Source organism: Pseudorca crassidens, chromosome 7, assembly GCF_039906515.1.
Source record: "Pseudorca crassidens isolate mPseCra1 chromosome 7, mPseCra1.hap1, whole genome shotgun sequence".
NCBI lineage: Eukaryota > Metazoa > Chordata > Mammalia > Artiodactyla > Delphinidae > Pseudorca > Pseudorca crassidens.
Window position 1 is genome coordinate 74700510 of NC_090302.1, and position 61281 is coordinate 74761790.

At 36.4% G+C, this 61281-nt stretch overlaps 1 protein-coding gene across 2 annotated transcripts; it reads right to left on the reverse strand.

Moving 5' to 3' along the window:
* Positions 1 to 3878: 3878 nt before the first annotated feature.
* On the reverse strand, positions 3879 to 56322 carry CAAP1 (caspase activity and apoptosis inhibitor 1). Of its 2 annotated transcripts, none has more exons than XM_067744542.1 (6): positions 55902 to 56322; positions 51210 to 51410; positions 50288 to 50372; positions 49326 to 49401; positions 23085 to 23158; positions 3879 to 5763 (listed from the first exon to the last, which is right to left on the reverse strand). In XM_067744542.1, the coding sequence occupies exons 1-6, from the start codon at positions 56211 to 56213 to the stop codon at positions 5417 to 5419; spliced, it is 1095 nt and encodes a 364-aa protein (XP_067600643.1). In that variant the 5' UTR covers positions 56214 to 56322; the 3' UTR covers positions 3879 to 5416. The 2 variants fall into 2 exon arrangements, with proteins under 2 accessions (XP_067600643.1, XP_067600644.1); XM_067744543.1 differs by having other exon boundaries at positions 55805 to 56109.
* Positions 56323 to 61281: the final 4959 nt, after the last annotated feature.

Genomic DNA, 61281 nt, shown 5'->3' on the forward strand with positions numbered 1-61281 from the left:
AAAAGGCCGATGAGAAAATGTTCTTGTGACGGCTCCTCACAAGACTTGACTGTCTGACCACGTTCCTAGGAAGATAACAAGGCATTGCACCAAGACTTAGGCCAGGAGGTTCAAGCTCTGACTGCATGGCCTACGGGGATATGTACAAGGTCACCAGAACACCATGGAGTGGAGCCATGGCCCTACAGACACAACATACTGCTACTTTTAAAAGGGACTATTCAGAGAATTAAAAAATCTTTTGGATATTAAAAATATGATAGGAGAAAAAAATCATTGGAAGAACTGGAAGAGAATATTAAGAAAATATATAAGAAAGCAGAAGAAAAAGATGGAAAAGAGAAATAAATTTTAAAATTAGGCCTAGATATCCACATCTTAATAAAAGGAGTTCTAGAAATAGAGATTAGAAAAAATTAGAGGGAAGGAACTTATCCAAGAAGTAATATTAAAAATCTTCCCAGAACTCAATGATGTGAATTTCCCTTTTAAAAGAGTCCATCAATGATGAACTCAAGGATGAAAAAAAAGATCCATCCTTTAACACATCATCAAGAAATTTCAGAATATTAGGAGTAAAGATAAGATACTAACAGCTTCCAAAGAGAAACAAACAGGACACACATAAGTATCGAATCAAAATGACAAACGACTTCTCAATAGCTTCAGTGGAAGTTAAAAGGCACTGGTGTAATGCTGTAAAATTGAAAAGGACAATGATTTCCAGCCTAATGTCAACACTCACATAATGTTTCAATTGAACATATGGATAGAATTGAGCCATGTTGGTTAACACCAATGAATCAAAACTATTTATTCTTTATGCAGTTTTTCACAGGAAGCTGCTGGAAGAGGTACACCGCCAAAATGAGGGAATAAACGAAAAGAGGAAGACAGGATTCAGGAAATGGGATATCCAGCATGAAAGAGGTGAAGAGCAACCAATCCAGATTAGCATAGGACAGAGAGCCCCAGGAGAAATGTCTTTAAAGAAAGAAAAAAACAAAGCTAGATTACATGATGTGTTTGAACCTACTAAGAAACTGAAACTCCTGGAAGGTAGTTAGGGTACAATTTAACTGCTACTACAGAGAACACTGAGCAAATGAAAGAATAAGGTCATTATAAATTAATTCCAAAAGGCTTAAAACAAAAATTGGAACAAAAAAGGAAATCTAATTACAGATACCACACAACCCAGTTGTGAATAACATTTACACAGTCAAAAGAGTATAAATATTGAATGCTAATTGAACCAAAACTGTGATGTAACTGCACTAAATTGGGAGGATGAGAGAGGAAGCTACATTTTTAGGGAACAGTGAGAAGGAATAGAGCTTAATTTTCATATTCCAAAATAGATCAATAAATAAAATCTAAGACTGAAATATCAAGGAATAGCAAAAAATCATGTTACTCAGAAATACAAAGGTAAAATTTTAAGAAGGCTAAAAGATTTGAAAGTGGTTACCTCTCAGTAGCAAGAGCTGGTGTAAAAAGAATAGGGAAGGCAGTACTGTTTTTCATTATAATAAGCCTTGGAAAAAAATTTTTTGACTTACAACTATCTACATATTTTGAAATAAATAAATAAAGCAATAAGTTAAAGATAGCAACCTAAGTTTATAGGCCAAAGTGAATAATTCTAGACAATACTTACCAAGTGACCCTGACAATAAAGACTAATAGGTAGGACTTCCCTGGTGGCACAGTGGTTAAGAACCTGCCTGCCAATGCAGGGGACATGGGTTCAATCCCTGGTCCAGGAAGATCCCACATGCCACGGAGCAACTAAGCCCGTGTGCCACAACTATTGAGCCCATGCACCACAACTACTGAAGCCTGCACACCTAGAGCCCATGCTCCACAACAAGAGAAGCCACCGCAATGAGAAGCCCACGCACCACAATGAAGAGTAGCCCCCGCTTGCCACAACTAGAGAAAGCCCGCGGGCAGCAACGATAAATAAGTAAATAAATAAATAAATAGTGAAAAAAATAGGTAAAAGAAAAAAAAACTGGATTATTGTTCATATCTAGCAACCCTATGGGACAAAGAAAGATTAGACTGTTTCATTTTGAATAGGGGGAAGAGGAGGGGAAGCCCTAAAAAATACTTGAACTCAAAAGAGTTCCCTAAGTTTTACAAATTTTATGGTATTTTCTACTGGAATCACAGGATGTTACAGCAGAAAGAAACCTTATATATTTGCTAATGATTCATCTCTCCTATTTTATAGTTACTTGTCCAAAGTTACACAGCTGGTTTGGGCAGAATCAGAACCCTCTGTTAACTCTCACACTCTTGTCATTTTATCACAATGCATTTTAAAATAATAATTAAGTATCAAGGAAATTGAGTTCCTACTGATATATTCATTAGCACTTTTCTTTTTATTTAAAAAGGGAGACTACTTGAAAATAAAAAATGTAAAAATATCTATTAGTTTTAAGTTAAAGCATATTGGTCTTTTACTTCTAAATAATTAGACATTATACAATAAAGGAAAAGTATCTATAACCAAACTCTCTTTTCCTACTTTTTATGATGAAATAGAACCGAGAATTTTTAAAACTTTCAGGCTGCCATCTATATTTTGCTTAAATTGTGGGTTCACTCCTGCTTTATCTACCTGGAAAATGGCATTGAAAACACATATTTTATTGCAATCTGTATTACTATTCAAATGACTCAGAACACCTTTATTCAGATAGCTAATCATGCCCTAGGATCTAACGACTTGCTGAAAGTAGGTTTTGACAACAAGATTTACAAGGAAAAGATATACTGCCCTATAGTTTTAAGGAACTGATGGCGTTCAACCAAAGGACTTGAGAGTGTTAGGTGATTTTCATAATTATTATGCTACACACTGGTAACCTAGTGATAGGTTTTTAGGATATACCTTGAGTCTCTGAATTAATAGGAACATCAAAAAGCGGGCCAAGGCCTATTGCAGAGGACCCATTATTACCAGTTGCCACCTATCATTCAAGTCTTGGGTCAAGTTCCTAGTCAAATATCAGAATTACCTGACTTTGGATGGAAAGTTAGGCTGCCCATTTTTTTCCCTCTTAATCACTAATTAAACATTGCCCAAAATTTTTCTTTACCTTGGCAAAAGGGAAGAATTAGGCATAAAACGAAGCAGCGCTCATCTGTTTATTCATCAGTCTATTCCATGCTAAAATCTACACCACAACATTCCTACACCATAACAGTTTAAGATTCTGAACAAGACTAAACACCTGTGAGGTAGTCAATAAATACCTGTGAGCTGATGATTTAAATGACAGCATCAGATCAATATATGATATTTTCCCATATATTGATCTAGGCATTTCTAAAGTAACCTTATTCCTGTTCTCTAAAGCCATTCATTTGCAAAAACCTCTTGTCTTTCAACATTACAAAAAAAAAAAGTGAGAAAGTTGATTTTCCAAGGTAAGAATCCAAGCAGCCTCTGATTTGTTCAGTTCATTCTACCTCAAACGCTCCCACTCCAGTCAAATGTCCTCTAAACAATTCTGCACAGTGAATACAGCAGACACACAATGCTTCACGAAGGTGGTGACTTTAATCAGCTACAAAGCACTCAGACCTTTTTCTACTCCTATGTTTGATCACACAAAAGTCATCTACTGCATCTTATAATTAATAAGCAGCAATAAAGTTTATTCTGCACTACTTTGTTATTATTTTAACTTTTAAGTTGAAATAGAAACTGATTTTTTCATTTTGAAGCAGTAACTATGAGAACTACTTAAATCATATCCATGTTTATCAGCCTAAGAGAAGCATTTCAAATGATATAGGCCTCTGTCCTTCATTAGAAAGATTCCACAAGAAAAAAAATGACAGGATTATTTAAAGGCATGTTCAGGAACAACAAAAATGAATTTATTAACTGCAACTCCAGTGTTTCATAAATACTATTTTCATAAGAAACCCTCTAAAATTTACATCTAATTAAGCCAGCTAGTAAGACACAATCCCTGTAAGTTTTGTGTATAAGGAAAATCCTCATACAACATTAACAGAACATGGCTTATAAATAAAATATACTGTTTTTGTTAGCAAATATAAAAACCACAGTTCCAGATTTATCTTTTAGAAAAAAAATTAATTTATTTTAAGAGTCTCCGCCTAAGTTCATTTTGGTATCAAACAACTACAATTAGTGATGGGGCAAGCATCCATAATTGTGGCAGGATGTTATTTACAAAAACTATACAAAATTAGATTAATTATTACATCAACTTATCAAAGCTTCCTGAAATTAGTTTCATTTTTGGAAATGTATCAAAAGTCCTCAGATCCAGAATGATAGTCTTTATTATTTTTAATTCATTAATTTAAAATTATTTTAATTATAGCACATCAGATCTTCAAGCAAAAACATCGGATGAAAGGCTGTACGATAAAATAGTCTCCTTTTCCTAATAGCTTGGAATGTAAATTAAAATGTGTTCCCTTCTTTTTTTTTTTTTTTTTTTTTGCGGTACGCGGGCCTCTCACTGTTGTGGCCTCTCCCGTTGCGGAGCACAGGCCCCGGACACGCAGGCTCAGCGGCCATGGCTCACGGGCCCAGCCGCTCCGCGGCATGTGGGATCTTCCCGGACCGGGGCACGAACCCGTGTCCCTTGCATCGGCAGGCGGACTCTCAACCACTGCGCCACCGGGGAAGCCCTTCCCTTTTTATTGAAGGAAAAAAAATGAACTAAGCGTCCAGTAATATCAAATACCTGTTAGAATAACTTGTCTGCTGGAATTAAAGTTGGGCAATTACTTCTACATTGTTAAAAAATGCTTTAAATTAAGTCCTTTTTCTCTTTTATAAAGAAAGCTTTTCTCAGCCATTTTGGATCTCTAAGTCTTGTAACAAAAATGTCACTCAGTTTTTACTAGCAAGTCCACACCCATAGAAGGCATCTTCAATGCAGTACATATTTTAAAAGTGCATATAAGCATAACTAAATTTCTTAAATTGTTAACAAATCTAGGAGCAATAATTTAATATTCTATCGCAAAATACAGGTAGCCTAAAGGCAACATGCTTGGCCAATCTTTCATAAACTTTTTGGTTTGATGTCAAAACATTTCAAAATAAAGAAAAAAATACCATGACTCTTTGCTAATGGCTTTTCTGGTATTAATTTGCAGATATAGCTAAATACTCATCTAACAAAGTATCCCGGTTACCCAATGATATTTGCCATGAATTCAGAAAACAATAACATATATAATACAAAAGTAACAACAACAACAAAAACATGTATTTTAGGCCTAAAATGAGTTTATCTAATAAGAGTTACATGAGAAATATCATGTAAGACCCCAAATAAACTTTAGATACAAAATTATATGATGTGGCTTTGTTCAAACACATCTAATATTCAGATACAATTTAAATAAACTAGGCTGGCTTTTTTATATCACCAGCTTTCATTAGGGCTTTAATAGCTCTTGCCCTCATCTCAAGTTCTAGCAGCTCCAGCTGCTGTGCAGAAGGCTGAACATCTTCTGGTGGAGGAACAGTCAGGGTGGCGGCTTTCGGTTCCTTTGGGCTAGACTCTGCCAGTCCCAGAATCTCATTCACACTTTTCTCAATGTCTTTCTCCAGGTCATCTATCTGACCAGCTTCACTTTGGACTGTATTTTCTGAGACCTCAGGAGCAGCTGCTTCTTCATTGCATGGGCCTTCTATGTCGCTGTCATAAGCATCTGCATTTATACTGAGTACATCACTATCTTCCCCTTTGCCTGTAACAAACAAAAAAAGGCAAAGAACCATGTAACCTAAATGCCCTGATCAAAATTTCCTTTCTGTTTATGATGAAAGGGCTGCTGTGACCCACACCTCCCACCATGGAGTCCCAAATACATTCCATAAACCCCATCCCAACCCCTGTTCCCCTGACTCAACTTCCTTCCTCCCCTCTTCCCTTCCTCCCTCTCTCCCTCCCTCCCGCCCTTTCTTTCCTCCCTTCCTTCCTTCCTTCCTCCCTCCCTCCCTTCCTTCCTTCCTCCCTCCCTCCCTCCCTTCCTTTTTTTTCCGCCCCCGCATAGATTGTGGGACCTTAGTTCCCTGACCGGGGATTGAACACAGGCCCCAGCAGTGAAGGCGCCGAGTCCTAACCACTGGACCGCCAGGGTTCCCCCCTTCAACTCTGAAAACAGATCTAATTTAATGGAAATTTTAATGTATTTTTCATTCCACTTTAGAAGAATATGGAAGCACTGGGAAATGTATACCATCATATGGATGTCCCTGATCAATTTTCCTAATTAAAATATCGTTAACTCTTTAGACCACAGTGAAGCCTCTACATTACAAAATGCTGACACCCTTTGGATAGAGTATAGCTTATTACTGAAGAAGCAAAATTCTATTTGAGAAGGAGTTTAAAATACTTTGCCTTATAAACTACAAAAAAGGAAAAATATCACTGGCAAGCTGGACACCATGTGCATTGCAATTATTTCAAAGCTTTTCATATACTTTTTCAAACACTTTGTTCTAAATCAATAAATTAAAGGAGAATGCCTAAGGCCACTTTCTAAGGTAAAATAACTTTTCACCAAGAGGATTTTAATTAATAAAGTTAGCATGCCATAAATTTTTACAGTACGTTTGTTATAAAACTTCTATAACTGATGCTAAGAACTTGCATATAAACACAGATTGTAGCCCTCAACCACCTTGGCCTGGACCATTACTGAAGTCCATGAGTTATTTACAACTTTGAGTGCTCCCTTATACCTCCAATTTATTTATCTTTTAAATTCCTAATATGTTTTTTAAAAAGAAAGTAATGATCCCCCAATTGTTAGCTTTGTTAGTTTTCTTGTAGTAGGAAGAACTTATTGACAAAATATAGATTGACAGATGGAAAATTCTGATAATAGAATGTACAAACAATTCTACTCCATGGATTTTAAAATAAATGATTTAGTGACCTTGATTCTGCTACACACCCTCTCAATGTTTCAAAGGAGAAAATTCTTTATGAAAAAACTTTTTTTGATTATATTTTCTATGGGTTTGTTTCAAACATTTTTAGAGGGCAGAGGTGGGGTTTGCTTTATTTTTTTAATCAGAAACAGCTATACATGTTATTCACTGAAGAAATGGGGCTCTGTAAATTCGGTGTTCTCAGTTTACATTAAAAATTATCCAAATCCAAGTGACTGAGTTCTCTCTAGCACAGTATTGGTAAAAGCATTCACAAGTTCCATCTGCCCATTATACCTGCACCATGGATGCCAAAGCTTTGTAGAATCTGTACCTGAAATGATTTAGCATAAGCACTTCACTTCACAAATGTGAAAATAAGGTAAGTGATTTGTACAATGTAATCTGACAAACTATGTAAAGATCTAGGATCATACTTCAAGTCTTTTCACTATTTCTTAATTTTCTTCATTCTACTGACTCACTTTTAAAGTATAGCTTGCAAATATATGAATACATTTTCAAAGATAATTTACTCTCATCCTAAGTATTAGAAATAGCAGGTTTTTTTGTTGTCAATTATGATCCTCAAATCAGAAGGGGTATAACTTGTACATTCTTTCTAAAAAAGTAACTTTAACCTAAAATGCCTCATTCTAAGCCCTCAAAATGTCAGTGTGGTAAAGTTCTGTCCTTCCACACCCCCATTCTACATATGTGAAAATGTGTGTGTGTGCGCATGTGTGTTCACAGGGAAGTGAGTACACATTTAAATTATAAGAGAATTCTACAAAAGAGCATCTTCAAGTTTTTACATGGGCTTAGGAGTCTGAGAGTAACAAATCAATCTCAGGGAAATTGTGTGTACTCCTCTAAAATAAATAAAAACAGTTTTACTGTATGCATGATGTTAAAGTAAGGCTACTGAAATCCACCAAGAAAAATAAAAAGACGGGTCTGAGGTAAAATAATACAAATGTAATTGAAAATATTAAGAATAAGAATTCAGACTGTTGACTGTTAAAGACATTACAATAAAAAATGGCTCAGGGAAGAGAGCAAGCATAAAATTAGACCCAAATTACTGATGTCATAAAGCAGCAAAATAACTAAAGTAACTTAGATGTGGTATATATACAATGGAATATTGCTCAGCCATAAAAAAGAATGAAGTAATGTCATTTGCACCAACATGGATGAACCTAGAGATTATCATACTAAGTGAAGTAAGTCAGACAGAGAAAGACAAATATCATATAATACCACTCATATGTGGAATCTAATTTTTAAAAAAAGATACAAATGAACCGATTTACAAGACAGAAATAGACTTACAGATATCGAAAACAAATTTATGCTTATTTACAACTTTGAGTGCTCAAAGTTGTAAATAACAAACTTATGGTTACCAAAGGAAAAAGGTGGGGGGAGGAATAAATCAGGAGCTTGGGATGAACATATACATACTACTATATATAAGATAAATAACCAACAAGGACCTACTGTATAGCACAGGAAACTACTCAATATTCATACTGAGTATGAATATAGGTGATAACCTATATGAGAAAAGAATCTATAAAAGAATGAATATATGTATATGTTTATGTATAACTGAATCACTCTGCTGTACACCTGAAACTAACGCAACATTGTAAATCAACTATACTCCAATAAAATTAAAATAAACAAATTAAATTTAAAAATAAAGTAACTTTAAAATATACACAAAGAAACAAGAGGGTATGATATATTCCTTACTAGATTATATAAAAGAGCAGAATTAATGTAACATGGGTGGCCCTTAAAATACTACATACCATTTAGAGAACTTCAGAGAAAAAGCAGCATAACTAAAGAAATGAATCAAATAACTTAAGGGAAAGGACTAAAGGAGTTGAAGAATTTGGCTGAGGAACACAGAGTAGAGTTAAAATATTTTTCAGGGAAAAAGCAATACAAGGATTTATTGAGCATTCATCTCTTATGGTTGATCCCCTAGCCAACTACTCACAAATATACGTTCTATTCCATTTTCCTCTGATCTGGATACATTCATCATTTCTCTTTTCTTTTGTTTTCCTGCTATCTTCTGTGCTACCAACTTGATTCATACCCATCAAACTCTACCCAAGTACCAAAGCTTTTAAAATAACAAATCAATCCATCTAGATTCAGTATCTAGACAGCAAAATGAATCAATCACTATCTAAATTCATCACTAACACAGATGAATAAATGGAACAACTTATCAGAGAAAATATTTGTTTATACTATTTAATGAGGCATAGTTATAAACATGGGATAAAACCATAAAGGGAAAATATCTCACAACTAAACAGAACACCCAACATTCTTTAAATATTTTACTGACAAGGAGAAAATTTACAACTACAAAAGACTCAATCACTTTAAAATTAATATAGTTTCGGTATTTAAAAATGGGAGTGTACTACATAATAGAAAAGCTAAAATGCAATACCTGTATTTTTATTATCATCTATAACAAACCTCAATGCTTGAAAGCTACAGAGATTCCCCTAAGCTAGATAAAGGAAAACATTTTATGTTTTATGTTTGCTTTTTGTTAAAATAAAAGTTTTAATTATCCAAAGTAAACAAACATAGAAGAATTATTAAATATTTTGAGTAATAAAAATTAAAAAGGACTTTTACGTTATATTACATTTAAACCTTGATAGGGCCTATAATATTCCACTTGCAAATACTTCAACATATCAGAATACTTTTAAGGCATAAAATGAAAGCATATCTAATGTTATGAGTGACTACATACTTGTGAAACTTCTTGATAGTGAGTTATTAAATTAAGCCAAGAGACAAACCCTAGTACATGGAATAATTAAGTACCTGTCTGAATTCCTGATAAAGATGGCAAATTGAGCACACATATCTAATTCCTTTCCCTATCAAGAATCCACTGAAGTGACAGGAGAGATACTTAAAAATAATAGCATAAGAACTGTAAATTAGGACTTCCCTTGTGCCACAGTGGTTAAGAATCCACCTGTCAGGCTTCCCTGGTGGCGCAGTGGTTGAGAGTCCGCCTGCTGATACAGGGGACACGGGTTCGTGCCCTGGTCCGGGAAGATCCCACATGCCATGGAGCGGCTGGGCCCGTGAGCCACGGCTGCTAAGCCTGTGCGTCCAGAGCCTGTGCTCCGCAATGGGAGAGGCCACAACAGTGAGAGGCCCGCATACCGCAAAAAAAAAAAAAAAAAAAAAGAATCCACCTGTCAATGCAGGGGACAAGGGTTTGAGCCCTGGTCCAGTGAGATCCCACATGCCGCGGAGCAACTAAGCCCGTGCACCACAATCACTGAGCCCGAGCTCTGGAGCTTGTGAGCCACAACTACTGAGCCCAAGTGCCACAACTACTGAAGACCATGTGCCTAGAGCCCGTGCTCTGCAACAAGAGAAGCCACCCAATGAGAAGCCCACACACCGCAACGAAGAGTAGCCCATGCTTGCCGCAAACTAGAGAAAGCCTGCACACAGCAACGAAGACCAAACGCAGCCATAAACAAACAAACAAATAAATAAATAAATTTATAAAAAAGAAAAAAAAACTGTAAATTAACTGAGAATGAAAATAACAAACATCAGTCCTTCCTAAGTAAAACACAAAACGGAGAACCACAAAGGAAAAATATCAACAAACAAAGCTGAAAAAACGTAAGACTTCTGAGAAAGAAAATAGACTACAAATAAAATTATAAGACGGGGCAAACCTATAAGAAAATATTAGCAAAATACATTTTTTAACAGGACAAATGTAAGGATATATACAACGTCTGGGTATTGTTAGAAATAACTAAAAACATGGGCAAAGGATAGAAACGGGTTAAGCATTTCACAAAATATGAAATATAAAGGATCAATAAACATATAAAAAATGATCAACATAATTTGGCTTTGGAACATACAGCAAGATAATTAAACTCATTCAGAATAGTTGAGTCAACTGAACCCTTCCTTCCTTCCCTCCCCTTCCCTGACACATGCCCAAGCACTCTATTGGGAGGCCTACCCCATTCACTTACACTAAAGAGATCTGGTAGAGAAATATAACTAAACATCTATTGAAGAAATCCAAACCAGCTACCAGAAAAACTACAATAAATGAAGAACCAAGATGAACAAAGGAGGACATAAAGAAAATTTAGGGATCAGAAGATATTCTACTGGAGGAGAATGAGGGGTTGGGGTGTCTACTTAGTATCCTTATGGAGTTTGAAGTAGACAATGTAGCCATAAAACAAGCACAGGGTGCAATGAAAAAGGACCAGAGAACAAGAAATATTATAATTTACAATTACAGTTATCAAGAGCAAACATTCAATGGCTGTTGAAAGACAATGTTTAAAAAAAAAAACCTTTCAAAATGTAGAAAATAAAAATATATTTAAAATATGCAATAAAAGTTAAGAGATGAGGATGAATGACTCACAAGTTCAACAACCTAATATAATTAATTCAACAAATATTGTTGAGCACCTACTATGTACAAGACATTGTTTTAAACACTGAGGAAACAGCAGTGAATTTTAAAAATTCCTTGCCTTACCATTAAGTCATAGGAGAGACACTATAAATAAATCAACATCAGGTGCTATGAAAAAAATAAATCAGGATAGAAGATAGTAGCAGAATGTTTTCATACAGAGTGATCACTGTGATTTGAAACAGTAACAGTTGAGCAGAGACTTAAAGCAACAGAACAAGTCAGAAAGCAAGAAGAGAGGGAGTAAAGAGGGAAAATACTATGTATAAAATAGTTAACTAATGAAAACCTACTGTATAGCACTGGGAACTCTACTCAGTGCTCTGTGGTGACCTAAATGGGAAGGAAATCCAAAAAAGAGGGGATATATGTATACATATAGCTGATTCACTTCACTGTACAGCAGAAACTAACACAACATTGTAAAGCAACTATACCCCCCAAAAATACAAATAAAGAAATAAGAGAAGAAAACTGATATGAAACAAAGAAGGCTTTCATACTGAAAGGGTCTGCCAAGAGCATCACACCTAAGACTCATCCTGTGAAATATCAGAACTCAACGATAAAAAAAAAATAGTTCTTAAAATTTTCGAGGAGGGAGAAAATAGATGTCCAAGAAAAGATAGCCTCAAGAAATCAAGAGCATTCTTATCAGCCACTGTGGACAATACATTCCAATGGCTACAGACATGCTCACAAAAAAGAGGAGTAATGACATACTCTGTGTCTCGAGGACACAACGCTGCTTCTAAATATTCTTGTTAAAAGATGGAACATGAATCTGATCAAGCCTCTATATCTAATTATCAATTTACAGAAAAATAATGTTAAATAAAACACTGAGATGCAATCAGTAAATTTAAACTGAGAAACTCCGACAACCCAGCTTCTTCAAGAAATAAACTGCAAAGAGAGGGAGAAAGGGAGAGAAAGGGGAGTAGATTAAAAAGAGACTCAGTATCATCCAATTGCAATGTAGGGACCTTATTTGGATCCCGATCCTTACAAATATAGTTTTAAAAATACTATAAGACAATCAGAGAAGTTTGAACACTGAATATCTCAGGATTAAAATTACATTATCACTGTTCTGTAACCCCTAATGAAATAATGGAACTAGACAATACTAAATAGCTATTAAAACCATTAGGCTGGCAACACCTGACCCAATAGATCAATCTTAATATCACAATACCCACCAATGAACAACTAGGTTTAAATTTGAACACTTTCTGAATATTATCTGATGGTTTAAGAAATGCTACTTTTTAAGGTATTATGATTATGTTTAAAAACCCACCTCTTATCTTTAAGAGATATATTGATAATAAAATATATACAAATGAACTGAAAAGATGTAGGATTTGCTTTAAAATAACATAACGGGTAGGAAGCAGGTAGGAATATACATGAAAAAAGATTAGACATAGGTGGATAATTGTTGAAGATGTAGCTGAGTACATGGGAATTAATATTTCTATTTTCTTTCCTATTTTTGCTTGAAAATTTCCCAAATAAAAAGGTTTTATAAAGTTGATTTTTATTTAGAAACCTGTAACAACAGGTTTTAATACACACACACACACACACACACACACACACACACAATGGAAAAGAAAATGAGAAAATCGAAATCCAATTTTCCTATCAAGCAAACATAGAGTTGGTTATTAGAAGGGTTAAACTACTTTACTTTTTCTATTTTAATTAGTTTTTCTCATCTGATTTTAAGTTATTCACGTTCAGTGGTTATGCCATTTAGAACAACACATTTCACCATCCTTCCCTCTAGAATCTTAACTCTCCAAGGCCTCCGGCGTTATCAATCTGCTGGAATCTCATTAGTAACAAAGCGTATGATATATTGGACAGCAATGCTATGCCTCCATGGATTTCTTTTCTTAGACTACAGATAATTTTGGTTTAAAAATTTTTTAAGTTATGAAGAACACATTTTTAATGTATTCTAACCGTAGAAAGTCAGCTTGATAACTTTTAACATTTTTAGTGAGTTCCAGCCTTTTCAAGAAGCCAAAACTTTATTTTCTGAAAAAGAAACAAAACTGTTCTTTTAATATATAAGAATAATTTTTTCTGGATAAGCCTTCAATCTTCCTCTCAGCAAAACTAACAGATCTTGGCTATTTTTTTTCATGCAGTGTTTTAAACTATTGATTTAACTTTAAGTGCATCATGTTAACCATCATATTCAAAACTTAATCATGACATTAACCAAATATTACTCATAAAAAAGAAAATGCAAACTATTTAATACAGAAAAACTGTCTAGTATTCTACCAAACCCCTTGAACTATCCATTAAACTTCTGGATAAGTGATTGTCTGCTAGCCTGTAAACCTAACTTTTAAGAAACACGAATCCGGAGATTAGTCCAAGAATCAATAAATATTCACTCAGTATCTATTTACATATGTGCCGTAAAGGCCACAGAAGTAGGCCTTACAAAATGCCACAGGTAGTGTAGACTAAATATGTGTGGCAGGATTTAAGACACAGGTTTTGCCTTCATGGTGCTTGAGGATGCTTAAAATATGAACATCACACTTTAAAATGCTAAATTGTACAATATAAAGTATAATAGAATATCACAGTATATAAAGCAATAGTGAAAAGTCAAGGAGATCTTTACAGACATGTATTATTAAGTAGGTTTTAGAATCTAACAGGTGATATTGACAGGGGAGGAAACTCCAAGTGTGAGGGACAGAATGGACAAAGGCAAAGTATTAGATCTAAACTCAGTACAATATGTGAGCCTAACAGAATAAAACGCAGACGTGAGAATACAGAAGAGGGTAGTACCCAAAATTACTGCCTCTGAAGACATCACCATTCCAGGATAAAAAACACAACAGGCTTTTACAATGGATCAGGTAAGTAAATATTTTGGGGTCACACTGGGGTACAATAACAGGCTAACACATGAGAGATTCCTGACTACCCTTCCTCTAGTAATCTGAAAGTAAACAGGAGGAACATATTTTTAAATGTCATTCATCATTTCTCCTATCATTTGATTAAACAGGCTTCTAATATGAAAACATACAAAACATAAAACATGGGGTTAAAAATGAAGACAGAGTAGCGTATTTACAAGCACTGCTGTTTAAAATCAGGCAACTGTTCTCCCCAAAGATTTGTTGGAACTTATGAATTTAAAAGGGCATCACACTCAAATATTTTCTGCTAGTAACATCTCAGTGCTCCACAATCTGCCCATCCAAGGAAGGCGTTCTTAAACTCATCATCTACCTCACAATAGGCCACGTTTCCTGCGACACTGCTTTAGTTTGTTTAAATATAAATATAAGCTTACAAAGAGATACTAAAGACTGTATTCTAATTTTAGATAATGTAAAAGTATCTTTTATATACTCATGCAGAAAGCAGCCAGTCATTATCAGTATGCCAGAAAAGTGGTAGTGCATTTCATAAAACATAGAAATCCTACCCTAAAACTAAAAACACTTTCATTAAAGAAGTAGGAAAAATAATGAAAACTGTCAGTTTCACCCTCATTCTTTCCATAAAAGAAAATACGTGGAAGTAGTGAGAGTCTTTGGAAAAAATAACTATGTCGCCTTAGAGTATATGGTATGAAGGTGGAAAATGCAGTATAAAGTGTCCTGTATGTTTTCAGAATGGTTGGAAAAAAGATAATCTCATGAGGAAGGACAGTTCAAGAGTGTAGAAAGATGCTCAAAAATAAAACTCGGGCTTCCCTGGTGGCGCAGTGGTTGAGAGTCCGCCTGCCGATGCAGGGGACACGGGTTCGTGCCCCGGTCCGGGAAGATCCCACATGCCGCGGAGCGGCTGGGCCCGTGAGCCATGGCCGCCGAGCCCGTGCGTTCGGAGCTTGTGCTCCACAACGGGAGAGGCCACAACAGTGAGAGGCCCGCGTACCGCAAAAAATAAAAAAATAAAACTCTAACCAAACATTAATTATCCAAATGAGGAAATATCCAAAGAAATATAAGCTACAGAAGAATCTCTGTGATGACCACATATTTTATAAAGGGCACATGATCAATGCTTAATATAAAAGACTGGTATTAATCTATACAAGCAATATAAACAAAGCTAAAGGCTAAGGGAAACAAACCAAAACATGGCTCAGTTTTGTTAAGACAAGAAAGAAAAACAAGCTTATAAGCAACTCACTCTTTGGGGTAGGTGGTAGAATATTAATAGGTAAATATAACTAATATTCTATTTCATTTCTATCTTCTTTTTAAGAACCTTGACCATACTGGACAGGACAGAAGAGAAAGAAGGAATACTTTTAGTCATCTATCCAACCACATACTCATTCAAAAGAATATGAGTACCCACTATAGACAAGCAGTGAAGACTTAAAGAAGCCTAAGACACAATCCTTTACCTTAAGTACCTAAATTTAGGTACTCATAAATGCTTATTGAATTGAAAACAATTATTAATTATTGGGCAGTGTTATAACAGGAGTAAATAAACAGGCAACTATGGACTTTAGTTAGTAATAATGTATTAATAGTGCCTCATCAATTTTAACAAATTTACCACACTAATGCACGATGATAATATGGGAAACTGGGAGAAGCGGTGGTTAAGTGGGTATACAGGAGCTCTGTACTTTCCACTCAATTTTTTGTAAACCTAATTTAAAGCTGTTCAAAAAAATTTTAAGTATTAGTTTTTAAAAATAAAAATAAAGCTTGTTAACTACAAGCTCAATATGTATCAACTAGATGATGTGGCAACCAAAACGGCTGATTAAATCATAGGCTAGGTGTGAGGTGTATAAAAAGTTCAGGAACTGTTAACAAAATTGATTTCAAGCCTAGTATTTACTATCTTTCTTTTGGTAGCAGCACTTCTATATAAGGAGGTACTTTTCCCAATGAACTGGATGAGAACATAGTGGCTGAAAAACGCAGAGGATCCAAACATCTGAGGAAGGGTTGGAGTATGCAACCTCCAAAGTAGCTCCCCTAAGAGTGTGTCTAGGATCCTATGAAATGCATCACAAGATAGAATGTTTAAAATGAGTACAATTTAAAGAAACATGGAAATAAACATTTCTCTCAATACTGAACCAAATTCATAATTTCATTCTTGATAAAAAACACACAGAGCATTATGCATCCAAAAAGCTTATCAGTTTACTTTTTTTTTTAAAATCCAGAAAAGTCTCACATTCAAATGCAACAGAGGAGCCTTCAAAAGGAACAGTATGTGTTAAAGGAACAGGAACAGTATGGGCTAATTTCCATATAAAATGTAATTTTTACCCTTTCATTCAACTACTACTCATAGAAAGAGACAAATTAAAAAGCAGGGAGGATCATGTTGGTGTCACTGCTGGTAATAACTTGTGAAAAAGCTCAAAGGAATGAGAAAAGAAATGTAAATTCTTATGCCACACCGATGGTTACACCACAATCTCTTCTTACTTCACCAATTGCTGAACTGGATAACATTTCCCCAGAACAAGTTTTTTAAAATCTTTTAAAGAAGTTAACTCGTGTTGAAAAGCTGCATTCTGTGAATACTTATTTGTTAGAGCCAGTCAAGGAGATAATCAAGGGCAAGGAGGAAAGGAATTAGACTCAAACTTTGAAAACAAATCAGTAGTACACATGCTTCTCTGCTTCCAACTCCAGAACAGCCTTCTAACACTTTCTTTTCAGTTTCCCCTCAGCTCTCTAACACTCCTACCTGCAATTTTGGTTTTCAAAGGAAGAGGCAGCACAGAGCTCACCTGCCAATCTAGATAGACTTCTTCACGTAAAACTTTTGGCCTACAAATGCTACTTAATTAACTGATGATCTTCATTCTCTCTTCCTTTACAGTGCAATAAAAGTCTCTGATGACATTTTTCTCATTATCTTTTCAATTTTTTATAACTTGTACTTATTCCTTCATGGTTGTAAAGTTCTTTTCAGCAAAACTCAACCCCTTTGTAACTGCAAACTGATTTCTTCATTCTTTTTTATTCTAGTCCCTCTCCGTACCTACCTTCCCTTCTCCTAGTGCAGTACTACCTCAGAACAACAACAGAAGCAATAAGAACAAAAATTGAGTTTTTCCATTTCTCTCTCACCTTAAGGACTCAAACAGTCTCACATAATTTTACGTTTAATCTTTGCTAAGTGATGGAAAATATCCCATATAAAATTGAATTTTTTTGAAGTAATAAATGAATACATTATGGCCACCATCAATCCTTTATAATAGTCTAAAAGAGTGGTCTCTCAACTTCATTATTTACATAAACCTATCAGTGAAAACATTTTTTAAGTACCTGTCCAACTACATATTTTTTATTTACTTATAAATTAATACATAATTAATATGAACCATTACAATTACATACATGTAACTGAAAATTTTAAAAGGGAGAGGTTTAAATATATGTTTATATGTATTTATTTACTTTAGAAGCTCTAGTATTTTTATCTTGCATTCCTAGGGAGTATGTATAATTACACCGTGGTGACCAGTGGTCTGAAAGGCTGAAAGAAGCCCAAAGAAAATACCTATCTAAACTTTCATCACACGGTTTAACCACTGAAAACAATTTTCCCCTATTAAAGTCTACTTTTCAAATTCTTGAAGCTCTCAACAAGGTAATTCTTAAAGCTGTCTATCATTCATTAACTGTTTTTTAATTAATTAATTAATTAATTTATTTATTTTTGGCTGCGTTGGGTCTTCGTTGCAGTGCACAGGCTTTCTCTAGTTGCTGTGAGCAGGGGCTACTCTTGTTGCAGCATGCAGGCTTCTCACTGCAGTGGCTTCTCCTGTTGCAAAGCACTGGCTCTAGGCACGTGGGCTTCAGTAGTTGTGGCATGCAGGCTCCAGTAGTTGTGGCTCGCGGGCTCTAGAGCACAGACTCAGTAGTTGTGGCACACGGGCTTAGTTGCTCTGCGGCATGTGGGATCTTCCGAGAACAGGGATCAAACCCGTGTGCCCTGCACTCTACCCCAGGATTCTTAACCACTGCGCCATCAGGGAAGTCCTATCATTCATTAACTCTTGAATTAGAAGGCCAAAATATAATTGCATGAGGCAACTACATTACTTTAAAAAAAGTGACAAGATTTGAGTCTAACCACAGCAAAAGTCTGTGCATTTTGTGTGTGTGTTTGCACATCTTTCTCTAATAGAAAAGAGGAATAATTTTCACATGAGAAAGTTAATGTAAAAGATTCAGAGTAAAATGTAGTCAATGTCTTATTAATTTTAATCGTTTTATACACCATGTGGTTACATTACTTATTTTTGTAACTGTATTCAAATGAATGCATCTTAAGGAACCATCACACAGCTTAAAGACTAAAAACTCAAGCATCTTTTTCTCTAACAGAAAAATGTAGAGATAGAAAAAATTGTGTATCTCATTCTTCTTCCATTAAACAATTTAATAAAACAGTTACTAAGAAGCACTCTTCACAAGTGCAGACACTGCTCTAGGCCCTGTTCTTTAGAAAATCTAATAGAAAGGAACTTCAAGATCGAGGCCAAACATCCAAATATTTAAACATTGCGAGAATCTGCTCTACAACAGCAACACCAAGTGGCCATTTGTGCAACCTGTGTTCAAACACCTTCAGCAATAGGGATGAACGTATCTCAGAATGCATTTTCTGATACATCTGATTATTTGAAATAAATAAATCGATCCAAACATGTTTAATGATAACCTTATCTACTGGCCCTGCTTTTATTCTCAAATTCTCAATACAGAACAAGCCTAGTCAGTCTTCTATTTAACAGCCCTTCAAATATTTTAAAGGGACTACTATAAACCTCAACTCTTCTCGTCAACCTAAATACACAATTTTTAACTTAGCTATTTGATTAATCATGTATAGTAAAAAAAAAATTTCTCATAACAATTTCCAAGAAGGAATGCAAACATAAGACTTTAATTCTTGAAGTTACAAAGGAGAATAATTTGCAAAATTACACAAAGTTTACCCCAGTTGTAAACTTTAAAGCAAAAATTTAAATTGTTTTAATATTACTAAATGTCTTAACTTTATTTATTTATAGATAAATATATAGAAGAGAACTCATTAAGATTAGCAAAGATTTGTTTGATATTTTAAAATATTTTCTATGCATTAAATACCTTTGACAAACAGCAGTTTCATTTTTTTCTTAACTGTAGCACAAATGACTAATTTAGAAAATTTATATAAACCATTCTTATACAACTACCCTCCTGCTAAAAATGAATGACTTAGGACACTAATCCTAATCCTATTTTACTACAGGACCAATCAATCAACTAGTAGATTATATTTACATTTAAATAATGTTTGCACAGTGAAGGTGAAAGTTAGTGTACAATCTGATACCTTCAGCACAGCCAGTTTCATAAATAAATTTCCTATCAATAAGATAAATAATACCAGTACTAGACAAAGAAATGCCATTTTCAATTTACCTAATTCATAGTCACTGTTTCTCAGTATTGAGTATTTTAGAAACTGAAAAAACTGAAAATATAATTTAAATAACTTGTCAATATCATATACCATTAATAGGGCATATAAGATTTATTTTATCCTGAAAGAACAAAGGGAAAATTCAGTGCTGCTTTATATTTTGGTCTACTGAGCAAAGGGTTACTTTAGTGCTAAGTAAGCTTCAATTAATTTTCTTAAATGGTCAAGTCATTAAATAAAATGACAACGCATTCACAAGGAGAATTATGCTCTGTTTTTATTGAGCTAATAACTGTGAGCAAAAATAGAAAGTTACAGATAATATTAAATCAATTTTGAAAGTTCTGTATATTAAAGACAGACAATATTAGTTCATTTAAAATAAAGGCAAGGGCTTCCCTGGTGGCGCAGTGGTTGAGAGTCCGCCTGCCGATGCAGGGGACACGGGTTCGTGCCCCGGTCCGGAAGATCCCACATGCTGTGGAGCGGCTGGGCCCGTGAGCCATGGCCGCTGAGCCTGTGCGTCCGGAGCCTGTGCTCCACAACGGGAGAGGCCACAACAGTGAGAGGACCGTGTACCGCAAAAAAATAATAATAATAAAAATAAATAAATAAATAAAGGCAATAATCTTTACTGATTATTGAGCCTGTCAGGATTTGTTTCCTGGGGTACCTCACCTTCTTGGTTAACTCCAAGCAAGTTAGTTACTATCTGGTTCAGATTTCAGCTATACTAATATTTGTCTGTAAAAAGTTCCATATAATTGAGTCTTCTAAATGACTTACGTTTATCCCATTATGCAACAAAATTTAAAATTTTAACCACTTCATAGGCATTTTTCTAAAAGACTTCACTTATTTCACTGCTTTCTAAAAAGAGCTGAAATTTAATTTAACCATTTTCTACAAATTTAGTTACAGTATGAACAGGAACTGTACTGCAAAATGGTAAGTGCTGTGCTTGGATCTCCTGTTTCCTCTCCTCTGCTTGCTGTCACTTACTGATGACAGTGTGTTCTTGATGTTTCTGATGCTGAGGTGAGAACCCAAGAGTGTCTATAAAGGCTCCTGAGCATAAAAAACTAGGCTTTGTGATATCTGGTTACTGAGTTATTTTTCTCTCCTTCTTCACCTCCATTGCTAATTTTCCAATTACTGAAGTTATCATAAAAAATATATATATATCACAGCAAAATAGGCTGTTAGCGCCAGGAAGGGAATTCTGAAGAGAGGTCCAGGTACCTGAACACAGAAGCAGAAAAACCCCTTCCCTTAGAGGGCAGCACTGGCTAATGTGCACAATGAGGTCTCCATTCCTTTTTCCCTGGGAACTGGAATCAACCTGCCCATTCTAGACTTTTCTATCCTTTATATGGCATTCTTTTTTTAAATTTATTTTTCAGGATTTTTTTTTAACATCTTTATTGGAGTATAATTGCTTTACAATGTTGTGTTAGTTTCTGCTGCAAAACAAAGTTCATCAGCTGTACGTATACGTATACGGTGTTCTTCTCTCCACAGATAATTTAATAGCACAGTCTCCACACCTTCTGCTCATTAAATGCAAAGAACAGAACAAAGGCAGAAACAATAGTAGTGCTGTCAAATTACACATGGGGCATAAGAGTTAAATGACCATGACTACATTATATGGAAACGATGTGTGCTTGGCATGTATTGATACACGACAAACAAATGTAAATAAACTATGAATCTGAGTTTCTGTCTATGGGGGTGCTAAGAAGGATAAGGGCACAAAGATGTAATTTTGTCTGGCACTGGAATTCTCAAAATCATCAGAAATATTTATAAACACCAGAGAACGTAAGTTAGAATTACAGAAAATCTAGATTTTGTTCTCACTACACGTAAACTGAAGGAATCACAAAATTAATTAATCAACGTTTTCCCTTTTTCTTTTAAATACATATTTTGTTTTTTTGTTTTTAATTTATTTATTTTATTTATTTATTTTTGGATGCATTGGGTCTTCGTTGCTGCACACGGGCCTTCTCTTGTTGCAGCGAGCAGGGGCTACTCTTCTTTGCCGTGTGCAGGCTTCTCATTATGGTGGCTTCTCTTGTTGCAAAGCACGGGCTCTAGGCACAGTGGGCTTCAGTAGTTGTGGCACAAGGGCTCAGTAGTTGTGGCCTGTGGCTCTAGAGAGCAGGCTCAGTAGTTGCGGTGCACCGGCATAGTGGCTCGGCAGCATGTGGGATCTTCCGGGACCAGGGATCGAACCCGTGTCCCCTGCACTGGCAGGTGGATTCTTAACTACTGTGCCACCAGGGAAGTCCCTCCCTTTCTTAATTAAGCATTAGTAGTACAGGCCACGGCTTAAAAAAAGAAATTCTGCCTAAGTAAACTGATGACCTGTTTCTCTCTACCAAATAAGTTCTTATGATTCAAGTTTTAGAGAAACTATTCTAAGCCATCAAAGACTAGCTGCCTACAAAATAAACAACATAACCCTCTTGGCTGCAACAGATTCTCACTGCTGTGAAGTAATTTTCATCAGAAAAATGGAAAAATGTGAAGTAATCTTTGACTAACTAGTAAAAATTTATTTTTACATTCAGTTTTCCCTACTAGGCATGAGAAAACAACAACAACAACAAAAAGACATCTAAAAGATTAGCCCTATTCATCTACCTGGCTTGAATAAATAACAACTACCATTTTACTTCTGTTAGCTGGTAATGTCAAAAATTACTGATTTATAGAAAATAATATATGAGGAAGAAAGTAAACAAGGATAAAATATCTAGCAAAAAAAAAGACAGAAAAAAGTTACTCTATAAAACTTTCTCCCCATATACAACCCAAAGATATCCAGTTAACACAGCTACAGTATCTTGGAGGTGAGAATATATAATAGATTACTGAATTAAAACTATTCAAAAATGACACCTTTCTGTTGGCATCTGTAACCATACAGCACTAAGACAGAACCACTCCAATGGCTAAAGGAGTCATGAAATAAAGGATGTATATCTTACTCTTGATCTTAGACTAAATAAACTATTTTGTTTCCCTATCTATAAAATGGGGGCAAACTGGAAGACTGTGAAAATTTATTATTGGTAAAATGCTTATAATTTTCAGGTAAAATGTTACAGAAAAAGTTAAGTACGTGATCCATACCTTGTTTTAATTCCAAACCTTCAGGTTGCTTGTTCTCTCTCAGGGATGAGGTAGAATCTATACAGATGTCTTGTCTGAGGAATGAAAATAAATAAAAACAATCTTTTAAACATCATTCAATGAAATAATATTTACTGCTGAGGTTCCTAGAATTAAGTTATACACTTGAGAAGACAGTGAATTCTTCTCAGCCCCCAGGGTACCATTCAGTACATTCTGGAAACTCAGAAACATGTATACAAGGGTCAGAAGCAGCGGCTATAAACTACTACCAATTTAAGTAGTATACTTTGTAAAATCAAGGAACAAACCTGGAATGAATACCGAGGTTAATTTTCTCTCCCTTCCAATACTCTGCAGGGTAGCTGATGGGAGAAGTCATAACTCACAGAAGAATCTAGTAATTTTTCAAGTTCAACTGTTAAATTTAATGGGCACTCTGGCATTCAAATTATTTTTGTTTGTTTGTTTTTGCTGTACGCAGGCCTCTCACTGTTGTGGCCTCTCCCATTGCGGAGCACAGGCTCCGGACGCGCAGGCTCAGCGGCCATGGCTCACGGGCCCAGCTGCTCCGCAGCATGTGGGATCCTCCCGGACTGGGGTACAAACCCGTGTCCCCTGCATCGGCAGGCGGACTCTCAACCACTGCGCCACCAGGGAAGCCTCAAATTATTTTATATTCATCTAATTTCATACCTCAAATGCTTTGGTGTCTACAGGATGTGGAAAATACATATCTTATTTGTAATATACATATGTAATCAAAGTAAATAGATTATGTATAAGATCATGCCATAAAAAAAGTTCTTGATTCACTATTTCTGCAAAAGAGCTGTAAACTAAACTAATACTCTTTCTTAGAGAGCATTATACCATTATAATATTGATGTTACAAATACTTTACAGCAAAAGTCAAGACATTAATTATTGTAAATATTCAAAATAATTATCTTCTTTAAAATACATATCTATTACCTTCTGAGAATTTTTATACACACCCTAAGACTAACATACTAGAAATATCTAGGAAATTTTCGTATTCACAAAACTTTTTATATCCACTTAATAACAAATCCCTCAAATAACTAAAGGATAAAGACTTGCGATTATTTCTTTGAGAAGTTTACAATTTTCTTTCCAGTCAACACATTTGGCACTTATAAGTTTGTTCTGTATCAAAATTTTACTAATACAGTACAAACTCAAATAGAAACTATGAAAATATTTAACTTGGTACTATGACATCTTAGAGATTTATAATTAAGATAGCTCCATTTTTTATCCTTCTTTCTGTCTAATGTTGCCTACTCAGATTTTATTCTTTCACCAGAATGACTAGCAGATCCCAAGGAGGATATCAACAACACACCCTGGCAATCTAGGGGCAGATTAAATGCCAATATACCACATTAAAAGCTTTGCAAAGGGGACTTCCCTGGTGGCACAGTGGTTAAGAATCTGCCTACCAATGCAGGGGACAAGGGTTCGATCCCTGGTCCAGGAAGATCCCACATGCCATGGAGCAACTAAGCCAGTGCACCACAACTACTGAGCCTGCGCTCTAGAGTCCAGGAGCCACAACTACTGAAGTCTGCATGCCTAGAGCCCATGGCAAGAGAAGCCACTGCAACAAAGAGTAGCCCCCGCTCGCCACCACTAAAGAAAGCCCAAGCACAGCAATGACGACCCAACGCAGCCAAAAAAAAAGAAAAAAAAAAAGCTCTGCAAAGAATAAAGTTAAAATATGCCACCTCAAGCCTTACGTCAAATTAGACTTTACCTACTGGGAACATTTATCTATTTCTAAGTATATTCCTTTAGAGAAAATGTTTGTTTGCTCTAATACCTGAATGGCACTTATTTCTCTTCTAAACACATACACCTAACTTTTTCAAAAAATGACTTGAACAAAAACATAATGTAACGTCACCATTAAAAGGACCATGGGCATATGCAATACCTAATAAAGACACAACATCACTCACGCAACATTATAGCTGAGAATGTATAATCTATATCATGAGGAATCATGAGACAAACTGCAAGTGGAAATGAGTAATGTTCTATTAAAAAGAGGGAGGGGAGTTAAAGTCAATGTTATAAAAGACAAAGAAAGGCTGTGGAAATATTCCAGGTTAAAGGAGGCTAAAGAGTCATGACAATTAAATGTTATAACTGACTTGAGACTGCTCAACTGGAGGGGAAAACATTATAAAGGATATTACTGAATCAAGTGACAAACTAAAATACTGATGGCAGATTGGATAAAAGTATCAATGTTAAATTTACTAAAGCTGAATTTACTGAAGTTAACAATGTATTGCGGTTATATGAAAAAGAATATCACTATTTTAGGAAAAGTACAATGTAGTATTTAGAGGTAAAGTGTCATGATGTATGTAACTTAGCCTCAAATGTTTCAGAAGAAAATATACAAGTATATAAAGAGAAGGTGTGCAAATGGGACTAAATGTTAATAATAGGTAAATCCAGGTACAGAATATATGTATGTTTCTTGTACTATTCTTATTCCTGCAACATTTTAATAATTCTGAAATTATTTCCAAATAAAAATTTTAAATTAATAATAATGTAGTGAAGTGCATTATTTTATGCATTATTTGATTTTCTCTGTGAAAGCTCCTTGAATCCCTTTCAAATAAAACTGGACCCCTCTATAAAGTCTATCTGCTGTCATAAACAAATTTTTTTATTGCCCAAAGTGAATGTTTATAATGTTCTGTTTTCTCTTAAGTTGGATTTGATCAGACTGTTGAAGAAAATCACCAAAAAAAACTTCAGACAGTAGAGGTAGTACACCACCTTGTGGCTGAAAAGTGAAAAGCTAGATGCTTTTACATCACTACCATCTGAAGCTGAAAAAATGTTCCAGAAAATAGTTTGGAATTTTAATTTTTCCAAGACGTAGATTTGCAACTAAAATTATCATAGACATTCAGAGTTCTGTAATGCAATTTAAACATTTTCACTAAAGAGCATAAAAGGCAAGACAGAAACAAAAAAGGAAATGTCTTAAAGTGTAAGAAAATTATGTCTCCCCCAACATAATAAAACATACTAAGTGTCAGAGTTAGGAAAACTAAAGGAATTCCAATTTATAGTTAAATTACATTTAAATATTTCTATCAAACGCTTTAAAACCATATAAGAATTTTATAACAACTGGAGAGAGAAGAGGTGAAGAGAAAAAAGGGGGGAGGGAAGAACACACTAAAAATCTGGCTTGGGTTAAGAATCTTGCAATGTTTTTTGTCGTCTTTTCCATTAAGAAAAAAAAAAGACAGTTTTTATTTCCCCAATTCTCTTCTCCCATCTGCAGTGCTCCTTAAAGCACCTTAATTTACAATCTTGGCCTTGAATTATAAAAGAGCCCTATATCTATCCTTGGGATTTAAGTTCTCAAACCAATATCAATCCAACTTTCTTTCTTTTACTCCAAATATGGTTCTATGAGTGATGCTTTCTTATAACTCCAATGAATTTGTTTTTTAAAATCAGAGTAATACACTGGGGAGATCTGTAGGACTTAATCAAGAACAACCACACATGTGAATTACTAAGGTTTAAAATATATTGCTAAACAGAAAAAAAAAAATCAATTTCTTGTCTAAAAGAAAAATACTGGGAAGAGACCTCAACAGAAGGATAAAGAGAGAACCAAACCAGAAGGATTCCTCCCACTTTGGAAAAAGTCAGCTAACAAAGAATCAGGCAAACTGGCATAACGATAGATATACCCTTGGTTCTCGCCACTATCCTGGGAGTAAAACTAGAGGCTGAATGATGCCAGCTTATCATGTTATGAGCTTTCTACTATTAAAAATAAGAGACAGGCAAAGAAACTAGAGTAGCCAAAACAATTGTGGAAAAGAATAACCAAGTTTAAGGATGCACACTATCACATTTCAAGAGTAAAAAGCTACAGTAACCAAGATAGTAATGGTATTAGAGAAAGGATAAACATCTGGATTAATAAAACAGAATAGAGTACAGAAACAGATCTAACACATATATGGTCAATAGTTTAAAACAACAACGTAAATGTGTATCACCGTTCTGTAGGTCAGAAGTCTGGGAGGGGTCTCACTGGACTAAAATCAGTGTCCACAGGCTGCACTCTTTTCTGGAGACTCTAGGGGAGAATTCATTTCCTGCTCATTTGGATTGTTGGCATAAATTTGTTCTCTGAGATGGTAGGGCCAAAATCCCTGCTGCCTTGCTGCTTACCCAGCTTCCAGTCAAGGTCTTCTCATGTCACATCTCTCTGACCTACTCTTCTTCTGTCTTCCTCTTCCACTTTTAATAACTCAGTGTGACGAGACTGGGATAACCTGGATAATCCAGGATAATCTCCCCATCTCAAAGTCCTTAACCTTAACCAAATCTGTAAAGTCCCTTTTCTCAATATATAAAGTAACACATTCTTAAGTTCTGGAGATCAGAGAGTCATTTTTCTGCCTACTATATTACCTGAACTGGAGAATGCATAAGCAAACTGTGGTTCACCCACGCAATGGAATATCAACTACTCAGCAAGGAAAAGGAAGGAACTACTTATATACACAGCAACATAAGTGAATCTCAAATGCATTATGCTAAGTGAAAGAAGCCTATATACTGTATTTATCTATATGACATTCTGGGAAAAGAAAAAGTGTGAGGACATAAATCAGGTTGTCAAGGGTTGGACACAGGAGAAGGAGTGGACTACAAAGAGCCATGGGGGAAATTCTGGGTATGATGGAACGGGTCTATATTGTGGCTGTGATGGTAGATAAATTTGTCCAAACCTGCATAACTATACAGTAAAAAAAAAAAAAAACCAAAACTAAATTACACTTTTATCTAAATTACACTTTTAATATTTTTGTATCTAAATTACACTGTTAATATGTTTTAAGTTGGGGTACCACAAAGCCTTAGAACAAGTTCAGAAAAATGAAATCACCTAGTGCTCAAATGTAACCCTCAAACACTATGGAATGGAGCAAAACAATCTTTCTCAAAGGGCCTTTCCAAATAGCAAATAAATTCACATCTCTAGTGTTTCCCTCAGCAAGCTCATTCCTCAAGATAGCAAAATTTAACCCTTGTTTCCATTTCCTTTCCCCAAATAACATAATTCCAAAAATCAGTTACCATACTCCAGTTTCTCTGATCCATGATTCTCTAAGAATTCATTCTATAAATTGCCCCCCACAACTCCAAGTTTTTGTAAATAAGTCAATTCTCTAAATGGGGGCTCTAATCTATATAAAAGTGACTAAAGGGAATCACAGAGGTTCTCCTCTTTGTTCTATCCCTATATTCCTGCTATCAAGCCTTTTCCAGTTTTAAAAATTGTATGAGATCACTTTATAAGTGCTTTATTTAAAGGTGCACAAGTAGGATGTGTAAATATCCTACTACTTTGAATGTGGAGTCCTATCTAAGCATTAAGTCGCAATACTGTCAATGATTAGTAGTACTTTCTGTGAAGGTTTTCTGAAAAACGTATTCTGTTATTTCTGATAAAGTTATTATATAGAATAGTCTGCCTAAGTATTACAGCTAATTTAGAAGGACACAAGAACATAAGTGGTGTACAGATAACCAATTTAGCACCCTTTACCAGCCAAAAAGCACACAGTCAAGCCCTTTATAATACATATACTATGTCTAAAAGAATTTAGCATACAGAAGTAATGGCAATTTAACAAATTGATCTCATTTGTGAAAAAAATCCTTTTATGCTTTAAAATATGTATACAATAGTTTTCTCTTAATTTAAACTATGTTTGTAATAAATGAAAAAGTTAGACACTTGTAAGCAATAAATTTTTAAAAAGCAGTAGCAGTAAAGAATAATAATTTTAAAAATCACAATGAATTCTTTTGCTTTCTTTAGGCTTTCATAAAAGGAATTTGGGGAAGGGAATCCCCAATACTCATCAATCTAAAGTGGAATTTTAAGAACAGTGATTGTGTGACTCAAGGTAAAAATTCAGTGATTCATAGTAAAAATTCTAGAGCAAATACAGCAACATTTTTTTCAATGCATTTCAACAACTACTATTCTAAGCACTTTACAATCTTTTCCCATTTAATCATCATCACAATCCTATGAGTAGGCACTGATATTACCCCTATTCTCCAAACAAGGAAATTGAGGCCCAGAGAGGTTAACTAACTTGCCAAAGGTCAGAGAGATAGTAAGCTGTGGAATTCTGCTGCTAAAAGTGCAGGCAGTTTAACTCTAGAACCTTCATTCTTTACATTTATGCAGACTTTCTCCTACTTAAAGAAATAGTTCTCCAAGCGGTAATATTAAAAATTATATGTAGCCATCATCTATATCTCAAAGTATCAGGTCAGTTTTCATTCAAAATTTGACCCCAAGACCTCATAGGAAAATACTTCTTTCTACTGGAAAAACTAAGATATGCTATTAAATCATCAAGACAGAATTATTATTTTACAGTGGAAAATTTCCATGAAAAGACAGACATGAGCAAATACAACTGGTAACCAAAACAAATTCCAAATGGATGAAAGATTTAAACATTTAAAAAAACCATAAAGTACTAAGAGAAAGTATGAAAAATACTTTTTATAATTTCAGAATAGAGAAGGACTTTTGTAAATATAAAACCCAGGAACCATAAAAGATTGATAAAATCAGACTACATAAACATGAAATATTTATGCATGTGCAAAAGAACAATAAAAGCCATAAACAAAGTAAAAAAAAAAAAAAGCAACAAGCAAAAAGAAAAAGAATTGCAACCCACATCACAAACAACGGATTAAAAAGACCAGAGGGGACTTCCCTGGTGGCGCAGTGGTTAAGAATCCTCCTGCCAATGCAGGGGACATGGATTCAATCCCTGGTCCAGGAAGATCCCACATGCAGTAGAGCAACTAAGCCCATGTGCCCCAACTACTGAGCCTGCCCTCTAGAGCCCGCAAGCCACAACTACTGAGCCTGCATACTGCAACTACTGAGCCTGCATGCTGCAACTACTGAGCCTGCATGCTGCAACTACTGAAACCTGTGCGCCTAGAGCCCATGCTCTGCAACAAGAGAAGCCACAGCAAAGAGAAGCCTGTGCACCGCAATGAAGAGCAGCCTCCACTCACCGCAACTAGAGAAAGCTCGTGCACCCCAACAAAGACCCAGTGCGCCCAAAACAAATAATAATAATAAAATAAATTAATTAAAAAAAAAAGACCAAAGCCCTCTACCTACATACACACACAAGGTAAACAAAAATGACAAAGCTCACAGAAAAAGGAAATTCAAATAGCTTTGTAATATATGGAAAAACAGTCAATTTCACTCAGAGAATATAAATTAAAATTCCAATGAGATATCCTTTTTTACCTATCAGATGAACAAAGATCAAAATGTTAGATAACATTATATTAGCTAAAGTATATGAAAACATGTATTCCACATTTTGGGGGAGGGGTATAAATTGATTTAAACTCTGAAAGTCAATTAGGCAGTATCTATTAAAATTTCAAATGCCCAAACATCTGACCCAGCAATTAACTTATAGGGCTTTATATAATCACAGAAAAACAAGATGACTTACATACAGAGATACTCATATCATATGCAGTAACAGAAGACAGTAAACACTTAAATGTCCAGAAGAACAAGATTACTTATATACAGAGATACTCATCATATACAGTTAACAGAAGACAGTAAACACTTAAATGTCTATAGATAGACTTTTGTTATATTCAACAATGGAATAGTATACAGGGGTGTGTGTGTGTGTGTGTGTGTGTGTGCGCGCGCGCGCACGTGTGTGTGTATGAAGCCTTATATGCACTAGGTAGAACAAAATCCAAAAAAGTCATACTATTAAATGGAAAAAATTAAACAAAAAAGGGTATGGAACAGTTTGCACAGTATGCTACCATTTGCGTGACAAGAAAAACTATACATACAATTATACATTTGTAAATGTATACAATTTCTCTGGGAGGATACACAAGAAACTGGTTTACTGTGGTTGCCTACAAGAAGGGATTCAGAATGGGGAACAGAAAAAAGAGTGAGACTTATTTTCACTATATACTTTAAAAAACTTTATACTATGCGCATACATTTACCATTCAAATAAATAAGCTGTTAAATAACACACACAAGATATGTGGCTATGTGGGAAAATGTCCTCATTTGCTGAAAATTCAAACATAAATATGTAGAATCAACTTACAGTACTTCAAGAAAATAGATAAAATAAATATGGAAAACTGTAATAATTGTTAGGCCTAGGCAATAGTTATTTGGGGGTTTCATTATACTGATCTCTCTACTTTTCTATACACTTGACAATTTTCGTAATAAAAAAATAAACACAAGAACAACCTAATACAGTGAAGTCCCTTTTGTCTAACTCTGACAAGATGGTATCACTTAACTGAAAAAAAAAATATTTTATTAACACAGGGAAACACTTTTAAAAGTTACATATAGGAGTAGCTTCAAGATGGCGGAAGACGAAGATGCAGAGATCACCTTCCTTCCCACAAATACATCGTAAATACATCTACATGTGGAACAACTCTTACAGAACACCTACTGCACACTGGCAGAAGACCTCAGACCTCCCAAAAGGCAAGAAACTCCCCACGTACCTGGGTATGGCAAAAGAAAAAAGAATAAACAGAGACAAAAGAATAGGGATGGGACCTGCACCAGTGGGAGGGAGCTGTGAAGGAGGAAAGGTTTACACACACTAGAAAGGCCCTTCATGGGCGGAGACTGCGGGTGGCGGAGGGGAGAAGCTTCCGAGCCACGGAGGAGAGCGCAGCAACAGGGGTGCGGAGAGCAAAGCGGGGATATTCCCGCACAGAGGATCGGTGCCGACCAGCACTCACCAGCGCGAGAGGCTTGTCTGCTCACCCGCCGGGATGGGCGGGGCTGGGAGCTGAGGCTCGGGCTTGGAGAGCAGGGAGAGGACTGGGGTTGCAGGCGTGAACACAGCTTGAAGGGAGCCAATGCACCACAGCTAGCGGGGAGGGAGTCCGGGAAAAGTCTGGAGCTGCCGAAGAGGCAAGAGACTTTTTCTGGCCTCTTTGTTTCCTGGTGCACAAGGAGAGGGGATTAAGAGCACCCCTTAAAGGAGCTCCAGAGACGGCGCGAGCCGCGGCTATCAGCGCGGACCCCAGAGACGGGCATGGGACTCTAAGACTGCTGCTGCCGCCATGAAGAAGTCTGTGTGCAAGCAGAGGTGACTCTCCAGACCTCCCCTCCTGGGAGCCTGTGCAGCCCGCCACTGCCATGGTCCCGGGATCCAGAGACAACCTCCCCGGGAGAACACACGGTGTGCCTCAGGCTGGTGCAATGTCACGACGGCCTCTGCTGCTGCAGGCTCGCCCTGCATCCATACCCCTCCCTCCCCCAGGCCTGAGTGAGCCGGAGCTGCCAAATCAGCTGCTCCTTTAACCCCGTCCTGTGTGAGCGAAGAACAGATGCCCTCAGGCGACCTACACGCAGAGGCGGGGCCAAATTCAAAGCGGAGCCCCAGGAGCTGTGCAAACAAAGAAGGGAAAGCGAAATTTCTCCCAGCAACCTCAGGAGCTGAGGATTAAATCTCCACAATCAACTTGATGTACCCTGCATCTGTGGAATACCTGAAGAGACAACGAATCATCCCAAATTGAGGAGGTGGACTTTGGGAGCAAAGATATATATGTATTTTTTCCCTTTTTCTCCTTTTGTGAGTGTGTATGCTTCTGTGTGTGATTTTGTCTGTATAGCTTTGCTTTTACCATTTGTCCTAGGGTTCCGCCTGTTTTTGGTGTGTGTTTGCTTTTTTTAACTTTTTAAAAATTTTTTCTTAATAATTATTTTTTATTTTAATAACTTTATTTTACTTTATTTTTTTAAATTTTATTTTATCTTCTTTCTTTCTTTCTCCCTTTTATTCTGAGCTGTGAGGATGAAAGGCTCTCGGTGCTCCAGCCAGGCGTCAGGGCTGTGCCTCTGAGGTGGGAGAGCCAAGTTTAGGACACCTGTCCACAAGAGACCTCCCAGCCACATGTAATATCAAACGGCGAAAATCTCCCAGAGATCTCCATCTCCATGCCAAGACTCAGCTTCACTCAACGACCAGCAAGCTACAGTGCTGGACACCCTATGCGAAACAATTAGCAAGACAGGAACACAGCCCCATCCATTAGCAGAGGGGTTGCCTAAAATCATAAGGTCACAGACACCCCAAAACACACCACCAGACGTGGACCTGCCCACCAGAAAGACAAGACAAGATCCAGCCTCATCAACCAGGACACAGGCGCTAGTCCCCTCCACCAGAAAGCCTACACAGCCCACTGAACCAACCTTAGCCACTTGGGATAGACACCAAAAACAATGGGAACTACAAACCTGCAGCCTGCAAAAAGGAGACCCCAAACACAGTAACCTAAGCAAAATGAAGACAGAAAAACACACAGCAGATGAAGGAGCAAGATAAAAACCCACCAGACCTAACAAATGAAAAGGAAACAGGCAGTCTACCTGAAAAGAATTCAGAATAATGATAGTAAAGATGATCGAAAATCTTGTAAATAGAAAAGAGAAAATACAAGAAACGTTTAACAAGGACCTAGAAGAACTAAAGAGCAAACAAACAATGATGAATAACACAATAAATGAAATTAAAAATTATCTAGAAAGGATCAATAGCAGAATAACTGAGGCAGAAGAACGGATAAGTGACCTGGAAGATAAAATAGTGAAATAACTACTGCAGAGCAGAATAAAGAAAAAAGAATGAAAAGAATTGAGGACAGTCTCAGAGACCTCTGGGACAATATTAAATGCACCAACATGTGACTTACAGGGGTCCCAGTAGAAGAAGAGAAAAAGAAAAGGACTGAGAAAATATTTGAAGAGATTATAGTTGAAAACTTCCCTAATATGGGAAAGGAAACAGTTAATCAACTCAAGGAAGCACAGAGAGTCCCATATAGGAAAAATCCAAGGAGAAACATGCCAAGACACATATTAATCAAACTATCAAAAATTAAATACAAAGAAAACATATTATAAGCAGCAAGGGGAAAACAACAAATAACACACAAGGGATTCCCCATAAGGTTAACAGCTTATCTTTCAGGAGAAACTCTGCAAGCCAGAAGGGAGTAGCAGGACATATTTAAAGTGATGAAAGGGAAAAACCTGCAACCAAGATTACTCTACCCAGCAAGGATCTCATTCAGATTTGATGGAGGAATTAAAACCTGTACAGACAAGCAAAAGCTAAGAGAATTCAGCGCCACCAAACCAGCTTGACAACAAATGCTAAAGGAACTTCTCTAGGCAGGAAACACAAGAGAAGGAAAAGATCTACAATAACAAACCCAAAACAATTAAGAAAATGGTAATAGGAACAAACATATCGATAATTACCTTGAATGTAAATGGATTAAATGCTCCAACCAAAAGACACAGACTGGCTGAATGGATACAAAAATAAGACCAGTATATATGCTGTCTACAAGAGACCCACTTCAGACCTAGGGACACATACAGACTAAAAGTGAGGGGATGGAAAAAGATATTCCATGCAAATGGAAATCAAAAGAAAGCTGGAGTAGCAATTCTCACATCAGACAAAATCGACTTTAAAATAAAGACTATTAGAAGAGACAAAGAAGGACAGTACATAATGATCAAGGGATCAATCCAAGAAGAAGATATAACAATTGTAAACATTTAGGCACCCAACATAGGAGCACCTCAATACATAAGGCAAATACTAACAGCCATAAAAGGGGAAATTGACAGTAACACAATAATAGTAGGGGACTTTAACACCCCACTTTCACCAATGGACAGATCATCCAAAATGAAAATACATAAATAAACACAAGCTTTAAATGATACATTAAACAAGATGGACTTAATTGATATTTATAGGACATTCCATCCAAAAACAACAGAATACACATTCTTCTCAAGTGCTCATGGAACATTCTCCAGGAAAGATCATATCTTGGGTCACAAATCAAGCCTTGGTAAATTTAAGAAAATTGAAATCGTATCAAGTATCTTTTCCAACCACAACGCTATGAGACCAGATATCAATTACAGGAAAAAATCTGAAAAAAATACAAACACATGGAGGCTAAACAATACACAATAACCAAGAGATCACTGAAGAAATCAAAGAGGAAATCAAAAAATACCTCGAAACAAATGACAATGAAAACATGACGACCCAAAACCTATGGGATGCAGCAAAAGCAGTTTTAAGAGGGAAGTTTACAGCAATACAATCCTCCCTTAAGAAATAAGAAACACCTCAAATAAACAACCTAACCTTACACCTAAAGCAATTAGAGAAAGAAGAACAAAAAACCCCCAAAGTTAGCAGAAGGAAAGAAGTCATAAAGATCAGATCAGAAATAAATGAAAAAGAAATGAAGGAAATGATAGCAAAGATCAATAATACTAAAAGCTAGTTTTTTGAGAAGATAAACAAAACTGACAAACCATTAGGCAGACTCATCAAGACAAAAAGGGAGAAGACTCAAATCAATAGACTTAGAAATGAAAAAGTAGAAGTAACAACTTACACTGCAGCAATACAAAGCATTATGAGAGATTACTACAAGCAACTCTATGCCAATAAAATGGACAACCTGGAAGAAATGGACAAATTCTTAGAAATGCACAAACTTCCGAGACTGAACCAGGAAGAAATAGAAAATATGAACAGACCAATCACAAGCACTGAAATTCAAACTGTGATTAAAAATCTACCAACAAACAAAAGCCCAGGACCAGATGGCTTCACAGGTGAATTCTATCAAACATTTAGAGAAGAGCTAACACCCATCCTTCTCAAACTCTACCAATATATAGCAGGGGGAGGAACACTCATTCTACGAGACCACCATCACCCTGATACCGAAACCAGACAAAGACGTCACAAAGAAAGAAAACTATAGGCCAATATCACTGATGAACATAGATGCAAAAATCCTCTACAAAATACTAGCAAACAGAATCCAACAGCACATTAAAAGGGTCATACACCATGATCAAGTGGGGCTTATCCCAGGAATGCAAGGATTCTTCAATATATGCAAATCAATCAATGTGATACACCATATTATCAAATTGAAGGAGATAAACCATATAATCATCTCAATAGATGCAGAGAAAACTTTTGACAAAATTCAACACCCATTTAGGATAAAAACCTTCCAGAAAGTAGGCATAGATGGAACTTTCCTCAAGATAATAAAGGCCATATATGACAAACCCACAGCCAACATCGTCCTCAATGGTGAAAACCTGAAACCATTTCCACTAAGATCAGGAACAAGACAAGGTTCCCACTCTCACCACTATCATTCAACATAGTTTTGGATGTTTTAGCCACAGCAGTCAGAGAAGAAAAAGAAATAAAAGGAACCCAAATCGGAAAAGAAGAAGTAAAACTGTCACTGTTTGCGGATGATGTGATACTATATATAGAGAATCCTAAAGATGCTTCCAGAAAACTACTAGAGCTATTCAATGAATTTGGTAAAGTTGCAGGATACAAAATTAATGCTAAGAAATCTCTAGCATTCCTATACACTAATGATGAAAAATCTGAAAGTGAAATTAAGAAAACATTCCCATTTACCATTGCAACAAAAAGAATAAACTATCTAGGAATAAACCTTCCTAAGGAGACAAAAGACGTGTATGCAGAAAATTATAAGACACTGATGAAAGAAATTAAAGATGATACAAATAGATGGAGACATATACCATGTTCTTGGATTGGAAGAATCAACATTGTGAAAATGACCATACTACCCAAAGCTATCTACAGATTCAATGCAATCCCTATCCAACTACTGGCGTTTTTCACAGAACTAGAATAAAAAATTTCACAATTTGTATGGAAACACAAAAGGCCCCGAATAGCCAAAGCAACCTTGAGAAAGAAAAACGGAGCTGGAGGAATCAGGCTCCCTGACTCACACTATACTACAAAGCTACAGTAATCAAGATAGTATGGTACTGGCACAAAAACAGAAATAGGATAGAAAGCCCTGAGATAAACCCACACACATATGATCACCTTATGTTTGATAAAGGAGGCAAGAATATACAGTGGAGAAAAGAAAGCCTCTTCAGTAAGTGCTGCTGGGAAAACTGGACAGCTACATGTATAAGTATGAAATTAGAACACTCCCTAACACCATACACAAAAATAAACTCAAAATGGATTAAAGACCTAAATGTAAGGCCAGACACTATCAAAGTCCTAGAGAAAAACATAGGCAGAGCACTCTGTGACATAAATCACAGCAAGATCCTTTTTGACCCACCTCCTAGAGAAATGGAAATAAAAACCAAAATAAACAAATGGCACCTAATGAAACTTCAAAGCTTCTGCACAGCAAAGGAAACCATAAACAAGACAAAAAGAGAACCCTCAGAATGGGAGAAAATATTCGCAAATGAAGCAACTGACAAAGGATTAACCTCCAAAATATACAAGCAGCTCTTGCAGCTCAATATCAGAAAACAAACAACCCAATCCAAAAATGGGCAGAAGACCTAAATACACATTTCTCCAAAGAAGATATACAGATTGCCAACAAACACATGAAAGAATGCTCAACATCATTATTCATTAGAGAAATGCAAATCAAAACTACAATGAGATATCATCTCACACCAGTCAGGATGGCCATCGTCAAAAAATCTAGAAACAATAAGTGCTGGAGAGGGTGTGGAGAAAAGAGAACCCTCTTGCACTGTTGGTGGGAATGTAAATTGATACAGCCACTATGGAGAACAGTATGAAGGTTCCTTAAAAAACTAAAAAGAGAACTTCTGTATGACCCAGCAATCCCACTACTGGGCATATACCCTGAGAAAATAATAATTCAAAGAGAGTCATGTACCAAAATGTTCATTGCAGCTCTACTTACAATAGCCAGGACATGGAAGCAACCTAAGTGTCATCAACAGATGAATGGATAAAGAAGATGTGGCACATATATACACTGGAATATTACTCAGCCATAAAAAGAAACGAAATTGAGTTATTTGTAATGAGGTGGATGGACCTAGAGTCTGTCATACAGAGTGAAGTAAGTCAGAAAGAGAAAAACAAATACCATATCCTAACACGTATATATGGAATCTTAGGGGGAAAAAATGGTCATGAGGAACCTAGGGGCAAGACGGGAATAAAGACAGAGACCTATTACAGAATGGACTTGAGGATATGGGGAGGGGGAACGGTAAGCTGTGACAGAGTGAGAGAGTGGCATGGACATATATACACTGCCAAATGTAAAATAGATAGCTAGTGGGAAGCAGCCGCATAGCACAGGGAGAAAAGCTTGGTGCTTTGTGACCACCTAGAAGGGTGGGATAGGGAGGGTGGGAGGGAGGGAGCCGCAAAAGAGAAGAGATATGGGGATACATGTATATGTATAACTGATTCAGTTTGTTATAAAGCAGAAAGTAACACACCATTGTAAAGCAATTATACTCCAATAAAGATGTTAAAAAAGAAAAAGAAAAAAAGTTACGTATATAATTTAAGCTTTTTAGGTTAACATAAAACAGAAATGTATCTTCATTCATCAGCCTTTGGATATGAAGTCTTATCTTTGATACGAATCCATGGAAAAGAGTTCAGTCTCATCCTACTCATATAAGCCATTGACTACATCTCTACTTTTGGCTTATTTAAAGCACAAAAATCTGAGTGCAGAAAAAAAATAACCCTCTTTATTTATACAGTGCTGCCCAAACTTTTACTGTTGTTATCCCACAGCTAAAAACAACTGCAGTTTGAGTTTTTCCAAAGCATTCAGCGTGATCAAATAATCTTTTTATACTGATATTTCACCTGTTTTTTCATATAACTATATTGTAAAACTACAGTAACTGCACTGGAAACAAATACAAGTGACTCTTGGTAAGCAAAAACTTCAAATGGTGGGAGAAGTGCACCAGCGTTATTAAAGAATAATCATTAACAACCAGTTTAGTGCACTTAACATCAGTGAATTTATTTTTCAAGTGAAATGGAAAAGACAGTTAATACAAAGAATCAGATAAGTGATTAAGAAAATCTTACATTTTTAAAAAAAGTCATAAGGGAAGAACAGAAAAAAGGAAAACTACCTGCTTACATCTAATCTAGTGCTTGAGCAGCAGGCTGAGGCATTAAAATGACTGATGGGAAAACAACAACAGATACAGTTTAAAAATCAGCTTTCTGTAACGCAAAGAAAGATTTTTTGTGTGTGTAGACAGTTACAAAACCAGAAAATCCTTCCCAAGACCCTCAAAATTCCCCAATGGAAAACACAGTTGCAATTCAAATGAAGAGCCTATCTAAGACCTCTGAGAAGCTCAGGCCCTCCCATTTCAAGGACTGTTCTAAAGCTTCTAGAGAGGTGCCTATCTGCTAAATATTTAAAAAGAACTGGGTCAACATCTGCTTCAAAGTTATCAAGTTGAAAGCAGGGGGTTTAAAATAATATGGGAGGAAACATGGTGATAGGTATTCAAGCGTTCATCGTACACTGAAATTTTTCATAATAGAGTTAAAACAACCAAATAACTGTTACAAAACAACCTCATACATTCCAGAGTGGGATATGTGAGTTAGATCAATCACAGGTCAATTTGTTAAGGTATTATTACTAATAAGCCCGGGTCTAGGGTCTACCTGAGGCCTAGTTTTGTATCTATTGATAAAAATGCTTAATTATGTACTGTAGATTTATGCTGCCCATTAATTCAATGCTCCGGAGCACTGTAAATTTTATTCAAATGCTTTATTCCTTTGAAGCTTAATAATAGCAGTTTATGAAGGACTCTTTTATTCCCAACAAGTTTAGTTTTATTGACACTTACTGAGAGTTCACATTTGGCTTAGTACTATTGCCCCTTTTGAAAGTTATTTATACGTACATAATCCAAGGAGTGCGTTGCCTGAATTGGAACAAATTCAACTCAATACTCTAATGCCAGCTGAGCTGAACCCACAAGACAGCTATAACTTATCAAAAAGGACATGAATGCTTCTCCCTTACTAAAAACAAAACTAACGCTTTTTATTCAACTAACAAATGGCATCAGAGTTCTACCACATACCACTATAAGGGTTGTTGTCCAAATTATACGTATTACCTAAAAGCTCTAAGGCCTGTTCAGGAGTATCTTGCTTTTTCAGAAAGTTAATCACCCAAAACTAGAATTTGATAATAACTAATTTAGAACATGCCCATCCTCTGCTAAGAAGCAGTGACTAGGATCAATAGTTCCAGAACACTCCTATAGAACCTACTTTGCAGTATACCTTAGTTTGAGAATCTCGATTTTTAAATTTCTTTGCCTTCTAGAACTGGAATATTATCTCATCACTGCTTATTATCCATAGAGAAATACAACTTCATTTCCACTGACATCTCCCTTAATATCATTCACTAAAAGCATATTAATTTAAAATTCATAAAGGTATTTATTAAATCAATTCTAAAACATTGTTAAGATTTCCCTAAAGTGTTTGTATTTTTATTCTTTTTATATAAAACCTCGATCCTGATTATTTTATTGCACTATTCAAGATTTAAATTTCACTACAAACATATTCTTTAGGGTGTAATCATCTCACATTATAGGCCAAGCTAATACCTGTTCTCATTTTTAGTGTTACTTTAGCTATAATAAAGCTTCTTTTCCAAATGAAGACAGCGCTCTGATTCCAGGCATATTACCTTATTTACTTAAAATTGTTGTTCTTGTTAAGCAACTTGTAATCTGTAACATGTGCAAATCTTGTCACAATATCTAAGTTTTAAAACACTGCAAAATTGTAAATGCTAAAATTTTTAGACTATCTCAGTACAATACAAAGTTGCTCATTTACTTAACTAAGGTGAACTAAAGTGAACTAAAAGTTGCTCATTTACTTAACTAAGGTGAACTAAACCCATACCTCACCTTTTTAAAAATGAAGGTATTTAGAAACTACAAATGTTCTATCTTCATAGTTCCTGCATCTCATTCCGATTAAAATTGTTTTAAGTTAACACTCACTAATTTCAAGTTTCAAAGTAGTACACTGTCAAAAATTTCTTATAACTACTACTTTCTTTTTCCTTTGGGTTGTAAAAAAGAACTATTGTAAAGTAAGTAAGAGTAAGCAATCAAAATTTTAAAAAGCAGTAGAGATCAAGAGAGCTTGGGGGAAAAAACATGTATTTGAAAGCTGACCTTAGAAGATAAATATAACTTAAAAATATAAAGCTAACAATGTGAGGAGATCATATAAAACTGAAAATATAAAGATTTTTTTCCCTTGTGCATAAACATTTGTGTGTACTTCTGTATTTTCAAACTTTTAATGGTTTATGAGAAAATTAATTTACATAGGGCATATTAAATACCATATACATACACATACGCATACATATACCTCATACTGAAAGTTGTCACTTTACAGCTTCTTAGATAATTCTAAGAAGCTATTAATGTTATGTCCTTTCCCATAAACACCACAATAAAAGCACACAGGTTGCCGTTAAAAGAAAATATCAAAATTTTCACATGTCTTTAATACCATAGACTGCTTTATCTAGACCTATTTAAAATTCTTTTTGTTCATCAAAATTGGGATAGGGCTTCCCTGGTGGCACAGTGGTTGAGAGTCCGCCTGCCAATGCAGGGGATACGGGTTCGTGCCCCGGTCTGGGAAGATCCCACATGCCGCGGAGCGGCTGGGCCCGTGAGCCATGGCCGCTGAGCTTGCGCGTCCGGAGCCTGTTGCTCCACAACGGGAGAGGCCACAGCAGTGAGAGGTCCGCATAACGCAAAACAAACAAACAAAAAAAATTGGGATAAAAAGGTAAAGGTGTATGTCTCAGTTGATAAGACACTGACAAACTGACAGAACTGGTTCCAAGGCAAACCTTTGGCCTTTATGTATTTTCCCTTGAATCAGAGTTTCACTTTCTAGACATTCTGTACATTAAGCATATAGGCAAATGAAGTACTATGTGGCAAAGTGAAACATATATATACCACTCAAAAAGAGAGTACCTACACTCAGCTCCACATTTTTTTTGCCCTCTCAGGAAAGGTTGCTTGATCTGATTTTCAAGCAAGTCAGAAATCCAAACTTTGGTGTGTTATCACTTGATTTTTAAATGTTGGAACTATTTAAAAATTTTTTTAATATTTAAATTGAGCAAAACATCTCTATGGTTACAGGCAACAATCTAAAACTCTGGCTTATATCTAGGTTTTAATCAAGTACCTTGCATAGTTTTCTATTGCCACTGTAACAAAAATCACCACAAATTTAGTGGCTTAAAACAATGTGAATTTATTATCTTACAGTTCTGGAGGTCAGAAATCCCAAATTAGTCTTACGACACTAGATTCAAGGTGTAGGTAGTGCTACATTTCTTCTGCAGAATCCATTTCCTTGTCTTTTCCAGCTTCTGAAAGATCACCTGCATTCCTTAGCTTGTGGCTCCTTTTTCCATCTTCAAAGTACATCACTCCAATCTCTGCTTCCATCATCCCATCTCTTTTAGCTGCCTTTGACCAGTTAATTACTCCCTACCACCAATGTTGCATGCGTGTGTCTGGGTGGGGGTGGGGGAGCGCGGTTGTTTTTTGTTTTTCTGGTCTAAATGCATTTGCTAGAACCTCCAAGAAACATTGAAAATGAATGATCCTGTCTGATTCGTCATTTTAATTTACCAAGTGGGTAGTTAAGCTTGGTCAAATGGTCATTACATATCTGAATAGTTTTCTACTATATCTTTTTTACCTACAGCTTATATTAGAAATGACTGATGAATATTAGCAAAGGCCTTTTTAGCATCTACTTATCTGACCATGTAATTTTTCTCTTTTAATTTGATGACATGACTTATGCTAATAGACTTTCTAATGAAGTCTCCTGTAAATTCCTAGAGTAAATCCTACTTGGTCAGTAGCATAATTACCCACTGATACACTGCTGGATTCGATATGCTAATATTGTACTTACAATTTTTACATCTATATTCACAAGTGAGAAGGCCTATAATCCCCTGAACACTTTTTTGGCACTATTTATGAAATCTGGGATATTAAAGCTATGCAGAAATCATAAAGTAAACTGAAGATCTTTTCATCTTTTTCTAGGGCTTGGACTAATTTAAATAACACAGGTGTAATCTGTTTGAAAATAGTAACAGATGGCATGCATTATTGAATGTTTTATTAGCTGTAAACACATTAAACACATTACATCATGCAAATAATAATTCAGTTGTGAATTCACCTTGTCTTTTTCAACAGATCTCTATTCACCTTTCTAATTTCTTCTTTGTTAATCTCTTCAAGTTTTCCACTTTTGGGAGAAGTTAATTTGGTTAATTTGTATTTTGATAGAATACCATACATTTGCTCGCTTCAAGTTTGTTTATACAATACTGCATGTGGATTCTCATTGGATTCTCATTATTCTTTTAAACTCATACATGCCTATGATTCTGTCTCCTCCTTTCTCACTAATCTCAATTTTAATTGCTCTCTACCTATTTCCTTAATCAGACCGAAGAAGAGTTTATCTTATTTTCTTGTCTTTACAAAAATCAAGTTAATAAATTTAAATTATCCTTTTGTTTTCTGTTTCTTAGTTTTAATGTTTACCTTTGTTGTTTCATTTTTCCAACTTTCTTTTGGTTTATTTTGTTATTTTTAAAATTCCTTTAAGATGTGAACTAAGTTCCTGGGCTAGTCATTAAGCTTTTCTCTCTCATATCTAAATCTTCTCTTTAAATTAAGCTTTGAAATACTAACAATCAAACAGAACACATGAATTCCAACTGGATCCTGGATCAGAATCAATCAATTAATTAATTAAAATAAATAAGTAAACTATAAATTTTTTTAGTAATTGGGGGAATTTTATATGGGCAATATATTAGATGATATTATTTGAATTACTGTTTATTTCTGAAAAGTGATGATGGCATTGTGGCTGTAAAACTCTCCTTATTTTTAGGAAGTGCACACTGAATTGTTTAAGCATGAAATGTTATGACATCTGTAACTTATTTTTTAATAGGTTATGAGCCGAACTGTTTCCCCACAAAGAATTCATATGTGAAACCCTAACCCCAGTGCCTAAGAATGTTGACTGTTTTGGAGATAGGGCCTTTATAAAGCTAATTAACTTAAAATAAGGCCATTATGGTAGGTGCTAATCCAATCTGACTAGTGTCCTTATAAGGGGAGATTAAGACACAGGGAGAGACACCAGGGGGACACACACAGAGAAAGACAACCAAGTGAAAAGGCAGCAAGAGGGTAGCCATCTGCAAGCCAAGGAGAGAGGCCTCAGAGAAAACAACCCTGCCTGTACCCTGATCTAGACTTTCAGCCTCCAGAACTGTGAGAAAATAAATTTCTGTTGTTTAAGCCAGGCAGTCTGTGGTATTCTGCTATGGCAGCTCTAGCAGCCTAATACAAATGGCTGTCGGGGAAAAAGGATAAATATAAGGAGAGAGCAAAAGCAAAAATGGCAAGATGTTAATGTTGCTGAATCTAGGTAGAGGGTATATGGATATTCATTACATCATTCTTTCAACTTTTATATAAGTTTGAAGTTTTCCAAAATAAAAAGTTTGGGGAAAAAAATTTCACTGGGAAATATATACACACACACGTACATGTAAGTTTGTATTTGTTTGTTAAAGCTGCCATAACAAAATACCAAAGGCTGGCTGGCTTAAATGACAAAAATGTGTTTCTCACAGTTCCACAAGGTAGAAGTAAAAGATCAAGGTGTCTGCAGGTTTGGTTTCTTCTGAGGCTTGCAGATGGCTGCCTTCTGGCTGTGTCCTCACATGGCTCTTCTCTGTGTGTGCCCAGCCCTGGAGTCTTTCAGTGTACTCAAATTTTCTTTTCTTAAAAGGACACCAATCAGATTGGATTAACTTAATCACCTCTTTTTTAAAAAAAGATTTATTTATTATTTATTTGTTTATGATTATTTATTTAATATATAAATATATAATAAATTTATTTTTATTAATATATTAAATATTATGTATTATTTATTTGTTTATTTATTTTATTTTTATTTTTGGCTGCATCAGGTCTTAGTTGCAGCACTCGTGCTCTTCCTTGCAGTGCGTGGGCTTCTCTCTAGTTGTGTGTAGGTTTTCTCTTCTCTAGCTGTGGTGCACAGGCTCCAGCGCACATGGGCTCTGTAGTCTGAGGCACGTGGGCTCTAGTTGAGGCGTGCGAGCTCAGTAGTTGTGGTGCATGGGCTCAGCTGCCCCACGGCATGTGGAATCCTAGTTCCCTGACCAGGGATTGAACCCACATCCCCTGCATTGTAAGGTGGATTCTTTACCACTGAACCACCAGGGAAGTCCCATTTACCTCTTTAAAGACCTTATCTCCAAATGAGATTACATTCAGAGGTGGTAGGGGTTAGGGATTTCCACATATGAATTTTGAAGGGACATAATTCAGCCCATAACCAGGTGTTTTCTCGTTATCCTTGCCCTTACAGTATTAAGTCTTTAAATCAAAAATTTTAATTCTATCATTTCTTCAATACTTTTCTAGCTATTTGTTTCTCTTTCTATAATTTCTAGTATGTTCAGGATAGGTCTAAAATTGTCTTCCAGGTAGCCATGAGTTAAACATAAGGATTTATACTTTTTGTGTGTGGTTTTTATTATTCTGTGTTTATTTATTCAACTTGATTTCTTAGGAAAATGATGTAGCCCCCAGTCATAGCTAACCTCTTTATCAGTTTGTCTACTAAGTTTAGGAATTCAGAATTTATTTTTAGTTCCTGAAACTACATTTGTGGGGACTTCCCTGGTGGAACAGTGGTTAAGAGTCCACCTGACAATGCAGGGGACACAGGTTCGAGTCCTGGTCCGGGAAGATCCCACATGCCGCGGAACAACTAAGCCTGCATGCCACAACTATTGAGCCTGTGCTCTAGAGCCCACTAGCCACAACTACTGAGCCCACGTGACACAACTAATGAGCCTGTGCTCTAGAGCCCAAGCCACAACTACTGAGCCCACGTGCCACAACTAATGAAGCCCGCACACCTGGAGCCCATGCTCTGCAACAAGAGAAGCCACCAGCCCCCACTCGCTGCAACTAGAGAGAGCCTGTGTGCAGCAACAAAGACCCAACGCAGCCAAAGATAGAAAGATAAATAAATAAATTTATTAAAAAAAAAACTACACTTGTGCTCTAATTGTACTTCTTTGAGAGTTTTCATTATTTTGTTAAAGTTTTCTTTCCTATAGTCTATTAATTCTGTGTTCCACAGAAGCTACCTATTCAACTTATTCAGCTTCATTTTCCTCTCTCAAATTATTGAATTCCTTTCATTGGTCTTTGCCTACTCGTAACTGTTCCCTCAGCATCTGGACAGCTCAGACTACTGTTATTTATTAGAGAGTAAAAAACCAGCAGGTAATAAAAAACATGGAAATTTTCAGCACCAAGGACCAAACGTGTTAACTAACTTAGCCCTCTGTTGAAGCACTGGAACGAGGTTTTTATAAGTCTGCCCACCAGGTTCAGTTCTCTTCTATAGAGATTAACAGGACTGAATTGTCCCTTTAAGCACAAAGCACATAGCAAATGTCAGGAACATGCACTAAAGCCAGCATCTTCTCACATTAACTCCCTGTCCCACCTTCATTGTTTCACACTGCAGTATATCTCCCCATTCATAACTAAGATTATTAATAATAAAATAGTAAACAAATAATAACAAACAAGTCACATTAGCTCATTTAAACCCAACAATCCTATTGAAGCAAGGATTACCCACATTTTACAAATGTATAAAGTGATTTTAGGGAAGGTTGAGTGTCTTAAAGCCAGGTCCATTAACATGAATGCTTATATAATCTCTTCAGAACTAACATTCCTCCTACTTCCACGTTCATTTGTGTGACCTGAGGCACACAAATCTTTCTGGGCCTTATCTTTCCATTTGTAAAATGATGATGCTAATACCACCTACCTCACAAGGTTGCTGTACAAACCCAATGAGTGAATGAAGTCATATAAAGTGATTAGAACAGTGTCTGGCATACAACACTTACTGGCTCAGTAAGTGTTAGCTTTAATATTATTATTTATCTGGCATCTTTAGCTTATTTGGCATCTTCTAGCTTAGTATTATTATTTATTTGGCATCTTGTAGCTTTTTTTTAAAAAAAAGCCTATATTCTCAAATAACTCAAAAGAATCCCAATGATCTGGCACTTATCAGATCCACAAGTGGCTACTATGACAGTTTTGGGTAATATTTGTGATTGCTTAACCTGCTCATTGCAGCATTTAAAAGCTAACATGATCTGTCTTACAGTAACACTGTAAAAGTGGGTTCTTTGCAATAGTCACTTTGAATCTAATCACCATTTTTTTCATTAGAAAAGTTCAGAAGTCAAATACTGTATTTTGTTGTAATTTTTTTTAAGAGAATTAAGTTTCTAATCTGATTGGCTATCCATCAAATGGCTTCTGACAGTAGAAAAGGTAGCATTAATGTTCAGGTGTGAAAAATAATGGACTTAAACTTGACACCTCAAAAACTGGGAAAAATAAGCAGAGGCAAAGAGGCAAAACATTTGCCTTAAATAAAGGCAAACAAATGTAATCAAGCAGAAGTTGATGCTCTGTAAGAAACATCAAGAAGCAAGACGGTTAATTTAGATAATTTAAGAAACTAAGGACTTCCCTGCCTGCCAATGCACGGGACACGGGTTTGATCCCTGATCCAGGAAGATCCCACATGCTGCAGAGCAACTAAGCCCGTCATGCGCCACAACTACTGAGCCTGTGCTCTAGAGCCCGCGAGCCACAACTACTGAGCCCACGTGCCACATCTACTGAAGCCCGCGCGCCTAGAGCCCCTGCTCCACAACAACAGAAGCCACTGCAAAGAGAAGCCCACGCACCGCAACAAAGAGTAGCCCCTGCTCACTGCATCTAGAGAAAGCTTGTGCACAGCAACAAAGACCCAACGCAGTCAAAAATAAATGAATAAATAAATAAATAAAAATTAAAAAAAGAAACTAAAAAGTGACAAGCCTTGTAAATGGTTAAACTATCTGAACTAGATTAGCATACTACATAGACAATTTAAAGCTAAGTATTTTGAAGGAAAATCAATAGCAAGACTTCTTAGAAATGTGTACATTTTCTACTCTGTGGGTAAGTATAAATCATCCTGTGACACTCCTAGGCAAGATGTATGTGATGACCAAAAATCTACTGATTATGAGGCAACCAAGATACAACGATTTCTTCAATGCTTCAGTATAAGTAGATTATTTGATGCCCTCTACAGTTATAACATGAAATTAAATTATCTTTTTGCAGTGATGCTTACCCAATAGCATTGTATTAGAAATGAAAATATACTCAAGGTTTCAGGTTAAATCTGTGCTACTTATTTATGCTACTGCCTCTGGATACCTGTTTTTATTTGTGCTCCTGCCTATAGCCAAATTCTGCAAACAGAGATACAAGTCAGTCTTTGGCAACTACCAAAAAAAAATTGTTTTAGGCAAAAATCATCAATAGATGATAAAATCAGTGGGTGAAAGTTTGATGAGCCCATGGCAGAGCAGAATAATCTAGAAAAAGAAATTAGCATGTTGCTTCTTGATTAGTCAGCATCCCAAAACATCAGGTATTTTTCATCATCACAATAATCAAATTATATGTACCTATATAAAGTGAACCACCTTACTATCTCAGCTATGAAAAGAAGCTATTATCACCAAACATTAATAGGTATGTAGAAGATATTCAGCGAGATAAAGTCTTCTAAACTACTAACATAATGTTTGGTAGAGTAAGTATAATATTTAATAAATAGTGGGATCACTAGTGATACATATATTCAAATTCCAAATGAGAAATGTGATTCTGCTTGAGGTTGGCATTGTTGCAGTCCTATATCTGAGCAGTAGTTTAAGAAAATCATCTTAATCCTGAACGCAATTAACTTCATTCTCATATATACCAAAAGGACTAATCATTACAAGTAAAAAGATCAATCCAACATTGTTGAATCACTTTATATAAACATAACACAGAAAAACAATCACATTCTTGAGGTAAGAAATCACCAAAGGGATAACAAAGAAATTCTGAAATAAAAATGAAAGTTTTTAACTTACTGACTAACTAAATCAGATCCCATCTTAGAGCCATCATCTGCCTCTTCTTCCACATCAGAGTCCATACCACTGTCACCTTATGAATGACATAAAAAAAATTGAAAGCATGCTCATAAAATGTCAGAGTGATTTAATCATTATACAGAAAGTGTCATGTATAAAGTGATGATTAAATAACTTGAGAGTTGCTGAAAGATGACATTTTTAATTGCTTATATTTAAAATGCCTTATTAGGTATTTGTCATTGCCTTCCCTTGATCTATTTTATAAATGTATAAAATATATATAAGCAAGAAGGTGTGTACATATAATACTTACAAACTATACACACATGTATACATCTATCACCATTTTACATTTAAAAAAGATGTTATCTCTGGAAATTGAAATTCTCCATTTTTTTGTTCCTTCTCTTGTAATGCTAATGCTAATATCCTTGTAGAGTCCAAAAAGAAAAGCTTTAAAATCCAAAATTCTACAGGTAATATATACAAAGAAGAGTCTTAGTTCAGGCAGACAGATAAATGTTGGCAATTCTTCTAACTCTGCATTTGGGTCTTATCAGAGCAGAAATGGTATTCAACAGATAATTAAAAGCAGTAAGACTATAAAGCAGAAAATTTTTAAATATTTTAAGAGAAGGCTTTGCCTTCTCAATAAGTAATTTTTTATAGTATTTTGGATAAACATTTTTTATTTCATTTTTTTACTGTGCACAAACTTAATGCTCTTACCTACACAACTGATTTGGAGAAACCATACATACATCAAAAAGTCCATTCCTGAGATGCTATTCTGATATGTAAACTACATTTCTGTACAAACAGAAGTAAAAATACTCAGTGATTACCCAATAATAAAATTAAAGTAGCAGTTAAAAAAAAAAAAGAATACCTCAGGATTTATGCTAAGTATAGTATTAACTACTAAGTTACCAGAAGGTAGAAATACGCATTCTTACCCTCAAGAATCTTCAAGATTTTTTTTTCAGACAGGAGCTCTAACTGTTCCTGGCACAGTTTTTTAATTTCTTCTATGGAACAGTTCTAAAGAAAATGACATTTTAAAAAATGCATTTATATAACAAAGCACCAATATAAACTAGAAAACAGCAACCATTTAAAAAAAAAAAGTCTGTTAAGCAAAATCCTACAGTAAAACAAATTAAAAGCCACATAAATTTTTTTCTGGGATGAAATGTGAAGACCTGCCAGTTAACATGTAAATATTATAATTTATAGAGTTCTGATTTGGATATATAAAGTCATGTTTATTATGAAAGAACTGAAGAATAAGTAGGTGCCCAGATATTCTTAATAGCAGCCTACTTATGTTAGGTAATACCTCTAAAGGCTTAAATATTCAAGTCCTAGCTCCATACATCTTAGATATATATGATGTTGGGCTTAACTTGTCCACGGCTTTTTTTCCACATCTGTAAAATTAGAATACCATGTATTTCCCTGAATAATTTTCAGAGATAAATATATGAAAACATTTATGAATTTAATGAAATATAAGCTATTACCAACTATCATTGCATACTGTTACACAGCAGTACACTACTTCTTAAAGCACCAGAAAGAATCAGTATACCTCTAACTTAGTTACTTAAACTGCCTGTATTTAATAGAATAATTTCCAGAAGGTCAAAAAATTCCTTATCTAAATATAGTAAAGTACCCTATTTCTTCCTGGCAAATTTTTAAATATACAAAGCCATTTATGGTTCTACAAAATCCCTTCTTTATATCTTTTCGAAGTAGCTCATATTAGTTGAAAACGTCCGATTATAATTTCCATTAAGTAAAATGACTGCTATAAAAAAAGTGTTTGTATATTCTGTATATGTGGATAGCCTGATAATGTATGTAATGAAGTACCTTTAACACATCAGGAAGCATCTTCTGTAACTTCTTCTCTCCTATGATACAGAAACACTGCTGAAGCATTTCTTTTTTGTCTGATATATAGAAACTAACTGGTTTTAATGCCACAGTCAGGTCTAATCCACCTTCTTCAAGGTCACTGTGCTCTGCCAAGAATAACTCTTTTTCCAGAGTTGGCAAAAGATATTTGGCTTCCTAAAATTAAAAGAGATAAAGAACCATTAAACAACAGAGATATGTCTATAATGTTATACATTTTCATTTCATAAAATCTTCATTAAACATTTCCAAATTCTTTTTTTGCACAAATTATTTAAAACCATAGGAAAGATTATTTAATTGCTCAGTATTCTTTGAAGTTACTCCCCACTCTGTAATTATCAATAAATTGAGAAAAAGTGAAGAGATAATATCCTAGGACACACAAATGAAAATATACTCAATACTGAATGATTTCCTACAATTTTATACTTGTGGAATACGATATTCCTCCAGTAGACAATTCACCCAAGAATTTTATGTATGCATTGTCATTCTTCTTAATTCATAAAAAGAAATGGGATAGCAGCAAAAATGTTATAAACCACAAATATTATATACTAAAGTATCGTTGCTTACCAGAAGCTATTGTCATTTTTTAAAATAAAGATTTCTTTTTAAAAAATATTTATTTATTTATTTATGGTGGCACTGGGTCTTAGTTGCAGCACACGGGCTCAGGCTCTCTAGTTGAGGCGCATGAGCTCAGTAGTTGCAGCGTGCAGGCTTAGTTGCCCCGAGGCGTGTGGGATCTTGGTTCCCTAACCAGGGATCGAACCCGTGTCCCCTGCATTGGAAAATGGATTCTCAGCCACTGGGCCACCAGGGAAGTCTCTATCATTTTAAAAACTGTTATATATCTAATGATATTCAAAGCAGGCAAGTAATTTAAGACATTTCTATCAATTTTACCTCCTATCTCCCAAATCTATCCAGTCTCTCCAAATCTACTGCCATAATCCTGATCCAAGGTACCATCCTCTTTTTGCCTAGATTACCTCAGTAGCACTTAACTTGACTCCCTACATCTAATCTGAGGTCTTGCCAATCTGTTTTGTATACTGACACCAAAATGAATTTTATAAAATGCACATATACTCATCCTCCCTATCTACTGATATAAGCTGTCAATGACTTCCCACTGTTCTTAGGGTAATATAGCCTATTAGGTCCTTCATGCTCATTGTGTTCCAAACACAACGACCTTGTCTGAACTACTCAAACATAAGGTGTTCTCCCTTCATTTCATACAGGCAGGGCGTTTGTACACACTGTTCTTCTGTCTAGGAGAGTCTTTCTTCCCCACTTCCCCATCACTCTATACTCCCAAGATCAACAAACTCAGGTATCAATTTAAAAGTCATTTCCTCAGGAAAATCCCTAACTATATTATTCAAGTAGGTTTCCTTTTTATACTTTCTAACACAATTGTTTAAAATGCAGTTTAAAAACAGGCTAATATTAAAGAACACTATGATAATTACACTGAAAAAGCAAAGGTTAGCTCTTGTTCTAATGGCTCACAAAGCAATTCAGGTGTTAGCAAGGATGTAAAGGAACTGAACTCCCATACAGTGCTAGTAGGAATATAAAATAGTGCAGCTGGTTTGGAAAATGGTTTGTAGTTCCTTATAAAGTTGCCATATGATGCAGAAATTTCATTCCTGGATATATATCCAAAAGAAATGTAACCATAATGTCCGCACAGAAACTTGTACACAAATGCTCATAGCAGCATTATGCATAATAGCCAAAAGTTGGAAACAATCCAAATGTCTATATCAATTAACAAATTAAAAACTTAAATGTGGTATTAGCCACACAATGAAATATTATTCAGCTACAAAAAGAAATGAAGTACTGATATGTGTTAAAACATGGGCAGACTCTGAAAAACAAATATGCTAGGTGAGAGAAGCCAGACACAAAAGATCACATATGATTCTATTCATATAAAATGCCCAGAACAGGGAAATTTATAAGTCTATAGAGGGGACTTCCCTGGTGGCTCAGTGGTTAAGAATCCGCCTGCCAATGCAGGGGACACAGGTTCGAGCCCGGTCTGGGAAGATCCCGCATGCCGCAGAGCAACTAAGCCCGTGTGCCACAACTACTGATCCTGCGCTCTAGAACCGCGCGCCACAACTACTGAAGCCGGCACACCAAAGAGCCCGTGCTCCGCAACAAGAAGCCACCACAATGAGATGCCCACACATCGCAACAAAGAATAGCCCCGCTCGCCACAACTAGAGAAAGCCCGCACACAGCAACGAAGACCCAATGCAGCCAAAAGAAAAAAATCTATAGAGATAGAAAGTAGATTAGTGATTGCCTAGGCATAGAATGGGAGTATGGGTGTAGGGCTAGTAGGGATGACAGCTAAAAATTGCATATAGGGTTTCTTCTGGGGATGATGAAAATATTTTAAAATTGACTACAGTGATGGTTGCACCACTCTGTGAATATACTCAAAAACCAGTGAACTGTATACTTGAAATTAGTGAATTGTACAGTATGTGAATTATATCTCTATAAAGCTGTTAACAACAATAGGGAATGCAATACACAACAAATATTATGGCACTATTGGAATTTTGCGATGTTCTCTACATGCCTAATATATAATGACTTCTTTTTTTTTTTTTACAACTACAGTTACTTCTCATGAGAAGTACAGTTTAGTTCTGTATGCAAATGCTTATAGAATCCTTATTATTGGTCTCCCCATAATAATAAAGAGTACTAAAGACATGGAAACTATTTAAGATAAGAATGGTGATATCCAAAACTGAATCTAAAAGGGGTGGAAAAATGCATAGATCTATAACTATTGAAGAATTTGGGGAAAAATAGATGGCAGTTAAGAGAAAAAAAAACACCCCTAGAAAAATCCACCAGACCCCGACAGCTGTATGGTCCAACAGTCAAGTTCCGACATATCTTTGAGAAAAAGATATAAACTACTCTGGAACACACCAAAAAAAATGCAAAGCTTTCCCAATTCAATCCGTAAGGCTACCATAACCCTGATACCAAAACAAGACAGGTTAACTACAAAAATAAAAACAATAAGCTGATTTAACTTAAGAACATAGGTACAAAAGTAAAAATACTGAATTTCAGCCGAGTACAACAACCAAATCAACAAATCAAACAGTATTTATCCCAAGAATGCTGAGGACAATTCAATATAAGTTAACTTATCAATAAAATTACATAATCAGATTAAGAATGAAAACTACTGATCACCTCAACAGAATGCCCTAAAGACATCTGATAGAACTCTACAACCCTCAGAAAACCACGAATTAAAGAAAATGTCCTTAACTTGATCAAAGGTATCTTTCAGAACCTATGGCAAATACACTTACTGGTGTAAAATTAGAAATGTTTCCACTACAAAAAAAATGGGAAAAGAATGCCTACTATGAACGCTTGTGTTCAACACTATACTAAAAGCCTTAGATTAAAAACAAAGAAAAGGACTTCCCTGGTGGCGCAGTGGTTAAGAATCTGCCTGCCAATGCAGGGGACATGAGTTCAAGCCCTGGTCCGGGAAGATCCCACATCCCACATCCCATATCCCACACGCCGCAGAGCAACTTAGCCCGTGCGCCACAACTACTGAGGCTGCGCTCTAGAGCCCGTGAGCCACAACTATTGAGCCCGCGTGCCACAACTACTGAAGCCCGTGCGCCTAGAGCCCGTGCTCCACAAGAGAAGCCACTGCAATGAGAGGTCCGCGCACCGCAATGAAGAGCAGCCCCCACTCACTGCAACTAGAGAAAGCCTGTGCGCAGCAACAAAGACCCAACGCAGTGAAAAATAAGTAAATAAAATTTTGAAAAGAACAAAAAATAAGAAATATCAGGGCTGAAAAAGAATAGATATATGTACATGTATAACTGAAGCACTTTGCTGTACACCTGAAACTAACACAACACTGTAAATCAACTATACTCCAATAAAAAATAAAAATTAAAAAAATTATATAAAAAAAGAATTATCAGGGCTGACAAGAGTTAATAAAGAGGCTGCATATCAAACTATTAATGGGGAAGCACAGAGACTTCCATGATTTTCCCTTCATTTCTGTGTTGTATACATTTAAAGTATGTATTCATGCATTTGTTTTATAATGTAAGCAAACTTTTTTAAAAAAACGTTAATATCTTGCTAGGTCGATGGAGCATAAAGAACATGGCTTTTATAATCAGATATTGCATTCGAATGTAGGCGTTATTAACAAACTGTGACTGTGGGTAGACTTCCTTAAACTCTTTGAGCCTCAATTTTCTCATCTTGTAACGTGGAGGAAGAGAGAAATAAAGCGCAGCTCGCAAGGGCACTGAAGGGTAGTTTCTGACCCATACTTTTCAAGGAGACTGAGGAGACCACAGGAGTGGAAGAAGCCAAAAGCAGTATGAGTCAGACGATCGGTAAATCGGAAACTTTAAGTTCAAGACGTGCGAGTGTGGGGTTCAAGAGAACTTAGGAACGTGAACTTCAAACACGGGACCCCTTAGGATCGCAGCGCTAACGTAAGATACCTCCGGCTCCGCATCCCGCTGCCACATTCCGCTCCTAGCCCACCTTCTTCCGGAAACGCAGCCGCTTCGAGAAGAGGCGAGAAGAGCACGCACGCACCTGCTGCAAGGAGCCGGAGACGCTGGCAGATGAGTCAGTGCTCCTCCGCTTACGGCGCTCATTGCGCTCCACGCTGCCCCCACCCCAGCAGCTGCCGCAGCTCCCACCGCCAGTGACACTTCCACTCAAGCTGGTGTTCCCGCAGCAGGTGACGCTCCCGCAGCCGCTGGCGCTCCCGCAACCGCTGGTGCTTCCACTGCCGCCGCTGGCGACGGCGGGAACCGGGTCCGGCGCCGCGAGCGCCGCCGCCGCCGCCGCCTCCTGACCGCTTCGTTTGCGCCGCTTCTCCCGGGAAGACTTCTTCCCCGTCATGATCCCTCTGCTGCAACCATCCGGGGAAAGCCCGCCGCTTGTGGATCGACCGAAACCCTGCCGCAGCAGCTAGCAGCGGGCACGGGGCGTCGCAGCTTTGACGTCACTTCCGGCCACATCGCTGACGTCAGGAGGCGTTTCTGGAGCCGGGGCCGGGGCCAATAGCGCTGCCTCCGCCAGACGAGGAGGTAGGCTTGAGTTTGCGGCAGGTGAGCAGCGCGGGTGGTTTTTTGTTGTTTGTTTTCATACCCCTACAAAGGGCCGAAGGCGGAGCATTACAACAACTCTTTGCCTTATTGATATTGTTTTTCAATCTTTGTCTATATACAGTACACAGTAAGGTAAAGGTATATTGTTTGATTCTCCAGTGTCATTTGTCTTTCAGTTTTTGGTTGACAATGACAACAATAAAGAAAATTTAAGGGAAATCTCATTATCATCATCACGTGTATAGATTTTTTTTTTAATGTATTATAGGGAGTTGTACAAGAGTAGGTTCTTCTGCTTCTTTGTTTTTCCCCATTAACACTACTCACTGGGCATGATGCCTTTTCACTCTAAAGGCCCTTGACGCTTGTATTTATTCTTTCTCAATTTATTTAATATTCAAATACTGGCGCTTAGGTTGTTGACAGCTTGGCACATTGTCAGAAAAATGCCGCTATATATAACTTAAGAAAAAATTTACATTATTTTGTACTCAAAAAAAAGAAATTGACCAAAGGATATAAGCATCTTATTTTTCTTCTATTTAATCGAGTTCTTTTGAAAAAGAAGGGTTGAACCAACTTAGAATGTCATGCATACACTGAAATCTTTGTAAGAATTTGTTCTAACACATGATAATAGTAGTTTTAACTTGGATTCTTGACTTACAGTGTTGAATACTTTTCCACTGATTGAAACACTGTTTCCTCATCATCAAGTAGTCCGGTATTGTTTAACCTTTTATCTACCAGAATAAGTATAGCGAACTGCTAAATGTAAATTAATTCTTTATGTTGGGGAAAGGGGAGCAGGAATAAAATACTCTTGGCATATTAGTGTTGCTACCTTTTCTCTCTTCATTCTTTCCTCATAAACTGCCGTTTCACACTAGTTCATGGTGTTTTGAAGGAGAGGAAAACAAGAAGAGTTTAGGAGTGGAGGTGACCAATAAGGAGATCCCAGACCATTTTTTAAAGGGATTTGAGGCAAGAAATGCAAAAGAAAAGGAGCAGTGTGTGAAGGCAGCAATGGAAAAGAATAGAAGAGAATTTAGGGAGTACTTCCGGAGATTATGTATTTCCTGCATAGAGTGCATGAGGGACAAGAAAAAGACGAGTGAGTTTTTGAAAATAGATTATGGGTCATAGTTTTATGAATGTTAGCTTTTGTGGGCTGCTGTGTGGGATTTTTGGATCTAAACACAAACCAGGTTTTAAAATCAGAGATCAAGAACACATAAAAAAATGTGTCACCTTTTGGCTTCGGTGGTCTCAGCTGAGGCCTTTAGCCACAGAAGGAAAAAGGTAAGGATAGGGCAACACTAGTTGGGTGGTAGTAATTTTCTAACTTTCATTGAGGTGACAGAAAGCACATTTGACCACATTTCCTACCTGTCTCAGTCACTCAGCAACAATTTAGTAAGTGCCTAAAACAAACCAGGTTGCAGGGGCAATCCCAGGTCTGGGAAAATAGCTGTCTCCACTCCCCATTCCACCCTTATATTTGCCTTCTAAAGTCAGTGCTGAGGCCAAGCCCACTGTGCCCTCAGGAGTTCCATATTGGCCTCATTAAGTCTCATGCCTGAAAGGAATGGGAATATTACAGTATATTCACAGACAGAATAAATACATAAAATCAATAACATGTAATTGTTGTGACCTTGTTATGAACTGAATTATGTTCCTCCAAAATTTATATGTAGAAACCCTAACTAACCCAATATAACTATATTTGGGGTAGGGAGTTTAAGGAGGTAATTAAGCTTAAATGAGTTCATGAGGACAGGGAAAGGGCTTTGACTCATGGTGTGAATATGACATCCAGGTTGTCATAGAGTCAGTGAGATGCCATTGTCTATTTAGGTTGAACCATATGAAATTGCCTTTTTTCTAAGTCAAAACTGGTTGAATGGTGACAGTTTCATATGGTTCAACCCAATATTATAGAGCTTAAGAGGCCCAGCACTAAATATTGTTATGAACTTAAAAGCTCTGCAAGCAGATGCAGGACTGCTTTTCTGCCCTGGAACAGATATATGGGAGGGTGGACAGAGATTGGGATTTATATGCCATTTTCATAACTACTCTTCAGTGAGTTAACCCAGTGAGCATTAATCACAGTGATTGGCTAGGGACAGGATGCATTAATGCTGGGGCCAATCAGTACTTCTCTGGAATTTTATAAAGAGACATTAGATGAGAATTTTGCTCTTTCATCTTAAATTATGAACTATAAGGAAGTTACCTCATAGCTGCTAGTTGTCGTGTTCCCTGTCCTGGGAAGGATGCTAAGAGAATGAGACCAACAAGAGACACTTGCTGAAACAAGACACAGAAAGTCCTAATGGTGTCATTTTTCATCAGTGAGCCAATAATTCTTTTTTTTTTTAAGCTGATTTGTTACTTTCTGTCACTTGCAGCCTAGAGTCCCAATTAATACAACTTACGACATGTAAGATGCTCCAGGAACAGCATTTTTTTCTGCTGCCCCATAGCTTTCCTAGAAATATACCCTCCGAGACTATTCAAAAACCCCACCTCCACTCACCTTAACTACATCTAAGATTTCACTTCAAGTATCACTTCTTATTGAAAACCCTTCCAGATCACTTGCATTCTGAACCCTGCTAAGATTAGCCGCTTTTTCCTTTGTAACCTACTGTTCTCCCTACAGAGCAACCAAAACTCTCTACTGCAGGCACTTGCTAATATCTTCTTCAAAATACTGTTAGTTCTCATGAACAGAGGCTGTGTATTACATAGCTTTGTAGTCTCAACATATAATACAGTACCTGGCACATGCTAGAAACTCAATGCTTGTTAAACTCTGTACTGAGAAGTTGCAGATCCACACAGAGCTTCTTTCTATGTCGTCACTGTGGTAAATGGCATTAATGGCTCCAGGTCTTCACCTCTCTGTATTCGTGCCCTTTGCCATGTAATTTGATAATGTCCTTCTTCCACTGACTAGAGACATAATTCCTGCAAAGTGGAGTCAACCATATGACTTAATGAAGCCAAGGGGATATTAGCAGATGTGCAGCAAGCAGTCTCAATAAAAGCTTGTGCAGTTAAGATGGTCCACTCTTGTGCTTCCACCATCACCATAAAAATTATATACTCAGGCTAGCCCATTGGTCCCAGGAGAAAAAGGAGACAGATAGGGCTCAGCTGCCCCAGGTAAGCGATCCAGTCAAGTCCAGAGTAGAGCAGAGTCACAAATGAGCCTAGCCAGGATCAGCCAAACCCCAAACGAGTTAACTCCTGAGCTAAATAAATGCTATCGTTTTTGTTATTGTTTTCTGTGCAGTATTACTGTGGCTATAGTTAACTTATATGCATACTTTCTAGACTCCCCCTGCCCCCTCTTTCCTTGTATTTCTCTGCTAGTTATGAGAAGGACCTTCAACGCTGTTTGATATCAAATGAGTCACTGTTCAATGCTACAGCTGTACGATGGGTAGATGTGATTCTTATATTCTAACAGAAATGCCTTTATATTTCATGGTGAGGTTCTGTGGCATTATAAAGAAGTGTAAGGATATTTGTGTTTAGAGTTCCAACCAACTGCTTTTATTAAAAAATCATCAGGACACCACCACCCCCTACCACCTACATGGGCACTTTTTCCCCCGGTAGCAATAAAATCTAGTATTTTTCTTTTCCTTTTAAATATTCTTTGTACACAGCAGTCACTTTCATTGTTAAAGAAGATGTTAGACTTTGTTATCTTTGAAAGTAATGCTTGGTAAACACATATGTGGCAGATATTTTGCTAGCCTTTTTTTTTTGGCTGCGTTGGGTCTTCATTGCTATGCGCGGGCTTTCTCTAGATGCGGCGAGCGGGGGCTGCTCTTCCTTGCGGTGCGCGGGCTTCTCATTGTTGTGGCTTCTCTTGTTGCAGAGCACCGGCTCTAGGTGCACAGGCTTCAGTAGTTGGGCTCAAGGGCTCTAGAGCGCAGGCTCAGTAGTTGTGACGCACGGGCTTAGTTGCTCCGCGGCATGTGGGATCTTCCCGGACCAGGGCTCGAAACTGTGTCCCCTGCATTGGCAGGTGGATTCTTAACCACTGCACCACCAGGGAAGCCCATATTTTGCTAGGCTTTTACACAAATATCTTATTCTTCTATTTTATGAAATCTCAATGTAGAGATATGTAAACTGGGACTGAGGTTAAGCAACTTGCCTTAACTCATTAGTAAGTGGTGGAAATATCACTGAACTATATGGCTTTTTAACTCCAAAGCCAGTACTCTTTTGCTATATTACACTGCATCTCTGGTTGCTCTTACTACTGAAATTTTAAATGATGTAGACGTAAGCAAACATTTCTTGAATTTATTAGTTCCTTTGAGGACACAAGAATGAAAGAAATGTGGTTTGAGGACTTGTTTCAGGCCACTTTTTTCTGCTCTATGTATCAACCTTACATGCCACTACCAACCATCATAGTTGCTATTATGATAAAGTGAAGTGGCTACTACAAATCGAGATTTTTCTCCATATGGATGTCCAGTTTTGCCAACATCATTTTTTAAATATAATTTTGTTTTGTTACTACTGACTTGTCAAAAAAATTTACTTGACCTCTTTCAGTTTCTTCACCTGTAAGATTACTAGCAGTACTTGCCCCATGGAAATAATGGTAAACATAGGAAATAGCATAATGTACTTTCTTAATGCATGCTATTTAGTTTACTTAAATTCATCTGTTCTTTGCAATGCTGCTCAACTGGTTGGTTTTAAATACAGTTGCAAACCATTGAGTAAACATTGCTATATCATATGCCTTAAATGTAGAGTGATGTTATCTCTATCACATCATATCTAATGAAAATATCATTGCCACTTGGACATTATAC

Excerpts from the sequence above, each read along its gene's own strand:
- CAAP1 (XM_067744542.1), bottom strand. The coding sequence starts at position 56,213 with ATGACGGGGAAGAAGTCTTCCCGGGAGAAGCGGCGCAAACGAAGCGGT. Across the intron at positions 51,411-55,901 it reads TCTCCGGCTCCTTGCAGCAG|GAAGCCAAATATCTTTTGCC; the intron begins GTGCGTGCGTGC and ends TTTTAATTTTAG. Across the intron at positions 50,373-51,209 it reads TGCTTCCTGATGTGTTAAAG|AACTGTTCCATAGAAGAAAT; the intron begins GTACTTCATTAC and ends CATTTTCTTTAG.